Below are 72089 nucleotides of genomic sequence, written 5' to 3' on the forward strand. Positions count from 1 at the left end.
AAATAAAATAAATATTATAAATTTTAATGTAAAAAATAATAGAGAGTGAAACGTATGGCATCAATTATCAGTTCAACTACCCATTACTAAACTAAACCCCACTAGTTTGCTAAGGTTCATCTAATTTAAGAAAATAAAGCAACATAAAGGGTTAGTTGCATAATACAAGTTAAATGCACAAAATAAAATAAAAAGGGGTAAATAAAAAATCGAATGGGCCAGCCCCTTTGGGAACTGCTGGACCTATTTGTTGTTGGGCTTCGGCCCAGCAACATTAATATATTGCTGCGGGTTGAGGATGAATCGAGAGGAGAATTTCGTTGGGCTTTGGCCCAATACCGAATGCGGGAGAAGAACAAGTCCCTCGGACTCGTATGCGATGGTCATGTATAGAGAAAAAGAAAAGGATTAGTATCTACTCAATGAATGAAATTAAACATGTAAAAAAGAAATAAATTCGAGACAAATCCAAGATTATGCATACTGTGTATATTTAAGAGGAAAATGAAATATTTAAGAGGAAAATGAAATAGAGATGGAAAGAAAAGGGAAGGCCTTAAACCAATTCAAACACCAAAAATCAGACAGATCGTTTAGAACCAACTCAGCCTGGCATATTCGATTACATGGAAGGGAGTTTTTAATGATGCTTGTAAGAAAAGCGTAAAGAAAAGGGTCAACCATTCAACAAAAAGATAAAGAAGGGACAAGCCCACATGCAGTTTTAGAAATGTGCAAACCAAAACCAAACATACCAAAGCAAAACCAAACATACCAAAGCAAACACAAAGCACAGTTTCATGAGTAACCAGTGGGAATGCCCAGATACCTTAACATCTTTCAAACAGGTAGTCAAATGAACATGCATATCCGACATTCCCATTCTAATGTATTAACTAGATGCAGCAACTTCACCATTCATATAGGTTTAGATGAATATATCCTGAGGATGTATGCTCACATGCTTCATATAATGCCCATAAGTAAGCTTAAACAGATTCAACTCAAACAGGGAGTGACCTCATATCATACAATTAGCATGTTTTATCAATAGGGAACCTCAAAATACACTTTCATAAAATGTTGTTCGCCCTTATTAACATGTTCTAAAATCTAAAAAGATGGAAACTAACAGCAAATTAAACTGGAAACTACCCTTTTTCTTTTAAAGAAAACATGCTACTGACATGAGGTGCAAATTCAACTTGTTTTGAAGGAAAGAAAAAATAAGCACAGAGCCTGTCCTTAATTCAAAAGATTTAAAATCAATTCTATACTCAAAAGAGAATAAACCAAATAAGTAGTTGTTGCACTCATAAAGCAGTTTTAGAAGGCAAAAAGGCCTGTTTTCATCACTACCTATTTTCAATCCAATATACGAATTCAGGCAGCGTAGTACTTTGAATACACTGAGCTACTTTGGGCTCTTCCAAATAAATATTCAACCTCACGGCCACATTTCTTATCAACTATCTCGGGTAAACACACACATGGGCAGCTTCATTTCTTAATCAACAGGCAAATACAAGACAAAGAAACATACATTCGTCTAATCCTAATATTTGATGTTCAATCCAAATGCATATTAACATCTGCCTTTGTCCAAAAAAAGCTGACATTTGATCTTACTAAAACATGCTTTACACAATTTAACAGAGTACCTTACACATATGTGAACGACCTACAAACACATAAAGAGTATAAACCAGCTTGAAACGCATAAGGCAAGGTTTATTAAATCACCATCAATGCTAGTTGGAGTTGTTTTCATGGCACATTTTGAGATAGTTCAAATTAGGCAAGTTTTCATTAGTTAACAATCAAGATTGGTCAAGGTGACTCAACAATCATCTATGATTCAAAACCAGGCAGACTCGTACTGACACTGTCCCATATCAACCAACAAACATTCATGATTTAGGCCTTTTACTACTGATGTGAGATTCATATTAACAGCTAATCACATTTAATCTGAACAACAATAGTAATGTAAGCTCAAAAAACCAGACCAGAGGTTCATAAGGCATCAATCCCATTCAGATAAGGGAAACAATAATGACAAATGAGGTTAACATCATATCATAAAGCTTATGCTCAGTGCTGACCATATCCAAGCTTAAAGCAGATGACTATACCAATATGGGGCTAGCGAAATTGTAAAGTGCTAGTTCAATACTAATCATGTTCAACTCACGACAGTCGATTATGACAATATGAACCAGTATGAACCTCAAACCAATCTTTTGACATCGATCATATTCCGCCTTAACAAACAGTCATGGCAAGGTAAGCTAGAGGGAATTTCAGCTAACCAAACCAGCAACTATCATCTAGCGTTAATCGAATTCGATTTAAACATGCAGTAAGGATGTGGTAAACTAACCTAAGTCTCGAACTATCTATTCGACATTAATTCTAGAAACTTAGACAAACAACCATGACTTTATAGACCAAATAAATCTTAAACTAATCAGCCAACATCAATCATATCAATTTAAACAAAACAGCTACGACATTGTCGACTAAAAGGGACTTCAATTAACCAACATCAAATTTAATAACACCAATTATTCAGCGTCTTGGTATGGTTAATCCGGATTTAAAACATGTATAAACACTGCTTAATTACCAGCAAAACTCTTCAATTGCACTAATATAGCAGACTGCATACATTAATGAAATCATTACTAAATCAATTCACACGAAAATTCATAAACGAACTAAGCTACCAAGATGAAAATAAACTAAGATGAGGAACAAATTACCTTCTTCGGGTGCAGCGAAGTGAGGCGAGGGTTTCGATATCTACCTCGAACACTTTGGAATTCGAACTTGCGTATGCTCGGATTAAAAGCGACCCAGAGGCAAGTAAAAAAAATAGAAAATTGATTTAATGTTCTTGGTTCGACGTTTAGAATTTTTCTTATGACTACTGAAAACTTGATATATATATATATATATTTGGAGAATTTTGGGGTTTCAAGATCTTTAATTTTCAGGGGGTTTCTACGGCTAAAAGAAAACGGATTCTTGGAGGAATTTTATGAAACGAACAAAGATCCTCTGTTCTTGAGGGATTTCACCCATCAAAAATCCTCCTTATTTTTTAGGGATTTCGGGTTCAAGCCCCGTCTTTTGCAAGGGGATTTTTTTTTGGGGTTTCAAAACTTCGTATTTTGAAGGGAAAAGGGTGGGGGTTTCCGCCTCCTCCCTGATGACTCGAGAAAAAGACCATTTATAAGGTGGGTTTAGGGTTCTTGATGAAGAAAGAGAGAGAGGAGCGGGGGGACAGGAGAACGTGGGGAACAGAGGGAAGTGGGAGCGGGGTGCAGGCGGCGGTGGTGGGGACGAGAGATGATGAAGGAGAGGAGCGGATGGGGAAAAGGGGAGAAGAGAGAGGAAGGAGAGAAAGAGATGGGGGTGGCGGCTTGAAGGAGAAAAAATGAAGGAAACCCTAATGGGTTTCCTTTGTTAAGTGAAAGGGGCGGGTCGGGTCGGTGATTTAATGGACTGGGTTGGCTGAAATATGGGCTGGTTTGGCTAAAATATGGGCTGGGCAAAATTAAAAGAGTGGGCTGGTCCGAAAATGTTGGTTAATTATTTGGGCTGGGGTGAATTAAGTTAGGCTAGTAAATTAAAATGACACCAGGTAAATTAAAATGTGAACTGGTTTTGTGAATTGGTCCGAAAATAGTATGAGTTGATTGGGCTACTACATTTAAATAAAAGACCTATTTAAATAAACTTGTGTTAAAATATTACTTAATATAAAATATGCAATTATTGGTGCTCAGATAAAAATGGCGTTGTAATAGCCGTGCAATAATATTTCGAAAATCCATAGTAAATAAACACTATTATTTAATTATGCAAAGATAAATGCGATGCATGTGCGTAAGCTGGCAAAAATGTCGAAATGATAAAATTGTGAATTATAATTATAATAATAATAATAATAATAATAATAATAATAATAATAATAATAGTAACTGTAATAGAATAATAAAATGTGAGTATTAATAAGAGGCTAATAATTATAGTAAAATATAAATATATATTTTTTAATTTTCCCAAAATATTAGAAGCGTAAATAGGTATTTCGGAGGAGAGGCGGGACAAAATTGGGTGTCAACAATAACAAGCCACTTGGCAATTTTAAGACAAAGCTAATGAGAATTAGGACAAAGCAAATTTAAAGCATAATTTTTAAAATTGACAAAATAAATTTATTAAATTTGAATCGAAAGATAAGCACTGACAACATCAAATTCAAAATCAACAAATTTCCATTTCGTGATTTTACTTATTGAACTTGCAATTATTTTAAGTTTTAAAATTTGAGTTAAAGTTATCCAAATCCGATTAATAAGTGATAAGATTCCATATATATTTGAACTCTTATCTTCTATATATAATTATATACTATGCCTAAATTTAAAAATTATTACTCAACATGGTAATCGAATAATAGATATATATTAATATTTACAACAATTGGTATTTTTTCAGTTAAAAGAAATCTATATCTATATTTATATTATATATTCTATATATATAAAATAGGAGAGGTGCAAGTAATATGATTAAGCCAAATTGCAAGCTAATAATTAGCCACTTGGCAATTTTAAGACTATATTAATTATATATTATTTGTTGTAATAACTAATAATTTAAATTGAACTTAAAAGATTTTAAAACTCGAATTGGATGATAAACCTTTTGAAATTTAAATTAAAGGATAAAGCAGAATCCATATGTACATTAGATTTGAATATGATATTTTTTAGGTGTAGTAGTTATCCATAATAGCTTCACTAATATATATATATATATATATATATATATATATATATATATATATATATATATATATATATATATATATATATATATATATATATATATATTTTAAATTAAGCTTATCATTGAAAGATGAACTTTTTGAATTTGTAAAGGTATCATTTTTAGATTTGAAAGATAACACGATCAATTCAAATTTAAAATTATTGAATAAATATTAGAGAATTAATTTTACTACAAAAGTTGCTGATAAGTGTACAGTTTATGTCATTCAAGAAGAGGCATAGGAGTTGCAAAGTAGTTAAATTTCACTTTGCATTACTTGAAATCCCATTAAAAAAATTACTCACTCCATTATTTTGAATTAATAAATAAAACTTAATAATAATACTAAAAAACTAGCTAATTGATAACTTAATGCAAAGAAAGAATTTTCACGAGCAAATATAAGTTGAAAAACAAAAAGGAAATATTTTTATGAAGTAAGAAATATATTATTTGATAATATAGTATTGAATAATAATAAACTTCGGAGCAATAGACTAGAACTTAAAACAAACAAACAAAAAGTTCATTTAGATAATTTTAGTAATAGCAATTAAAAAATAAAGAAGTCCTTAGTGGCATTATATTTTATAGTAGTCATATTTAGGAGTAAAAGATAAGGATTAAGGATCTTGGAGTCTATCTTTTAAGTATACGTTGTGTTTTTTTAAAAAGGAAAAGGGAAAAAAAAAACAGATCCTGTACCTATTAGCTTATTATTTGGTATGGTTTTTGAATTTGAATTTAGATGAATTTGAGTTGGAGTGAAGTTCCAACTTCTAACCTCTTATATATACTTCATCAACAACACAATCTTTTCAGAGTTGTTTCTTTTCTCTCTTTTTGTTGTTGATTATTAGTTTTTAGTAATTATGCTTATCAAGTTTTAGAGGGAAGAGCTATTATTATCATTGGCTTTGTGCACTATCTTAAGAACACTTATCAAATGAATCCTTATTTCTTTTTATGTCTCACTTTCTTAACTATTACTATTGGTGAAATTGTTTCTTTTGAGAAATGAAATGCAGGTCTTCTATTGGTTCGTGAAATGCTCAAGTTCAACTATATATACGGAAGTTAATGGCAAAGGAAATGTACCTTGAAGAGGTGATGAATCAAGAAACTTCAAACTGAAAAATATCTCCCTTCTATTACCTTTTATTTGAAATGGCTTTGAAATTTTATGAAAATGTCAAAATATTTTCCACCTCATGTATTGTTTCTGTCCTAATACTTACAAAGAGTAGAAAAAATCTAAACTTTTTGTTCGTATACCTTTTATTTTTATTTTTATCATTGAGCTTTGATTTTTATGGTGTTTTCAAGTAAAAAGGTAATCTTTTCGAGTTGTGGTTTGTTTTCTTGGACTAACAATGAAATATTTTTTAGCAAATACATTTTGCAGTGTTACAAGTAAGTTGAATGGATAATTTTCTTTATAGCTTGAAAATTTTAGTATTAAATTATAATTAAGTGTGCTGCAACAAATGAGGGTAGATAAACAAAATAATTTTTTTGTAGTGATAATAGATAATTGTTTCAAACCAACTCAAAAGGAACATAACTATGTGTTACCACAAGAATGAATAAAAATGCACTTCTTCTTATAATGCATTAAGAAGGCATTTAAGAAATTGAAAATTTTGTCGTAGGTAATTGTTTTAGATCTAATAGATTTATTTATTTTGACATGACTATCCAATTTAATTTAGTGAAATCCTTTATTCACATTCTTTTATTTTATTACCAAGAAACTTACGAGGTTAGGTGTTCTTTTCTTAATTCACCATTATATTTTAAAGCTTGCTTTATACAATGTATTTACTATATATCATTTTTCTTTTTAATCAAACTTCTTTATTTTTGAATTCTTACTTTTCTTTTTTCTTTTCAAGTTTCCAAAAATCTGTTGGATAAAAATAGTTGAGAAAATGTTCTTGATCTATTAGCTACTTGAGGCCAATCCGTACAGTTCGTGCATTGACCTTTTATCATCTTTAACGCTCTTCACAAGTTTAGCACTGAATTCGTCATTTTAAGCAGGAAAAAACAACAAAGAAGAGTTTCAAGAACAAGTAAATCTTAGATTTTTGACAAAAAAAAATGCAAGGATATCATCATAAAGAAGGAACATATACTTCCTCTCAAAGATATGCAGGTAACGAATGAGAGAACAAGTGTTGTATAGTGAATTTTATAGGAGTTGAAGAGAAATCACATGTGTAGTATATAAGGAAAGAATATTACAATATTTAATGATGAATATGTATAGTATCCGTTATACTTTTTCTCACCGCAAGTTCGTTCATTTGAGTTTCATAATTATAGTCCATCTTTGATGGAGAGAAACACAAGAGTCTTTGAGTACAAGGAGGTTCCTGGGGATACTATTGCCAAAAGAATGCATGTTTGTGTAGTATGAGCCCCTACAGCAAGTAGGTCATTTTTAGATAAATACATCTTCAATTTTTGTAGTTACTGTGAGAAGGCAGTGCCTTAGCAATTTTGATCAATCTAGCTTTGTTTTGTAATTATTATTTTGGTGATTAATGAAATGCCTAATTATCAAAAAAAAAAAAAAAAAAAAAGGGGGGACGGGCATTATTTGAACTTCAAAAAAAGAAATTAAAGTAATGATAGAGGAATTTTGTTTTTTGGTGAATATGTATGATAACGGACTTCAACATAATTTCTGTGTACAAACACATAAATAATATTACTAAAGTTAATCAATATATCTTATCTAAGTAATTTGTGTTTTGTTTCTTTGCTGCAGTTAGAAGAATGTAGGTTCAATTTTTTCTAATTAATTAGCTTAAAAATATTTATTTTCTATTCAATGGAATATAATTTTTTTCCTGCTTTTCTATGTCAAGAAATATGTGATAAACATATTGGTTAATTCTAAGGAGATCTAATAAAGCTTATATATAGGGGAAAGTGATATTTAACTAGCGATAAATAATTAAAAATCACATGACAATTTTTGGACAATATTGATGAACACGATAATAAAACGAGTGTAGTTTATTTTTGAATTAAATGTGTTTTTACCCAAAATTTAATTTGAAATATAAACTTTCTAAATAGAACATATTGTATTTTTTGTTAAATTGAAAGATAAAAAATTATTTCTACTATAAAGTGGAATTAAGTTAGGAATAATAATTTGGAAAGCCTTATATATTTGTATATATCCTTTTCAAAGAATATGAATATGAATATGAATTGGAACGGGTAATTAATCAAAATGCAATTATCTCCAGAATAAAAAGGTTGATATGCTTAATACCTTTAGTTTGATCGGTATCTGTCCTAATTCAACCCTAATTAAAAATAATATTTCTGAAAAAAAGTAGCTAAAAAACTAGATTTCACACTTATCTTTTGAGCTTAAAAGCCGGATCACTTTAAAAAAAAAAATGTGCCCATCCATGGTGGATGAGCTTAGGAGGAATATTACTTGACCAAGCCAAAAAAAAAAAAAGGAGAACTAGAAATTGACTTATCAAGATGAAATAAATGATCTCCATAAAATTTTATTTTAAATATTGAAGTGCTTAGAGGCATATTTAGAATAAATTTGAGTACTAATTTATCACAATTAATTTCATTTGACATCGATCGCGCATCGCACGGGTACGAATACTAGTTTAAAAAAAAAGGTCGGCTTTCCCCAAATATATATGGAATTGGATTTCTTTTCTTGTTGAAAAAAAAAAGGGATTTAACTTGTGCTAGTTTTTTCATTTTCTTTAGACACTTCAATTTCGGGAACATCTAATTAGTTTTTCAATTAATTTGAAAGGATGGGCAAAAATTAAAGACCACTATTTTGAGGGACAAAAATTAAAGACCAGTGCTTTTGAAGTGTACTCCGCACAAAAAATTGAAGAGTCTTTTAGTATTGGATTGGGTCATATGGGCTTGGCTTGGGGTGATTTTAGGGGGTCATTTGCACCTTTGTCCTATTTTGTGTTGGTTTTTAACTTTTTTAGCCTCATAATAAATAATTTTTTTTGCGAGGCATAAGTTTATATTATTGTATCATAATATACCGCAAGTTAGGCCCCATGTTTCTTAAAGAACTTATGCCCCGAGGCTTAAGGTTTGATTTTGAAAGGGACAAAAATTAAAGACCATCCCATTTGTAAGGACAAACCGTGCAATTAAAAGCAATTTTGGTGGGGAAAGTTCACAAATAGTCGTTTTTAAGACCCCCTCCCCATTTAAAAATTACCTAAATTTTTTTTTAAAAAAAAAAGGCTTAGCAAATTCTGGCTTGCAAGACTGAAGTTCAAAATCAAGGATTTAAAGATTCAAACTTCAGAATGTATGGATATGAAGTTAGCTTTTGGCAGAGCCCAACTTTAAACTCGTAAGCCTGAACTTGAACTTAGATTTTTTAATTTTTACACCTTCGTATATGAGTGAAGCTTTGGCAGAGCCTGACTTTAGATCCGAAGCTAAGAAGCAGCATGTTCATTCTAAAGTATTTCAAAGGCAACTAACTTTAAATAGTTTTTAAATTGAATGTACAAATACAGAGCTATAAGAGATTCTATATGCAAATTCCTACTATTTCAATTGATTCCTAGGATAAAATAAAAGAAAGAGACACTCTCTTCTACACCCTTAAATTTAGTTTAAAAATTAAATCCCTCTCAAGTTTCATGAATATAACTGCATCCGAAGCTAGATTTTACTATGTCATTTAAGCTATATGTTTTCAAATTGCATTTTAGAACATCAGAGGACAGTTTTTAGCAAATAGTTCCTCGTGGCAGCAGGACAACACTTGAAACGAACAACATAATTATTCACCTATTCGACAAAATGAATCGTTATTGATTTATATATTTAATTTCTAAGTGCGATTTAAGTTAACATTTTCCAGACAAATTACATATGAGTTAAACTTAGAACATATATAAATCACATTTCATATGACTTTACTATTTCATGTACTATAATTTTAATGGATCTCCTATGTTTAATGTTAGAGACAAAAGAATAGTACCCTCTGATATAGGGAGTTGTCAACGTCCTTCAAATGGGATGCATGTTAATGCACGTGACTTGTGGAGCCAAAGCCTTATCCATTTTCATGGTAATAAATACTGACAAAACCCTTCAGACAGCTTTCAACATTCTTTACTCTATTATCAACACAATTATCATCCTCAACATTTGGTTTGAAATACCAGACAAATTAATCTCCATATATAAAAGTCTATATTGCATGAGTATAACTAAGTATAATGTTGAATTTTTCAATATAAAATCCACATCACTAATATTATACAACATAAATAAATAAAATTTAAGCATGAAAGATCTCCAGTAAATAACAAAAACCGGTGTATGTCATTCCTTAAAATTATCTGCCATTACAGTCATAGTTCAAGATGAAGATCCTCAGTTTCCAGTTTTCACCAGCAATGAAGAGCTCCAGCCACTCAATATTCATACCAATCAAATCAAACACGTCTCCACCGACGTACCATGGATGCTTATACACTTGAATTTTTCTCACAGTATAGCGTAAGAGACTTGAATTTAGGCAATGAACCTTCATGGAAAGTCCAGCTTTCACAATCCCAAACAGAATTAGTCTTCTTGACCGTCCAAATCTGCACGAAAGAACCAGTTTAGATATGAAATGCAGAAAGGAGGCATGTGGCATTCAATCAGCAAGTTCCAGCTCAATGAGGTAAAGTTCAAAATTGGAATCTCCGATAGCAACAAAAATCGCATAATTAAGTAACGCTGTTTTTTTCTACTCATGCATCGACACATTGCATTCTGCGGTCCCATCTATAAGGATATCTTTATCCGTACAATTAATACTGAAAGTAAGTAGCAGCACTAACAGCCAAAAATGATTAAAGCTTCAATTAAGACGACTGACTCAATTTAAGCCAGACCATAGATGGATAAATCTAATTAAACACCCCTATAAATCTCATCTCATTTAGGTTTTTTAAGGCATACAATCCACCTTATCCTCAAACACTACTACAACAGTTCTACCTAGCATTCCTTCCCCCTTTCTTTCAACTACAGTCTTTCCCAAAATCTACAAAAGAAGATGGCAAATGCTCGTATTGCTAGGTTCGTTACAGAGGTAGCACCACCACAATTTGTAAATGTCATGAGAAACCGAGCCTCAAAGATGCTGGAAACTATCAAAGAGGAGGAGAGAGAAGCTGGCATAAGCGAAGCACTCTCTCTGAAGAATTCTTTGCCTTCATCGTCTTCATCTCTGAAGAGTTCTTTGCCTTCATCATCTTCATCAGCTTATTCTGCTTCATCTTCAAATGCAAAAAGTTCTAAATATTTTCTCAAAGAAGTTCAGAGGTCTTTTTCTGTATTTGGCAACTAAAGTATCTACTTAGGCTTGCTGACAGTACTTTCAAGTTTTCCATTTCTTGACCAGTCTACTGATTCCTTATTATTTTCCTTCAGCAAATTTTCTCTCTTAGTAAAAAAGTCCGTGTAGCTTTGCTGGGACTAGATAAGTATTGACTGTATGTAACCTCTATGAGAAGAATAAAATTCCTCCATCGAACTATCAGTAAACTTCTGTTTCTGCTATTTGTAAATATTACAAAAGTTATTTCAGTTTTGATATGAATTGTTATGTACAGTTCTTTTTTCTGTTTCTTTTATACATAAACAATAGGAGTATATTTTATTCCACAAACAAGAACTACGGAAGAGCTATACAAGCATACAATAACACACTATCAAGCAGTGAATTCAAATACATCTAATTACAGCAGAATTCGAGAATGTAGTAACATTCATACTAAATCAAACAATTGAGCAACTTTACCTTGAAAAAACATATTGCTCCCCTTTCCTAAAATATAAGAAATACTAACTGATCTTGTGCCCAACGCTTGTTCCTTTTGTTCTAGGATGGTGCTTTCCTCCAGACCACAAGCAACATTAATTCTTAATGTGCAAGTCTACTCTCCGACCTCAGCATCCTCACCCCCACCCAACACAAACCCCCACCCACCAAAAAAAAAAAAAAAGAAACAAGAAACCTCCATGTCTACCCCTTTTGAGGCTTATTCTCCCTTCCATAAAAAGTTCCCTCATTCCTCCCACCTCCGTTTCCTTGCAACTGGGAATTCACCCTCCTCCGATATTTAACTTAAATAATATAGTATTAAAGTAAATTAACAAAAAACGATACAAGTTTTAAATAATTTAGTACGTAGATTAAGCGAATGTAGGCAAAACATTTTAAGAATTATTTAATCTTCAAAGTTCTGACGGACAAAAAGCTGACTGCTGATGGCGTTTGTGAAAATTACCATGCATAAACGTACCCTGCCGTAACATTTTACCAAGCGGCTAAATTTTTCTAAAGACAGTGGAGTGTCGCTTCTTTTAGCGACGTTACAAAGCTTAACGTAATCCTGAGTTACATTTATTACCTGACTCATGTCTTGTTTCATTTATTGTTAGATCACACAAGGTTTAAATTTTACCCATCCTCGCTATTGATCTGTACTTCCACTCGTTCTTACCTTTCTTCCTCACCTGTCGACTGAAAGAAGAAAACACAGTTTACAGAATCACAAAGCTTTCTCCTCCAAAACTAGCAGCAGAAGCTATAATCAGATTATTTTCCTTGTTTACCAAAAAACTTATATATTTTCAACAAAATTGGTATTCGTATAATTGTTTATCATTATTTGGAGAAGAATGAAAAGCCAGAAGCCCTGGATTTTGTCAAAAATAACACGAAAAAGGCTAATTAAACTCTTAAACGTTTCCACACCCCTCTTCAACATCTCTGTCGGTACTGCTACTGCGCTGTGAAATGTTTCAGCAATGACATTTCGAAACCCTAGAAAAATGTAATGTACATCTCTAAAAGCAGAACACCTACAAATAGTAAATAAAACTTCGAAATTAGGTTTGTAAAGAGAAGAAATGAAGAAATAAAGAAGAATAGAAGGATTTACGGAGGCTAAAATTCTACAAGCCAACATGAAGATGGGATAGGTGAGGAAGAAATTAAACATGACAATGTAAGGAGAGTGATGGGGCAAAGTAATGGTGAAAGTGGGACCAGCCTGACCAAATGTCAACAATAGGAATCTATTTGCTATTTTCTGCATGGCATCGTTTACTAAATGGGCCATAGTAAAAGCCAGAGAAGCTCAAGTTGAACTGTATAATTAAGGTTAAAATGCCATCAACTAAAGGTTCTTCATACAAACAAGTTAAGACATGGGTGTTGACATTGTGTTAACATGGTGATCAGTAATATCTGATGAAAAATAGTTTTTACAAATATTCAGCCTGAATAAGAGTCTTCAGCAGATAACACACATAGAGGGATAAAGAGATGCTTAATCAAGTTACCAACTTCAATTCTAGAAAGAAATAAATGCATCTCTAGTGTAGCCCTTTATTGCATGCACACAACCAATCAAAATAATTTTGCATAACCGAACTACTAATTGCAGGAAAGGAATGTGGCATTCAATAAGCAGTTTCCAACCCAACAAGGAAAAGCTCAAAATTGGAACCTTTCGGTAACAACAACTACCGCTTTTTTAAGTTACGTTGTTTTTTCTACTCATGCATATACACGTTGCATTCTGTGGCTCCACAGATGAGGATATCTCATAAAGAGTATGACTGCGATGAGGAACATCTTTATCTGTTCAATCAATACTAAAAGTAAGTGGCGGCACTAACAGCTAAAAATGATTAAAACCTAGATTAAGACGACTGACTCAATTTAAGCCAGACCACAGAAGGATAATCTAATTAAACACCCCTATAAATCTCATCCCACTTGTGTTTTTAAAGGCATACAATCCACCTTCTCAAACACTACTTCTACAGTTTCTACCTAGCATCTTGCTCCTTTCCCTCAACCACAGTCTCTACTAAAACCTACTAAAGAAGATGGCAAATGCTCGTATTGCTTGGTTTGTTACAGAGGTAGCACCACCACGGTTTGTAAATGTCATGAGAAACCTGATAAATGATGTAAATATGTAGTCATAGAATATTTTGTAAATCTTCTAATTTAGGTTAGTATATTTTGTATCCTAATAGGACATTGTAACTATGGTATATTTACCAATTCCATCAATGAGAATAATCACGGAATTAATCTCTTTCATGGTATCAGATATTAGGGTTTTCTTTCCTCCTCTTCCGCTACCCTAATTTTTTTTCCGTCGTCCCCTTCCTCCTTTTTTTTCTCCTTTTCCGTCCACCTTCTTGCTCTTCTTCAATGGCAGGCACCAAGTTTCATCCTGCTATGGCTGTCTCCAACATCAAGAATCACATTCCTATCGTTCTTGAGATGGAAACGGATCATTATTAGGCTTGGGCCGAATTATTCAAGCTTCATGCCCGGTCTCACCGTGTCCTTTCCCATATTCTCCCGACCGGAAAAGAGAAAGCTCCTTCCACCAACGAAGAAAAGGAGTTGTGGTCCACCTTGGATGCCATGGTACTTCAATGGGTGTATGCAACCATCTCCACGGACTTATTGCATACGATCATCGAAGAAGATCTATCGGCGAAGGAGGCTTGAGATCGCCTCCGTAATCTTTTTCAAGACAACAAAAACTCCCGTGTCGTTGCATTGGAACATGATTTCTCTCATGTCAAGTTGCGGGATTTTCCAAATGCTGCGGCGTATTGTCAACGACTCAAGACCTTGGCCGATCAACTCAAGAGCGTGGGGGCTCCGGTGACCGACAACCGCCTCGTTCTTCAAATGGTGGCTGGCCTCACCGGAGCGTACAAGAATGTGGGAACCTACATCCGGCAAAGTAAGCCTCTTCCATCATTCTCCGAAGCTCGGTCAAGTCTGTGCCTTGAGGAAAAGGCGTTGGCTGAAATGCATGATGACTCGCCCTCGGCTATGGTGGCTAATTCCCAATGTGAGTTTGATGACTCCACTCCTATGGAAAATTCTGGTCGTGCTCACCATCATAGGGGCAAAAATAACCACAAAAATCGTGGCTCTAGCGGCGGGAAGAATAACGGCGGTGGCCGTGGTTCTGGCGGCGGCAGTGCACACCGTCGCCATGGTGGTCGTGACCGGCAGCAGGCCCCCATGCAGCAGCAGTGGCAGCAGTCCTCTTCACCACTACAGCAGTGGCAGCAGTCCCCTTCACCGTGGCCATGGGGGTGGATGCCGCAATGGGCTCCCCCTTGCCCGTATCCCACCCAGCAGTGGGCTCGGCCACAGCAGCAGTGGCAGCCGCAGCCACCTTCTTCTGGTGGCAGGTCGATGGCCTAACCTGGAATATTAGGCTCGCGACCACAGCAGCAGGCGTATGCAGCAGCAGGCCCAACGACGCCGTGGACTCCGACTGATATTGAATCGACCATGCACACGATGAAGTTGAGCCAACCCGATCCAAATTGGTATATGGATACCGGCGCCACATCCCATATGACATCCACAAAAGGTACTCTCTCGTCTTATTTTAATTTGAGCGATCATAATACTGGCATTGTTGTTGGTGATGGTAAGTCAATTCCAATTCGAGGTTGTGGTCGTGCTAAATTGCCTCCCCCGAACCCTCCATTGTTATTAAATAATGTCCTTCTTGCTCCAAAACTCATAAAGAATTTAATATCGGTTCATAAATTTACTACTGATAACTCTGTGAGTGTTGAATTTGATCCTTATGGGTTTTCTGTGAAGGATTTCCGGACGGGGATGGCCATCATGAGATGTAATAGTAGGGGTGCTCTTTATCCATTGTCCACCCTCAAACACCACTTCCATTCACCATCAACTTTTGCTGCCTTGTCTTCTACATGTTGGCATGATCGTTTGGGCCACCCGGGAGCTTCTATTTTGGATTTTCTTAGGCGCAATAAGAGCATTGAATGTAATAGTTCTAGTTCATCTAGTATTTGTCATTCTTGCGTTCTTGGTAAACATGTTAGGTTGCCTTTTGCTAGTTCTATTTCCGAAACTTTATTTCCATTTGACATTATTCATAGTGATTTGTGGACGTTTCCTATTTTGAGCTCTATGGGGCATCGTTATTATGTTTTATTCTTGGATGATTTTACTAATTTTTTGTGGACTTTCCCTTTGGCTAGAAAATCTGAGGTTTACTCAAAATTCATAGAGTTTAAGTCCCATATCCTTACTCAATTTGAACGTCCTATAAAAAATGTCCAATGCGATAATGGGAAAGAATATGATAATGGTCAATTCGAAAAATTTTGTGCGTCCAATGGGATGTCTTTCCATCTTTCATGTCCTCATACATCCTCTCAAAATGGGAAAGCCGAAAGAAAAATTTGTTCCATCAATAATGTCATCCGCACTCTTCTTGCTCATGCCTCCATTCCTCCATCGTTTTGGCATCATGCATTACAAATGGAAACTTATCTCCCTAATATTCTACCAAGCAAGTTGTTGGGTTACAAATCCCCTTTAGAGGTCCTTTATCAACGGAAACCATCTTATTCTCATCTCCGGGTCTTTGGGTGTTTATGTTATCCCCTCTTTCCGTCTACTAATATTCACAAGTTGCAACCTCGGTCAACTCTATGTGTCTTTTTGGGATATCCACCAAGCCATCGTGGCTACAAATGCTTTGATTTATCCTCAAATAAAATCATTATTTGTCGTCACGTGTTGTTTGATGAGACTCAATTTCCGTTCTCTAAAATCCACACTTCCACTCCCACCTCGTATAACTTCCTTGATGATGGTTTTTCACCTTATGTGATCCGTCATCTCGCCACTAGCCCCTCTTCACCGCAGCCGTGTCCCCCTCCCCCGCTGCCCAGTGGTTTTCCGCCTGCTCTAGGTCAGCTGCCCACGCCACCTTCGGCTGGGCAGCAGCGTCTCCCGTCCTCCACGCTAGACCAGCCCGCACATATGCCCAGCCAGCTTGCCAACAGCCCACCGAACTCCACCACTACTCCTCCTATCCAGCAGCCCCCTACCCAAACGCGCATGGTCACTCGTAGTCAGCGCGGGATCTTTAAGCCCAAACACCCATTTAATCTACATACGGCAGTTACCAGGTGTTATATCCCGTGTTTTCACACGTTGGAAAAATTTAGAAATAATCTTGACTTGTAAGAAATAAGGTCATAGTTGATTTTTATTTGACATCGGATTTGTGCATGAAAGACTATTGTTGTGAAAGTGTGGGATAAGGCTAAGGGTAAAATTGGAATTTTGGAAATTAGTTTCGGGAATTACAAATGTGATCTATAAGTCATTGGGCCAAAATATTGGAATGGAAATTAAGGCCCAATGCTTAAGGGGGTGGCCGGCCATGGTGAGGCCCAACCCATGGCCACTAATTAATTCTCCATGTGTTAATAATAATATGAGTCATACTCTTTAGAAGGTTCATGAAATTAAAAGAAGAGAAAACAAAAGAAACAACAGCAAAGAAACAAGAGGGAGTTTCGGCCCTAGCTTGGAAAATTACCCCCTCCAAATCTTGCCTCCAAAATTATTTTCTTGTTGGAATCCTACTAATTCAAGGTCCCTTATCAACTTGGTGTAGTTGTCTTGGAGGAAGGAGCCCTTGGTTCATCAAATTGATTATATACTCAAGTGAAGAAGATTAGGGAAAAGGGTAAGAATTCATCCCTATTTATTGTGTTATGAAGTCTTGTTTGTGTTGTAGTATGTGGGAATGAGTTGATTGTATGGAAAAATGGAAGTTTGCAAAATGGGTATGGAATATAGAATGTGGTCGTGTGTGTGTGTGTTAATGTGTAAGTGAAATGAGTTGAAATTTATGTTGTATTCTAGTTGTGTGTATGATGGAATTCATATGGAGAATGAAAGTTGAATAAATTTGGTTGAAGTTGAAATATAGGGGTTTGGCCGTGTGGTATGGTGTTGGTAGGATGCTAATGAATTAATTTTGTTTAATGTGTTAGTTGTGTTATTGTGATGCTTGCAATGTAAATGAAGATAAAATGATATAAGCTTGTATTGAAATGGAATGTAGAAGCTTATGTCGTTTTACTACGATCTTACGACATTGCGAAAATGAAGTTGTTAGGTTGCAAGTCATGATGATTATTGATGAATTTGGAAGATGAAAACATGTCATGAATATGTATGCCAAAGATTAGAAGCTTTGGATGAAATATGACTTTGGCGGAAAGTTTGTATATTATGTATATCGTGTGTATAATTTAAGGAAGCGATATGAAATGCTTCTAATCTATATTGTGATGATCTTGATTGATAATGAATGTGAAATCATTGATATTAGTTTAAAGATTTAGGTTGGGGTGAAGGTTATGTCACTTTGTTAGAATGATGGCTAGTTGAAGGATATTGTGTCTCTAATGTTTGTTGTTGATGTTGATGTTGTTGTTTGGGTTGTTGTTGATGGTTTTGAGCCGAGTTGAATTCTCTGGGGTGCTATATGTATAGGGGAAGTGTTGCCGAAATTTCGGTAGGCAAGTATGCATTAAGTTGAATTTGTGGCATCCATAACTCATAATTGGTAAATGTGACCATTTACAGATTTTCGACGAAACGAGAAGTGAGCTTGGATAGGCTTAAAAAGCTCAAAAGGTATGTAAAGCTATCCTGAGTCTTCTTTTGGCATGTCCTAGAAGTACTAGGATCGGATTAACGCCTCGGAGGATATTCTGCTCATCGGAATCCGCGTCTGAAATTGTTATATTTTCGTTCAATAGAATTGAACCCTTTTTGTATGCTTTCTTGAAAATTATGCAAACTTTCCCCAAACTTTATGAAAAGTTATAGAATGTCCGTAGAACCTTCGTAGGTGACCCCATAAGTTGAAAACGCGTAATTGGAGCCCACCGCCTTGTTTGTTCCGAGGTAGGCCCACTATTCCCGGTTTTACCCTTATTGTACTTAAGGCCTGTTTTCGAACGGTTTTGAAAGGAATGTTCTGACTGCTCTTTTAACTACTAAACAAAAACTATTTTAAATATTTCCTTAAGTCTTATGAATCGTTTTGTCACTTGGAACGACTTCAGAAAGGTTATGCTTCTGTAATTCATTATGACATCTGAAACCCACTTATTACAATCCCGTCTGACTTCATTAAATTGGTTTGTCATTGATATGCCTCATCGAGTCCTTGAAAATATTTATGATATTTTAACTGCATTTAGTTTCTCACTACTCCATTCGTGGATGCCCCAATGTTTCCCACACTGAGCCCGGGCCAGGATATGTTGTCAAGCGTGATCCTTTGCATTGTTCGCCGTGCTTCGATGTGAGGGGGCAGGTATACGCGTACATGGGTTTGTGGAGTATGCTGTGCCATGTACGCTTGTTCTGATATGATTTATTATGGCCATCTGATATGACATATTATGTTACGGGGTTATGCCCCTATTCTGATTCTTCTGTGTTGTGGCACCAGCGTCGGGAGGGTGGCCACGTTCTGTCTGCCGAGTCCCTTGGCAGGGGCCAGATTTGATATGACATATGTTTCTGTACACTCTCTGCATGTTTTGGAAATATGTATTTGATACTTTGGATTTTCTACTCACTTTTCTGTACGTTCTGTACCAGTTATGATTTTGTTTCTGTAATCCAGGCTTTACATATTCAGTACATATTTCGTACTGACCCCCTTTCTTCGGGGGCTGCGTTTTCATGCCGCGCAGGTACCGACGACAGGTTTGCTGATCCGTCCGCTTAGGATCTTATTCTGCTATTTTGGAGCGCTCTTTTATTCAGAGCCATCTTTTGGTATAGTCTGTCACCTCTATATATGTATATTCTCGTTCATGGGTACGGCGGGGCCCTGTCCAGTCATATGGTTCTGTCGGTCTATTTAGAGGTCTGTGGACATGTTTGTGGGTTGGGGTCTTTCTGTACAGTTGTGTGCTTATGTTGTGTTTGGGCGATCCCCTTTCGCCGCGGCGGCCGATCCGCATATATTTAAATGTTGCTCTGTTGGCCCTGTGTGGCCTTTGTTGGTATTTTCTGCGTGCAGGGTATATTGGGTAGTCCGTAAAACAAAGGAAACTCTGCCGAAATTTTTTTCTGGAAATTGACTAAATTTGAAATAAAGCCTTGTCGGCTTCTGCTATATGCTAGAATGCGTTTGATACAATTTGAGATAGCATTGATAGATGCGTTCGGGTGCCCAGATCGGGCACTAGTCACGGCCTACGGGGTTGGGTCGTGACAAAAGTGGTATCAGAGCGGTTTGTCCTCGGAATGTCTACAGACCGTGTCTAGTAGAGTCTTGTTTATCGGTGTGTTGTGCACCACACCTATAAATAGGAGGCTACAGGGCATTTAGGATACTACCCTTCTTTCTGTCTTAGATCGTGCGATAAAGCTGTGTTATCAGGATGATTCCTCCCTAACGAATTGTTACATTTGCAGTTATGCCTCCAAAAATGGCGACAGCGGCCCAAAAGGCCAAGGCAGCAGCTGTGGGAGAGACTAGTCGTGCCCAGAGGGGTACCAGGGCCCATGCACATATTGCTCCTGATATTTTGCCCCCGGCAGAGGGCTCTTCCACACCGCCACACGTAGAGGAGATTGGAGCAGCAGCAGCTGCAGGTCGAGGGGCGTCTCCACCGCCAGCTCCCGAGATTCCAGTACCTGAGCCTCCAACTCCACGGCCAGGGACTGAGGATCAGACTATGAGAGAGGCAGTCCAGCTATTGACCAGACTTGTGGCGGGACAGGTTCAGGGGCACGGATTGGGAGGTGACCGAGCATATAGGCGTGACAGTTCGAGAGCTCGTGAGTTCTTGACTTGTGGCCCTCCCGAGTTCTTCGGGACAAAGCCCGAGGAGGATCCTGAGGAGTTTATCAGGAAGATGCAGCGCACTTTACGGCTGATTAATGCTTCCGAGACAGAGTCAGTTGCGTTGGCCTCGTACCGGTTGTATGATGTGGCGGCTAATTGGTACGAGTCATGGGAGTTATCTAGAGGGGACGGCGCTCCCCCAGCAGCTTGGGATGATTTTTCTCAGGCTTTTCTTAGCCATTTTCTGCCTCCGGAGTTACGGCGGGCCAAGGCTGACAGATTCTTATTACTGAGACAAAGGGGCCGCAGCGTCCGAGAGTACAGTATGGAGTTCGACTCATTGGCCCGATACGCACCTGCTGTGGTATCTACTATGGCTGACAGGATGCACAGGTATATTATGGGGCTGGACCGGTATTTTGTCGACAGTTGCTTGGTATTGGCCGCTCAGCCCGATATGGATATTGCCCGGATTCAGGCGCACGCCCAGGGCATGGAGGACCGGCACAGGGGTCATCAACCCGATAGGAGTCAGGATCGGAGGCAGCCCAAGAGGGCCAGATCATCCGGGTATTCTGGAGATTTTCGGGGCAGACAGCCTCAGCAGCCGCAGCAGCCTAGCAGATATCCATCCCAGCCGGCACAGAGCGCACCTCCACAGCCTACAGGTTGCAGATTTGATGGCCCAAGTTATTCAGGAGCAGGCCAAAGCTCCAGGGCTTCAGGTTCGCGGTCAGATAGGGGTTCTGGTCAGACGAGGCCACCTAGGCCTCAGTGTTCTTATTGTGGCAGATACCATCCGGGAAAGTGCTACAGGGCCACCGGTGCATGTTTTTCTTGTGGCCGTCAGGGCCATTCTGTGAGAGATTGCCCGTATAAGGGTAGTTCGGGCGGTGCAGCGCAGCCTACCGGATCAGCCGCCGGGTCATCATCTTCATCAGTGGCTATGCGCCCTACTGGGTCGGGTACGTCAGCACCGGCGGGTCGCGGCAGAGGTCGTGGTGGAGCTTCTGGTACTAGCGGTCCTTCGAACCGCATTTATGCTTTGGCCAGCCGCCAGGACCAGGAGGCATCGCCTAATGTCGTTACAGGTACATTATTGGTTTTCTCTCGGTCTGTGTATGCATTGATTGATCCAGGTTCGACTTTGTCATATATTTCGCCTCTGGTTGCCAGTAAAATTGGTATAACGTCTGAACCTATAGAGCCGTTTGAGGTAGCCACACCGATTGGGGACTTTATTGTAGCGAAACAGGTATATAAAGACTGTTCTGTAACTGTATATGGCCCAGACACTAAGGCCGATCTGGTGGAATTAGATATGATTGAATTTGATGTTATTATGGGAATGGACTGGCTAGCTTCCTGTTATGCTAATGTTGACTGCCAAAATAAGGCAGTTCGTTTCCAGTTTCCTGGGGAGCCAGTTATAGAATGGGCAGGTAATACTGCATCGCCGAAAGGTAAGTTTATTTCATACCTTAAGGCGAAGAAAATGATCAGAAAGGGTTATATTTATCATCTGGTTCGGGTACAAGACTTGACAGCAGAAACGCCGACTCTTCAGTCAGTTCCCGTGGTTAATGAATTTCCAAATGTATTCCCAGATGAGCTTCCAGGCCTTCCTCCAGAGCGGGAGATAGATTTTACTATTGATTTGCTTCCAGATACTCAGCCGATATCTATTCCCCCGTACAGAATGGCACCGGCAGAATTGAAAGAACTTAAAGAGCAGTTGAAGGATCTGTTAGAAAAAGGCTTCATTAGACCCAGTACTTCGCCTTGGGGAGCCCCGGTATTATTTGTGCGTAAGAAAGACGGGTCGCTGCGTATGTGTATTGATTATCGACAGCTGAATAAGGTAACCATAAAGAATAAATACCCCCTCCCCAGAATTGATGATTTGTTTGATCAGTTGCAGGGCGCCAAATATTTTTCGAAGGTAGATCTTCGGTCAGGCTATCATCAGGTACGGGTACGAGAGGCCGATATTCCTAAGACAACATTCCGGACCAGATATGGGCATTATGAATTCAGAGTTATGTCATTTGGGTTAACTAATGCTCCTGCGGTATTCATGGATCTAATGAACCGGGTATTCAGGCCATTCTTGAATATGTTCGTAATTGTATTTATCGATGATATTCTGGTGTATTCTCGGTCCGAGGCAGAGCACGCAGATCACCTGAGAGCGGTATTAGGGGTACTTCGACATCAGAAATTATATGCAAAATTTTCTAAATGTGAATTCTGGCTGGCTTCAGTGGCATTCCTGGGGCATATTATTGCAGTTGATGGTGTCCGGGTGGATACACAGAAGATTGAGGCCGTGAAGAATTGGCCCAGACCCACGACGCCCACGGAGGTACGTAGTTTTCTGGGGTTAGCAGGCTATTACAGGAGATTTGTGGAAACGTTTGCTTCGATTTCAGCGCCTTTGACAAGGCTAACCCAGAAGGGAGCCAAGTTCCAGTGGATTGATGCTTGTGAACGAAGCTTCCAGATGCTGAAAGAGAAGCTGACTACAGCTCCAGTTCTGACTCTTCCCGAGGGACCAGACGGGTATGTTATTTATTGTGATGCTTCTGGTGTGGGGTTAGGCTGTGTATTGATGCAGCACGGCCGAGTTATAGCTTATGCGTCCCGACAGCTCAAAAAGCATGAAAAGAATTATCCTACCCACGATCTGGAGCTTGCAGCAGTGATTCATGCCCTGAAGATATGGAGACATTATTTATATGTCGTCCATGTTGATATCTATACAGATCATAAGAGTCTCCAGTATATTTTTAAGCAGAAAGAGCTAAATTTGCGGCAGCGGAGGTGGCTGGAGCTCCTGAAAGATTATGATGTGGATATCTTGTATCATCCGGGCAAGGCTAATGTTGTTGCAGATGCGCTCAGCCGGAAATCTATGGGCAGCTTGGCAGAGTTACAGCCAGACAAGAGAGAGATAGCCCGTGATATTCAGCAGTTGGCTAGTCTTGGGGTTCGTCTGGCCGATTCTGGAGATACACGGATTTCTGTCCGAGGGGTTTTTGAATCATCTATTAAGGAAGATATCAAGCGGTACCAATATGAAGATCCTGTTTTAGCTCGATACAGAGACACTGCCCATGAAAAGGAGAAGACTCCGTTCGAGTTTACACCTGACGGAACCTTACTATACAGAGGCAGGTTGTGTGTACCTGATATTGCAGGGCTACGGCAGCAGGTTATGGGCGAGGCACATTATGCTCGCTATTCTGTTCATCCTGGTTCTACAAAGATGTACCATGATCTTAGATGCCTATACTGGTGGGATGGTATGAAACGGGATATCGCAGAGTTCGTCGCCCAGTGTCCAAATTGTCAGCAGGTCAAAATTGAACATCAAAAACCGGGTGGACTGTTGCAGGAAATGGAAATTCCGACGTGGAAGTGGGAGATCATTAATATGGACTTCATTACAGTTTTGCCTCGCACTCCACGGAAGTATGATTCCATCTGGGTTATTGTTGATAGGCTGACAAAATCAGCCCATTTTCTCCCCGTCAGAACTACTTATTCCGCTGAGGATTATGCCAGGCTTTATATTAAAGAAATTGTGCGACTTCATGGAGTTCCTATATCTATTATCACTGACAGAGGTGCCTAGTTCACGACGAACTTCTGGAGGTCTTTTCAGGAGGGATTAGGGACTCAGCTGAGCCTGAGCACAGCTTTCCATCCTTAGAGTGACGGACAGGCTGAACGCACTATCCAGACGCTTGAAGATATGTTGCGGGCCTGTGTTATTGATTTCAGAGGTCGCTGGGAGGATCACTTGCCATTGATTGAATTTGCTTATAACAACAGTTACCATTCCAGCATCCAGATGGCTCCGTACGAGGCTTTGTATGGCAGGAAATGCAGGTCACCTATTGGCTGGTTTGATATTGGCGAGATAGAATTAATCGGCCCAGATATGATCCAGCAGGCAGTTGATAAGGTGAAACTTATCCGGGAGCGACTATTGGCAACCCAGAGTCGACAGAAATCATACGCTGATAAACGGCGTCGTCCTTTGGAATTCCAGGTTGGTGATTGGGTATTTCTAAAGGTATCGCCTATGAAAGGCGTAATGTGGTTCGGCAGAAAGGGTAAGCTTAGTCCGCGTTATATTGGGCCTTATCTGATTGTGCGGAAAATTGGAAATATCGCCTATGAGTTAGATCTGCCATCTGATTTGGAAGCGGTACATCCGGTATTCCATGTGTCTATGCTCCGCAAGTGTATTGGTGATCCCTCCAGAATATTTTCTGCGGATGACATTCAAGTGACGGAGCAGTTATCTTACGAGGAGCAGCCCGTAGCCATCTTAGACCGCCAGGTAAGGAAGCTCCGGAACAAAGATGTAGCCTCTATTAAGGTGCTGTGGTGGAACAACAACAGGGAAGAAATGACCTGGGAGGCCGAAGAGGAAATGAAGAAGAAATATCCTCATTTGTTCCCTATGCTCACAGGTAATCTTGAATCCTTGCTTAATTCTATTTCAATAATGAATGTGTGTCATATGTGCTGTCTATGAACATAAACTCCCCCAAAGTATTTTCAGACCCTATAAGACTAATTTAACATTCGAGGACGAATGTTCTAAAGGGGGAGAGGATGTTATATCCCGTGTTTTCACACGTTGGAAAAATTTAGAAATAATCTTGACTTGTAAGAAATAAGGTCATAGTTGATTTTTATTTGACATCGGATTTGTGCATGAAAGACTATTGTTGTGAAAGTGTGGGATAAGGCTAAGGGTAAATTTAGAATTTTGGAAATTAGTTTCGGGAATTACAAATGTGATCTATAAGTCATTGGGCCAAAATATTGGAATAGAAATTAAGGCCCAATGCTTAAGGGGGTGGCCGGCCATGGTGAGGCCCAACCCATGGCCACTAATTAATTCTCCATGTGTTAATAATAATATGAGTCATACTCTTTAGAAGGTTCATGAAATTAAAAGAAGAGAAAACAAAAGAAACAAGAGCAAAGAAACAAGAGGGAGTTTCGGCCCTAGCTTGGAAAATTACCCCCTCCAAATCTTGCCTCCAAAATTATTTTCTTGTTGGAATCCTACTAATTCAAGGTCCCTTCTCAACTTGGTGTAGTTGTCTTGGAGGAAGGAGCCCTTGGTTCATCAAATTGATTATATACTCAAGTGAAGAAGATTAGGGAAAAGGGTAAGAATTCATCCCTATTTATTGTGTTATGAAGTCTTGTTTGTGTTGTAGTATGTGGGAATGAGTTGATTGTATGGAAAAATGGAAGTTTGCAAAATGGGTATGGAATATAGAATGTGGCCGTGTGTGTGTGTGTTAATGTGTAAGTGAAATGAGTTGAAATTTATGTTGTATTCTAGTTGTGTGTATGATGGAATTCATATGGAGAATGAAAGTTGAATAAATTTGGTTGAAGTTGAAATATAGGGGTTTGGCCGTGTGGTATGGTGTTGGTAGGATGCTAATGAATTAATTTTGTTTAATGTGTTAGTTGTGTTATTGTGATGCTTGCAATGTAAATGAAGATAAAATGATATAAGCTTGTATTGAAATGGAATGTAGAAGCTTATGTCGTTTTACTACGATCTTACGACATTGCGAAAATGAAGTTGTTAGGTTGCAAGTCATGATGATTATTGATGAATTTGGAAGATGAAAACATGTCATGAATATGTATGCCAAAGATTAGAAGCTTTGGATGAAATATGACTTTGGCGGAAAGTTTGTATATTATGTATATCGTGTGTATAATTTAAGGAAGCGATATGAAATGCTTCTAATCTATATTGTGATGATCTTGATTGATAATGAATGTGAAATCATTGATATTAGTTTAAAGATTTAGGTTGGGGTGAAGGTTATGTCACTTTGTTAGAATGATGGCTAGTTGAAGGATATTGTGTCTCTAATGTTTGTTGTTGATGTTGATGTTGTTGTTTGGGTTGTTGTTGATGGTTTTGAGCCGAGTTGAATTCTCTGGGGTGCTATATGTATAGGGGAAGTGTTGCCGAAATTTCGGTAGGCAAGTATGCATTAAGTTGAATTTGTGGCATCCATAACTCATAATTGGTAAATGTGACCATTTACAGATTTTCGACGAAACGGGAAGTGAGCTTGGATAGGCTTAAAAAGCTCAAAAGGTATGTAAAGCTATCCTGAGTCTTCTTTTGGCATGTCCTAGAAGTATTAGGATCGGATTAACGCCTCGGAGGATATTCTGCTCATCGGAATCCGCGTCTGAAATTGTTACATTTTCGTTCAATAGAATTGAACCCTTTTTGTATGCTTTCTTGAAAATTATGCAAACTTTCCCCAAACTTTATGAAAAGTTATAGAATGTCCGTAGAACCTTCGTAGGTGACCCCATAAGCTGAAAACGCGTAATTGGAGCCCACCGCCTTGTTTGTTCCGAGGTGGGCCCACTATTCCCGGTTTTACCCTTATTGTACTTAAGGCCTGTTTTCGAACGGTTTTGAAAGGAATGTTCTGACTGCTCTTTTAACTACTAAACAAAAACTATTTTAAATATTTCCTTAAGTCTTATGAATCGTTTTGTCACTTGGAACGACTTCAGAAAGGTTATGCTTTTGTAATTCATTATGACATCTGAAACCCACTTATTACAATCCCGTCTGACTTCATTAAATTGGTTTGTCATTGATATGCCTCATCGAGTCCTTGAAAATATTTATGATATTTTAACTGCATTTAGTTTCTCACTACTCCATTCGTGGATGCCCCAATGTTTCCCACACTGAGCCCGGGCCAGGATATGTTGTCAAGCGTGATCCTTTGCATTGTTCGCCGTGCTTCGATGTGAGGGGGCAGGTATACGCGTACATGGGTTTGTGGAGTATGCTGTGCCATGTACGCTTGTTCTGATATGATTTATTATGGCCATCTGATATGACTTATTATGTTACGGGGTTATGCCCCTATTCTGATTCTTCTGTGTTGTGGCACCAGCGTCGGGAGGGTGGCCACGTTCTGTCTGCCGAGTCCCTTGGCAGGGGCCAGATTTGATATGACATATGTTTCTGTACACACTCTACATGTTTTGGAAATATGTATTTGATACTTTGGATTTTCTACTCACTTTTCTGTACATTCTGTCCCAGTTATGATTTTGTTTCTGTAATCCAGGCTTTACATATTCAGTACATATTTCGTACTGACCCCCTTTCTTCGGGGGCTGCGTTTTCATGCCGCGCAGGTACCGACGACAGGTTTGCTGATTCGTCCGCTTAGGATCTTATTCTGCTATTTTGGAGCGCTCTTTTATTCAGAGCTATCTTTTGGTATAGTCTGTCACCTCTATATATGTATATTCTCGTTCATGGGTACGGCGGGGCCCTGTCCCGTCATATGATTCTGTCGGTCTATTTAGAGGTCTGTGGACATGTTTGTGGGTTGGGGTCTTTCTGTACAGTTGTGTGCTTATGTTGTGTTTGGGCGATCCCCTTTCGCCGCGGCGGCCGGTCCGCATATATTTAAATGTTGCTCTGTTGGCCCTGTGTGGCCTTTGTTGGTATTTTCTGCGTGCAGGGTATATTGGGTAGTCCGTAAAACAAAGGAAACTCTGCCGAAATTTTTTTCTGGAAATTGACTAAATTTGAAATAAAGCCTTGTCGGCTTCTGCTATATGCTAGAATGCGTTTGATACAATTTGAGATAGCATTGATAGATGCGTTAGGGTGCCCAGATCGGGCACTAGTCACGGCCTACGGGGTTGGGTCGTGACACCAGGTCCCCCATACCTCGTAATCCGTTGGATGCGCGACGTGACCCGAATTGGAAATTGGCCATGAATGATGAATATGATGCTCTTATTAAAAATAAGACGTGGGAGTTGGTACCCCGTCCACCTAATGTGAATGTTATTCGGTCTATGTGGATTTTTACTCATAAAGAAAAGTCTAATGGTGATTTTGAGAGGCATAAAGCCCGTCTTGTAGGTGATGGCAAAACACAGCAGGTTGGCATTGATTGTGGTGAGACTTTCAGTCTGGTCGTAAAGCCAGCTACGATTCGCACTGTTTTAAGTCTAGCTCTCTCTAAGCATTGGCCCATTCATCAGTTGGATGTCAAAAATGCATTTCTTCATGGCGAGCTCAAGGAGACAGTATATATGCATCAGCCAATGGGTTTTCGAGACCCATCTCATCCCGATTATGTGTGCTTGTTGCGCAAGTCCTTATACAGGCTTAAACAAGCACCGAGAGCTTGGTATAAAAGATTTGCTGACTTTGTTTATTCCATTGGTTTTGTTAATAGCAGGTCCGACAACTCATTGTTCATCTACAACAAAGGTTCCGACTTGGCTTACCTTTTACTATATGTGGATGATATTATTCTTACTGCTTCTTCAGATACTCTCCGCTGTTCGATTATGGACCTTCTTGGCTCAGAATTTGCAATGAAGGACCTAGGTCCTTTGAATTATTTTCTTGGCATTGCGGTGACCTATCACAAGGGTGGTATGTTTCTTTCACAACGAAGTTATGCTACGGAGATTATTGAGTGTGCAGGCATGTCCTCGTGTAAGCCTTCTTCCACTCCGGTTGACACTAAACCGAAGGTTAGTGCCGCTTCTGGCGATCTTTGTGCAGATCCCACTCATTTCCGGAGTCTTGCAGGTGCTCTTCAGTATCTTACCTTCACCAGACCGGATATTTCTTATGCCGTGCAGCAGATTTGTCTTCATATGCATGCTCCACGAGATACGCATATGCTTGCTCTTAAACGGATTATTCGGTATATTCAGGGTACTCTTGATCATGGTTTGCATCTCTATCCATCTTCGGTTACTGATTTGGTTTCGTATACTGATGCTGACTGGGGGGATGTCCCGACACACGACGTTCAACGTCGGGTTATTGCGTGTTTTTGGGAGACAATTTGATATCTTGGTCATCCAAACGCCAACCTACTCTTTCCTGCTCCAGTGCGGAAGCAGAATATGGGGGGGTTGCTAATGTTGTCTCTGAATCATGCTGGCTACGTAACCTACTCTTGGAGCTACATTGTCCGATCCCTAAGGCTACTTTGGTGTATTGCGATAATGTCAGTGCTATTTACTTGTCAGGGAATCCAGTCCAGCATCAGCGCACCAAGCACATTGAGATGGATATCCATTTTGTTCGTGAGAAGGTGGCGCGCGGCCAAGTACGTGTCCTTCATGTTCCGTCCCGATATCAGCTCGCCGATATTTTCACTAAAGGACTGCCACAGGTCTTATTTGAGGATTTTCGAGACAGTCTCAGCGTTTGTCAACCTCCCGTTTCGACTGCGGGGGTATGATAAATGATGTAAATATGTAGTCATAGAATATTTTGTAAATCTTCTAATTTAGGTTAGTATATTTTGTATCCTAATAGGACATTGTAACTATGGTATATTTACCAATTCCATCAATGAGAATAATCACGGAATTAATCTCATTCAAAACCGAGCCTCAAAGATGTTAGAAACCATCAAAGAGGAGGAAAGAGAAGCTAGCACAAGCGAGTCACTTTCTCTGAAGAGTTTTTCGCCTTCATCCGCTTATTCTGCTTCATCTTCAAATGCAAAAAATTCTAAATATTTTCTCAAAGAATTTCAGAGGTCTTTTTCTGTATTTGGCAGCTAAAGTATCTACTTAGGCTTGTTAAGGGTGCTATCAGTTTTTCAATTTCCTGACCAGTCTACTGATTTCTTTGCTGTTTTCCTTCTGCATTTTTTTTCTTTCTTTTTCTTAGTTACAAAGTCCGCAGAGCTTTGCCTTTGCTGAGACTAGATATATATATTGACTGTATGTAACTTCTGTGAGAACAGGATAATTCCTCCATCAAACTGTCAGTAAACTTCCGTTGCTACTTTTTGCAAATATTACCAAGTTCAGTCCTGCCATGAAATTGTTATGCACAGTTTATTTCTGTTTCTTCTATACATAAGTAATACATTTTACTTCAACAAAATAATCACTATGGAAGGCCTAATACAAGCATTTGATAACATGCTATAGCTCAGTGAAATCAACTATGTACATCTAATTACAGCAGAATGCAAGAATGTAGTAACATTCATACTAAAACAAACAATTAAGTATCTTTACCTTGAAAAAACCTATTGCTCCCCTCAAACAATTCATAGTGGTGCTTTCCCCCAAACCACAAGAAACATAATTCTTAACATGTGAGTCATTTCACCCTCCGACATCAAAATTCCAACTTGCCTCCCCCCCCCCCCCCCTCCCCCCACCCCACACACACACCCATCACTTTCCTCCTCCTCGTTTCCTCTGTGAGTCAAATTAACAAAAACAATACAATTTTTTAAATAATTTCGTAAATAGACTAAGCGCATGTGGGAGTAACACTTTAAGAATTAGTTTATTTCAAAGTTCTGGTGGACGAAAAGCTGATGTTAACGGTGTTTGGGGAAATTACCACACATAAGCATACTCTGCAGTAACGTTTTACCATCTGGCTAAATTTCTCTAAAGACATTGAGTGGAGCTTGTTTTAGCGACATTATAAAGTTTTACGTAATCCCGAGTCACTTTTTTTTTTTTTTTGAAACTGGTAACTGTCACGACCCAACCCCGTAGGCCATGACTAGTGCCCGAGCTGGACACTTTTATACGTACCTGTTAGCTATAATCAACCCGAAACTAAACATAATATGGAAACTTGTAAAAGCAAAACGTCGTCTCAGAACTGTCACATATATATACATCAAGGTAACCTGTCTCCTGAGGAGTCACAATCAAACAAGCATGACATAATACGCAAGCCGGCAAGGCTGCCACTGCATACGGGAACATCCCAAAATATATATATGCAAGTCGACAAGGCTGCTACTACATGCAACATCCCAAAATATATATATATATATATATATATATATATATATATGCAAGCCGACCAGACTACCACTACGTATGGGAACGTCCCAAATATAAGTCATACTAACACAGCCGAACAACATTTGTACACAACCCACACATATGTCTACAGACCTCTAAGAGTATCAACAGTGATATATGACGGGACAGGGCCCCGCCGTACCCCTGGATAAACATGTATATACATCAAAAGGATCTGTACCAAAAGTCTAGGCTCCGGAACAATGGAGCACTCCAAGACAACTGAGTAGAAGTCCTAAGCTGGAGGATCACCAAAGCGAGTATTTGTACCTGCGGGCATGAAACGCAGCCCCCCGAAGAAAGGGGGTCAGTACGAGATATGTACTGAGTATATAAAGCATGAAATGCATTAAGGAAGATCATAACTGAAGTAGAGATTCCAGGAGACAAGTATGATAATCAAGAAATCACTGTACCTGGGCCTTACGGAACAAAATCATGCATATCATTATCATATACCATACCCGGCCCATCATGGGACTCGATGAATAAAGTCGTGTACACGTATACCATACCCGGCCCATCATGGGACTCGGTGCCATAATCATATCATCATATACATATACCGTACTCGGCCCTCTAGTGAGGGACTCGATAAACAATGCAATGAAACTGTGCACGAATACATACCCGGCCCGGGACTCAGTGAATAACACGATAACTGTATGCACGAGTAGAATATCATGAGCAACCACATGCAACTAAATCATCATCTGAGACTCAATAGAATAAGTGGAATAACTAACACTCGAGTATCAAAGGCGATAGTCATGTTGAGTACCCTTTAAATGTCACTATGGACTATATCAAATAGAGCCTCAGGAATCATAGACATGTATCAAGATAATATGAAATAGCTTATGGAAGTCAAGGACATTAGTCGCCGTAGAGTCTCTAAGAATAAGAGCTTATACATACCGACTACTATCCAACGTATAGAAGACTTGAGAGGCAATAGCTCAATTACCTTAAGAGTTCTAACATTAAGAAGTGAATAAGAATCATGAATCACACTCGAAACTTATGAATAGAATTACCCCAAAGCTCATATCATACGTCACTTATATCTAAAACATGCCAAAAGAAAGAAGGGATAGCTTTACATACCTCTGGCGCTTAATCCATGACTCGATATGTACACGTCGCCCAAAATATCTCAACCTATATTAAGATGTCAAGACTATAGTTAAGCTACGAAATGGCATAAAACGTACTTTAACGTTAGTAACTTATTTCCAGACAATTGGGCAGCACTTCACCTATATCGCTCAATTTCCTCGCATTTACGCCAACTATACAACAACCAACATAGCAACAACCAAGGCACATCTAAGTTATCGCATTAAGAACTAGTCGAAACAAGATCCGAGGATACTCCAAAACAGCCCACATACATTTCGCATACGATATTTTATACATTCCTCTCTTATCGAATTAGTGATTCACATTAGCAACGACACAACAACGGCTTCAGCCCTTATACGCAAGAAAATTATCTTGACATTACAACAAGTCCTAAGCAGCCCGTCAATTACAATCAACACAACACAAGTCTTAACGACACTTAGTCCTCCAACTTCACAAAATCAACAACACAATACATAATCTTAACCCCTTAATCCCTCAATTCAACAAGAACAGCCCACTAAACAAATATAACTCCATTCTTAATCATCAAACCCCTTTACTTTCATCATTTATTCCATGACAACAACAACAACACCAATTTAAAATTAACTTATCATTGCTAGTCTAAAACAACCCCACATACGGCCCAAGCAAGGTTTCAACATCAACACACACAATTTTTCGCATTCAATTCCACATCCACTAATTCACACCAAGATCAATCATTTCTAAAACATGAAAAAGGGTATTAAACCTTACCTTAGAGACAAGCTCTTATTATCAAGATATAAACTCCTTCAAGAACATCCATGGCCGTTGCAACCTCCATTTTTTTTTTTCCAATTGAGCTTGAAAATTTAACAATTTAATTATGTCAAGGGGCTGGCCGTGAGCTTCATGAGCTCCCATAGCCATGGCCGAATCTCCTCTCCCTCTCTCTAGCTTATTTCACTTGTTTCTTTTTAATCCAAAATGAATTGGATGTAAATGAAAGGTGGCTTATGAGTCATCTCAAAACCTTATATAGGCAGCCCCTTTATGGGACACGTGTTCCACTCCATTAACCTCCGATCAAATTCCGCCATGTGTTGTGGGGCCCGCCTAGTGGTCTAATTGGCTTAATTAATCATTAATCCTCACTTAATAATATAATCATAGTTAATTAGTCCTTAATCTCCAATAATATTTCTATACTAATTGAAATTTATAAACAAATTGTGCACTAATTAAAATCGAGAATTAAAGGCACTTATTTTATATCTCAAAATAATCCCGTCCTTAACTTATGTCGATTAGCTTACGAATAATTCGACGTTTAAAAATTCGGGATATAACAGTAACCGTCCCACGTCTTGTTTCATTTAATGTCAGATCACAAAACGTCTAAATTTTAGATATCCTCGTAAGTAATCTGTACTAGTCGATCCCCCTTCCACCACCATTAGCATAATTTCCTCTCGTTCTTGCCTTTCTTTCTCACCTATCTACTGAAAGAAGAAAAAACATAGTTTACAGAGTCTCAAAGCTTTCTCCTCTAAAACTTGCAGCTTGTTAACAACAAATTTTGAGAATTTTCTCCAATATTCGTATAATTGTTTAACATTTTTGGAAAAGAATGAAAAGCCAGAAGTCCCGGATTTTGTTTAAGAATAACATGAAAAGGCTAATTTAAACTCTTAAGCAATTCAACACCCCTCTTCAACATCTCTGTCATTACTGCTGCTTCGCCGTGAAATCTTTCAGCAAGGATATTTTGGAAACCCTTCCCCAGACCCCACTTTGTGGGATTATACTGATTATGTTGTTGTTGACATTTTGGAAACCCTAGAAAAATGTAATGTACATCTCTAAAAGCAGAACACCTACAAATAGTTTTATAGAACTTTGAAAATAGTCTGTAAAGGAGAAGAAATGAAGAAGTAAAAGAAGAACAGATACAGAGTCTAAAATTCTAGAAACCAACAGGAAGTCGGGAGAGGTGAGGAAGAAATTAAACAAGACAATGAAAGGAGAGAGATGGTACAAAATAATGGTGAAAGTGGGACCCGCCTGACCAAATCTTAACAATAGGAGTCTGTTTGCTAATTTCTGCAGAGTCTCGTTTACTAAGTGGGCCGTAGTAAAAGCCAGAGCAGCTCGAGTTGAACCGTATAATTAAGGTTAAAATGCAATTAACTAAAGGTTCTTCATACAAAGAAGTTAAGACGTGGGTGTTGGCATTGTGTTACAGTGGTGATCAGTAATATCTGATGAAATATAGTTTTTATAAATATTCAGCAACAAATAAACAAGTCTCGAGCAGATTACCCGCACATAGGGATAAAGAGATGCTTAATCAAGACACCAACTACAATTCTAGAAAGATATAAATGCATCTCTAATGCAGCCCTTTGTTACACGCATAGAACCAATCACAATAATTGTGCATATGCTGTGAATCACTAAATTGCAGGAAGGGCACGTGGCATTCAATCAGCAGGTTCCAGCTTAATAAGGAAAAGTTCAAAATTGGAACCTTTTGATAACAACAAATACGGCATATTTAAGTTATGCAGTTTTTTCTACTCATGCATAGACACATTGCATTTTGCGGTTCCATATATGAGGATATCTCATTAAGAGTATGACTGCAACGGGAAAATCTTCATCTTTTCAATTAATACTAACAGTAGGGGCGACACTAGCAGCTAAAAATGATTAAAACCTCGAGTAGGACGACTGATTCAATTTAAGCCAAGGCCATAGATGGATAATCTAATTAAACACCCCTATAAATCTCATCCCCTTTCTGTTTTTTAAGGCACACAATCCACCTTATCCTTCAAACACTACTTCTACAGTTCTACCAAGCATCTTGCACCTTTTCCTCAACTGGAGTCTCTTCCAAAACCTACTAAAGAAGATGGCAAATGCTCGTATTGCTAGGTTTGTTACAGAGGTAGCACCACCACAATTTGTCAATGTCATGAGAAACCGAGCCTCAAAGATGCTGGAAACCATCAAAGAGGAGGAGAGAGAAGCTGGAATAAGTGAGTCACTTTCTCTGAAGAGTTCTTTGCCTTCATCGTCCTCAGCTTATTCTGCTTCATCACCAAACGCAAAAATTCTAAATATTTTCTCAAAGAAGTTCAGAGGTCTTTTTCTGTATTCGGCAGCTAAAGTATCTACTTAGGCTTGCTAAGAGTGCTTTCAATTTTTTAATTTCCTGACTAGTCTACTGATTTCTTGATGTTTTCCTTTCTGCAAATTTTCTTTCTTAGTTATAAAGTCCGCAAATCTTGGACAGAGTCCAAGCTTTGCTGAGACTAGATACATGTTGATTGTAGACTGTACTAACCTGTGTGAGAAAAGCAAAATTTCTCCAATCGAACTATCAGTAAACTTTTGTTGCTAGTTCTTTAAATATTCCCAAAGTTGGCAAGTTGGCCCGGACACCATGGTTATAAAAAATATATATTCCCAAAGTTAATTCAGTATAGTTACGAAATTGCAAACTTTACCTTATCAAAAAAATAAGTTAAGAAATTGCTATGCACGGTATCTTTTTTTTTTTTTTTAATGACGGTGGTGTCCAGTTTGTGCGCACCTCGACTATACCACCGAGTTTCTACTACCTCTCACCAATACATGTGTTGGGTAACTCTGTCCACCAAGGCTTAGATAGATGAGACAAAAATCACCTAGTGTTTTTTTTTGCCTCCGTTGGAAATTGCACCTCTCTTTCCACTTCATGGCTTTTTTGGCGGTATTTTAGTTTCTTCCATAGATAAACAAAGTATTTTATTCCACAAACAAGCACTAAGGAAGTACTATACAAACTTAAAATAAATGCTATAGCTCAGTTAACTCAGCTACACCTATTTAGACCAGAACACAAGAATGTCGAAAAATTCATATTTAATACAAACAATTGAACAGCTTTACATCAAAAGAACCTATTGCTCCTCTTTCCTACCATATATGATAAACTGGTTGCCATGCAGCTCTTCTTTAAACTGGTTGCCATGCAGCTCTTCTTTAAACCGGTTGCCATGCAGCTCTTCTTTCTTTTGTTCTAATTAAGTGCTTTCCTCCCAAACAACAAGAGACTTAATTCTAATGTGCGAATCAGTTGACCCTCCTACTTCAATATACCCGACTCTCGCGTCTTCTCCCTCCTCCTAGTTTTTCTTTGAGACTCTTCCTCTCCCATAGAACCAAAATGGATCTAATGGAATCTGGTAGCTTCATAAATTATCAGCTTACGCCTTAACTAAATGGCAATACTAAATCCAGAGCAGCTCAAGTTGAACTGCATAATTAAGTTTGAAATCAATTAGAGGTTCTTCATACAGACAAGTTCAGCTGTGTGTGAAGACATTGTGTTACGACAGTGATCAGTAATATCTGATGAAATATAGTTTTTATAAATATTCGGCAGGTTATAACCAAGTCCCTAGCAGATAACTTGCTTGCAGGGATTAGTAGATGCTTAACAAGTCACCAATTACAATTCTTCAAGGATATTTATGCATCTATGTGCAACCTTCCGTTGCATGCACACAATCAATCACCATAATCGTGCAACCAGCCAATCACGTATACACATGAGAAACAATGTTGGACGGTGTAGCTAACTCAAGCGGTTCTCCTCCCTGACATATGGCGTGTCTGTTTAGTGCACAATTATGGAACACTTTAAGATTTTTTCTCTAAGAAAACCACGTACAGGATAGAGTGGGTTTTTCAGTCCTGTGAAACTTGACTCCACAGCCTCCTTCATAACATCCCCTAGATCGATTTTCAAGTATATAAAAAACTAGTCCGCGTATTTTTTTAGCTTTCCGACACCTAGATCTCTACTTTCTACTCTGCTCCTTGTGAATAAATCGCATTATTCTTTTTTTTTTAAACTGGTAAATTGAAAATCGTATTATTCTTATCACCAAAAGAAGAAAGAACTACCTCAACAAAAATGGCACCTAATAGAATTACACTTTTTGGGGAAGTACCACTGATCCCTGATCATCAACCTTAGGGAACTCATGGGCAAAATTGTTTTCATAAGAGAACAGTAAGATAATCAGAAGGTCAGAAAATTGACTGGGGGCTTATAGTTAATAGATCTCAAAATAATCGGAGAAATCGGAGGTACTACAGTTTTTTTTTTTTATTTCTCTTTTTTCCTCTCTTTCAGTTTATAGAATGCTAACAGTTCCACTAGAATCACATGACCTTCTTCACATTCTAATTAATTGTTATAAAAACAGTGCAACTTTTGAAACAAAAGGCAGAAATTACACGAATAGCAATAAGCCTGAAAGATATCCTCCTTATCTTAAAATTTACATTGTCTGGACGAAGATAGCTGAAATAGGAAAAGGATAAAAGAAATACAAGAAAACATAAATTACCACTGTCAAAAAAAATTGGAACACTTTCTTCTGTTAACTCTTTTGCACGGCATCAACTAAAGAACCAAGACCAATGCTGACAATCCATATGCAAGCAGTGAGACACATAATGCCATAAATTGAAAATAACAAAAAAAAAATGTAGCTAAATTGAAAATAACACAATAACATAAAAATGTAGCTACTCACCCATGGAATAATCATAAACTGGTTAGCAACTGAGCACTACATTGTCTAGGAAAATGGAAGTTATTGCAGTGGGCAGCTTTTCACTTCTCCTTTCTCACATTCGATGACTTCAATCTAATCTTGCTTTTCTTAAACTTTTCTGATTCAACATTCTCTCTTAGTTTCTCCAAAGCTAGAGAACAAAGAAAAAAGGTTCAATTAAGAAAGAATATCTGAAGAGTAATTGCAGAAATAGTGCTGATACTTTATTTTTCACCAAAAGGGCTTACAGGAGATCTCAAGGGTTTACGTATCAGATCAGGTAAATAAACTGGTGCTGATTTCTTCAGAAAATTTAATATATAGTGCATCCACTGCCATGTATTTCCAATATGTTGGAAATGGTAAAAGAGAGTACCTGAGGTGTACACAGAGCGGAGTGACTCTATCACTTCAGAAGAAACAGAATAGGTTGGGCAAGAGTTACAGTCAGCTTTTTGTAACATCTTCTTGAAACGCTTAATCTGCAAAAAAAATAATAATAAAAAAAAAAAAAAGTAGCATTAGAGAATTCTATATTTAAAGAAGAATTTGATGCAAAAAGCAAAAGAAAGTTTAGTGCTTCAAAGTCCCAAGTCAAACTCCTCCACCAAAAAGTATATCGTGGAAATGGTTGAGAAACCTGGTGGTATATGCAGTGAATAGTCTAAGATTAGATCATATATTTTTACAAGTATGTTCATACATCATACATATTATCCTTTTTACAAGTATGTTCATACATCATACATATTATCCTAAATACTGAGCACTCCAAGTGCTGTGACGGCTAGGATCACAATATGAATAACGAGCAAATTGAGAGTGAAGGAAGTGTTAGCTTTTATGGCAGCTTATGAGATTCAAGATCAGACTTCTTTTCGAATTTTGTGACCATTTGATGGTGGTGAACCAGCTCAACTAGTCATTACTCTACTGTTAGAGCACAACTTAGTTAGTGATTGCTGTTCCCAAAGAAGTACTCCCTCCGTCCCATTTTATGTGAAGGTGTTACTGTTTGGAGAGTCAAAAAGTTTTTTCTTGGAGTATAAATTGCTCAAACTTTTTTAAAATATTTTGAATCATTATCTATGTTGACCTTTAGTACTTTTCGTGTAGTTTTCAAACATGTAAATTTTATTTTTAAAAAAATAAAGAATATATACCCGACTTCATAATCAAAATTAAGTGTTTTGACCCTCGTACTCCAAACTCCTTCACATAAACCGGGACAAAGGTTATACTTACTATCCTAATGGCGTGCTAGTTAGATTTACTACATCAGGTAATGTACAAAATTTTAGCTTCCTTTGGGACCAGAACTTAAAATCCTATTACGAAGATAGATCATTTAAAGTTGGAAAGATAAGCATCTTTAAAACCTCTGCTCCTCATCATTTAAAAAGACATACCTCATCTTTATGCATTAACGTAAAGCAACATCCACTTTGGCCTGCTCTTGCAGTTCGACCTGCTCGATGAATAAATGTTTTTATATATGCAGGCATATCATAGTTTATGACATTTTTCACTCCTTCAACATCCATTCCACGAGTCATAGCATCAGAGGAAATAAGCACTTGCACTTGTCCCGACCGGAAAGCCCTCAACGTCTTGCTGCAGGACAAAAGTTCGCAAGAAAATCACACAGGTGTATTTGCACCACAACACGTTTTCCAAATAAACGCAACATCACCTTCCGACAACATCAAGTATAAGTATGATGACCGATTATTTCCTTTTTTCTTTACTTTTCTTTTTCTAACTTTTCCGTTCAATCCAATTTGCAAGTTCAAAGCTCTAGTAAATTAACTAAGATGGCAACCAAGACAGAACAATACCAAACATGCCCTTTCTTCTCCAAAAACCTATAAATATATTTTTAGATAAAGCTGAAAACCTATAAACATTAACAGCCCTCCACAGTCACTTGGATAAGGGGTATACAAGATTTCCAGTGAGATGCAAACATTCTCATATGGCCAGAAAATATTGTCTTGCATTTACTGATAATGACAGTTGTCGATGATACATAATTTTGGAACACCAGAAACTATCCTTTTTCTCAAAAACCCAGCTATTTGTGTACTAATATAGTACTCCCTCCGATCCATAATAAGTGTCCTTTTGGCATTTGGCACACCCCTTAAGAAAATACTAACTACTAGGGGAAAACATAGGTATTTTGACTACCTTTCCCTTAATTAAATAACTATTTAATATAGCTTCTTAATTACATAAAACCTACTTATCTATAGGGGTAAATTTGGAACAAAACAATTAATGCCTTCTTGATTATGTAAAAGCACACTTATTTGGATCAAAATAAAAAGGCCAAAAGGACACTTATTATGGATCGGAGGAAGTAACTAAACAAAACAGAGTTTATAACAGTACAGTAGTACACAACAGTTTTTACAGCAACCTAGGTGGCTCCATGCATTACATTCAGTTAGCTTCAGTAAAGTGTGTGCCCATGCAAAGCATCTATACTACAGCTGACTGCAAACTTGTCTAGCAAATCAAATAATGTAAGAGCTTAGAGCTAAAATAAAGTTGTTAAGTGAATGTATCTATAATACCTTCTTACAGATTGACGTTGAAGACGAGAATATTCCTTGAACTCAATTTGCATATTGTCGAAAAACTTAAGCAAGGTGCATAATCTATGAGTGGACTCCACAGATGATGTGAAAACAATTGATTTCTCCCCTTGCAGACTTTGAAGAAGAGAAACTAGATAAAGTGGCTTAAGCTTCGATTGACATAGCTACACAAAAAGAAGGTATAATCGCCGATATCAATCATCTAACTGTGAGGAACAGTGTCTTCCAAAGCAAAAAGTGTGAAATAGCACCAATCCAAATGATATGCAATAGTAAACACATTTTCAGGCACATCAGGAAAGAGCTGATAATGTACAAATAGAGCTTATTTCATTCAAGTATGCCCCACCAATTTAAATGATTTGAGTTCTTCGGGAAGCTTGTAACGTCTTTCTCCAGTCGTCAAAAGAAGAGGATGATGTAAATCAAGCTGAGCGAGCTTACTTGGGTCCTGTGTTAGTGTGGCTGATAAAACCATCTTCGCAAGCCTTGGATAGGCTTTTCCCTTGAACCCTCTTTCTGTGCCCCTGCATTAGTTTTAAAGCAACGGTTAAGAAAACCCCACACGTGAAATGGACAAAAAGAAAACAAGACAGTGAAATGCCTATGTGCACTTAAACCTATTCGATCCCAAGAAGCAAACTCAATGAACCATCAATTGATCAAAGGTAAACCTTCCAGCGAAGTTGCATCCACTAATGCAAATAATATGTTGCCTTAGTTTTTGATAAACAGTAGATGCATTTCTTTTTGGGAAACGGTGGTGTCTAGACCAGCTTGCGTACACTTCGACGATTCCATCATGTACCTGCTACCTCCCACCAGCACAGGTACCGGGCAACTATGTCCACCAAAACTAGGGTAGATGGGAAGAATCACCTAGTATTTTGCTTTTGAGTCCGCTGGAATTTGAACCTAATACCTCATGGTTCTCCACCCACTTCATTAACCACTAGGTGACACCCTTAGGTGCAAAGGTAGATACATTTTCATGATCAAAAGAACAAGCAACTTAACAGTGAAAAAGATTTGACAGTCAAAGATATAGTGTCCTTGTCATAAAGAAACAAACAAGACTTGAATAATCAGATAATTACTCCTTGATGAGAAAAATGACATATCACAACTGAGAGAAAGATGCGCATCTAAAATGGATTCCACATATAAACAATTCACAAGGGGGAGGATAGGCATAAAACATACACTCTTCTGATTGTCTTCAATGAACCATAAGTGCAAGGAAGAAGATCATCAACAGAAGGGAAGTTCCCATCAATAGAAGAGCTGGTCAACTGAATGACGGTAGGAAGCCAGGCCTGATAAGCTTCCCTTAATAACCTATCTGTTTCGTCAACAACCTACATGATACCATGTGAGTCAACCATTAGGATCTTTTCCTTATTTGTCCTTCAACTTTCTTTAAAAAAAAAATGTAAGTCAAATGGTTTCAAGAAAGCATAACAAAAAACGAGCAATATCAAAGTCCGTACCCCCCCCCCCCCCACTCACCAGACCTACTAGCTACTACAATAAATTGAAATAAATTTTAATTGTCTGAGTCACTAGCATGTTAGTTTTTCCTTTTCAAATAGGAAAGAGGCATCGAAGCGAATAAAATGACAAATATATTGATTTTATTAATACAGTAAATATAATTTTATTGATAATGGGAAACCTCAAATATACAAAAGGTATATGAAAAATTAGAGAATTTACCGAAAGATATCATTCTCTGCAAAAGACACCCAATCTTCTATGAGAATAGAAACCTCAAGGATGCACCAAATAGACATTAAATCAAGTGGTTATTCCTCGTATGTACAAAATCCCGCTCTTTTGATTCAAAAGCTCTCCTAGTTCTTTCAGTACAATTATTAATGATTGATCAATTCATTGACATAAATGAAGCAACAACAACAACAACATCTTCATTGACATAAATGAAGATGGTGGAAAAATATCAACTTCAGGTGGTTATGGTGAGTGGTGACAATAGAAAGCTGCTAATGTAAAGACAAATAGCCAGCACATGTGCCACTAAAACATGCATTTTTGTAGCCTGTTTGCATTTAACTTAACTTCACCCTACTTCTAGCAAATTTCTTTCAAATTATCAAGAGGTACTTCCCTGTGCCTAGTTTTGCTAGTGGCCTAATAGACTAATGAAATACCATACCCCATGGAAAAGCAAAAAGTTAGCTGGACCACTTGGCTTCTTAAGATGAGCAAGATATTCTCAGACAGAAATGCTTTATGTCACGATATTAATCGTGACAAAGAGGAAGACTAGGGACTAGTGTAAATATACATTCTAACAAATTCTAAGCAGCTAAATATGCAGCTTACAAGATAACATAGATGTTCAAGGGTAAAACCATCAGTGTTACTGATGTGGTCCATCAGTCTTCCAGGAGTTGCCACTAATATATCTACTGCGCTTTGTAACTCGTATGAGGATTCTTCAGGATCATAACATATGCCATAATCAACATTGGGTTTCTTGATGAGCTCAGAAATTTCATCAGAAATTGATGACTGACCAACTGCCAAGCCTACAGACAAACCTACTGCAGGTGCAATAGCAGAGAAGACCTCTTTGACCTGAAAACAGAAACAAATGGCAACAATATAACCTTCCTCCGAGAAGCTAATTATCTATCTCTGCATGTGAAAGTGCTCCTATAGAGTCCTTTTTTCAAGAAAATAATCTTTGCATGTGCAAATGTAGACACATCACGGGTTCTCGACTGGTGCGAAGAACCCACTAAGAAGTTGGAGGTATTCTTAGAAAAAGCCAGGCACTAAGACAAGACTCTCAGCCAAAGCATGAACTTATAGTTTTTTTTTTTTTTTGTGATAGGTAGCATGCAGTCATACTTTTTTTTTTGGTCATAGTTTTAAGCCGAAAAACCTAGGATGATGATTGACTCTATCAAAAAAGAAAAAAAACATGGAACGAGGCAAAGTTAGAAAGATAGTTGGCCCAAATATTTACAGGTAATTGAGAATTTGTGAAATTATGCACTGCACATTTTCCAAAACTAAAACTAAAAGTCAAGGTGAATAACCTGCAAAGCGAGGTCTCTAGTAGGCAAGACCACTAGTGCACGAAGACATTTTACGGCACGTGTAGACAGCATCTGAACAATTGGTAATGCATAAGCAAGAGTTTTCCCGCTCCCTGTAGGTGAATTTATACAAAGGTCTCTTTCAAAAGAGCCAGGTCCAATTGTCTCTTGCCAGACAGCAAGTTGCACAGGAAAGAGTGAAGTGATGCTCATATTCTTCAAAGCCGCCACTAACCTAGCGAAGAAACATGTATGGGTAAGAAGAACAAGTTGGAGTGGAAGTGTTATGAAATCCAGCATGAAGTATCAAGTAGGCAAAAAGGTATAAGCTAGTAGTTCTTCAGCTATAAGACAGTATTATACCCCGTTTATCCTATTCCAGATGATGCCATTAATAAAAACATTTTTAACACAATTTTCTCAACCCATTAGTATTCATCCTTCCCATATTATGTGACACCATTTTGATGCACAGAGTTTAAGTTGTTAATTTAAGTCGTATAGGATACAAGAAGTACTATAGGTAGAAAAATTAGTTTGATAAATAGAACATATATCATCAGAATTTAGTATTTGATCAGTTAAACAATTTGAATACTTGAACCTGGTGAAAGGCTATATAAAATAATATTATTGATAAAATGGAACCAAAAGATTTTGCCACGCATCCAAAAATAAATAGAGTGTCAGTATAGATTTTAAGTAAGAAGGATGATAACCAATAAACAGCGAGGGCCAATAGCACATGGTTCGAAACCCATTCCATAGTGGGCCTCGCCTGACCTTCTATCTTTCTCCACTTAAATACCAGGCTTCTGAGGCAGGGTGTGAAACCATGAAGGAGTTTTTTTTTTTTGGTTAAGATAAGGTAATTTCATTAATGAAAAAGTACCAAGAAGGTACCAAAATTACAAGAAACTCAAACATCTCTAAATACTGGGACACGTTATCAATCAAACTACTTCTACACCAAAAGTATAAGCTTTGTAAACATCTATTCTTAACAGAAGTAATGTGAACTTTTTCATCATAAAAGAAATCTCCTATTTCTTCCTAACCATACGTTCCACATAATGCATAAAGGCATGGTCCTCCAAATCATCTTAAATATTCGACTTACAACCTAGAACCAACACTCAAATAACTGTTTGAAGGAGTTAACTTTTAAAATTCTAAAATATTAAAAGATAGAACCTTTATGCAGTTTCTAAAGGGCTACATATACTCTATGCTTACAAAAATTAAGTAATCAACATCTGGACTCAAAATACTCCGAACTTTAATATTCGTGTTGGGGTTGAAGGGAGCAAAGCTGAAAGAGTACCTGGGGTCAATAAAAGGCAAAAGATCAAGAGAACATTGATCAAAGGTAGTAATGTCAATTGGATTTCTCATCCATGGCAATACAGGGATGTTTTTCTTCTCTTTCTTCAACTCTTTTTCTTCCTCCATTAGAAAGCTTCCCTTTTTCTCTGCTGAAATCCTGACAAAAACAGACACCCGGATAAAGCTATCCTTTTTTTTTTTCAGCTGAAATTTTGGGGGGGAAACAAAGAAACACCCAAATTAAGCTTTTTTTGGAATTTAGTATACAAAAATCCCAATAATAACCACAGACAAGCAATAAGAAACTCCCAAATTAAGCTCCTTTTTGGAATCTATTTACAAAATCCCAATATATTGTAGTAAGAACCTAAATACAACAATAGCAGCTACTTCTTAATCCCAAGCAAGTAGAGATTGCTGTATGAATAAAAAGAAAGTTTTGTTTGCACTTAATGGATATGTATAGAGCGTAATTTTCACAAAAAATTATTTGGAATCTATGGCCAAACACTTACTTACAATAAAGTCCAACTATTTCCCCCAATAAATTATTTGCATATTAACAGCAATGAGTTTACATTCAAAGAAATACATAAAAATCTACACCTTTAAAGGATTTTGTGTTAGCTTTCAAATTCAACTTGAAGTTGTATTTCCAAATCACTTTTCATTTTTGAAGTTGTATTTCAACACATTCAATTCCAAACAGTTCTTTGCAAAAAGTACAACCAAGCACAACTCTATCTTCAACTCAACTCCATAAATTCCAAATAAAGTCAAAAAAAGGGAAATTTTCAAAAATATACAGCCCAACATAAAGTATTACGACACATAGCCCAATATAAAATATTATACAACATTATACCCGGAGGGAAAGCACTATACATAATGTATCAACCTTATATAAAAGTGTGTAATAATGTATAAAAGGTGTGTATACACAAATATGGACTAAACAGGGTAACAAAAGTATGGGCTACGTGGCGTAAATATTTTCAAAAATAGACATAGAGCGTAATTTCCCCTTAATGTATCAACCTTATATACAAGGTGTTTATTCACAAATATGGGCTAAACAGGGTAACAAACTCAAAGTATGGGCTACATGGCGTAAATATTTTCAAAAATAGACATAGAGGGTAATTTTCCCTAAATGTATCAACCTTATACACAAGGTGTTTATTCACAAATATGGGCTAAACCGGGTAACAAACTCAAAATATGGGCTAAAGGGTGTAAATATTTTTCTCTCAGTAAACATAGAGCGTAATTTTCCCCATAATTATATTTGGAATCTATGGCCAAAAGCTTACTTACAATAAAGTCCAAATAGTTCCCAAGTCAATGAGTTCATATTCAAAGAAATACATAAAAAATATACCTTTAAAGGAAATTGTGTGTTGAGCAAAAGTTGTTGGAAGTGAAGAAGAAAATAGAAAGTTAACGGCGAGTTCAACTCCGATTTGGGTTAAACTGGTGTTTAGTTAGTAGGAATTTGGGTTTCAAAGGGAGGGCACTCTGCTTCCTCTACTACCACCACCATCGCCGTCGTCTCATCAGCCTGCATACCTCAATCCGAACAAACAAACAAAAATTTCCAAAATCTCTCACACACCCACAAAAACGGCGGTATAAATGACATTAAAAATTCGTCATTGCATGTGTAAAACAAAATTTAGATAACTTGCTTAGGGTAACATGATAGCACACATGTTTTAACATAATACTTAATAAACTATGAGCCCGTTTGGATGGCCGCTTTCAGCTTTTTTTGACTGTTTGGCTGGCCAGCTTAAAGTTATTTTGTGCTTAAAAAATAATTGGATTCATTTAACTTAGCTTATTTAAAGCAGTTTATGAGCTGCAAACAACTTATAGGCATAAGCCCATTCAAACAGGTTCTATATTATGTAAGGTATTTTTGGTTTGGACCGGCTAGAAAAAGCCAGTAAAGTCTTTGTTTTCGCTAGGGTCCCAAAATTTTAGGCCCCAAAAATATTTCATAGTGGATTTTATAATGTTATTTTTTATGAAGTGCATAAATACCTTAAATTATTATTTTTCTTACAATTTTACGCGCTTCGGAAAAAAACTTCAGACCTACTTGATTGAAGTCGAAAATTTGGGTCTGACTTCAGATATCTTGGTTTGAAGTGCGGTCTTCTGAATGTCAAATATCAGATAATTTTGCCTTAAGTTTGTCATAACTTGTCAAGGCCAACTTCAAACATTTTCTACTAAAGTTGTAACTTGATAAGACCAAATTTAGGATATTATTTCACTGGAGTTATGGCCTTAACAAAACTAAACTTCAGACATTTTTACTAAATTTTTGAGAACTTAACACCTAAGACTGGAATGGAATGAGAGGAAACTTCATCTAATCTATACATGGAGGATTGCAAGTTCAAAAATAATGATATGAGAATGTAGATTTTTTTTCCCCGTAATTTCCAAAAGCAGATGTAGGGTTCTGATGGATGATACAATCAGCTTCCTTGTCATTCTAGTGAAGTTTCTTCTCGAGATAATGTATTACCGAACTTAACACCCTGGTCATACATGATTGATGGAAGTACATGTAAATTTGGCTAAACTTAATTATGTATGGTTGAAGTGAAGTTAAATTTTTTTGCCCAGGAATAAAAATTCGTTCTTCAAATTTCAACAATTTAACATTAAAATCTACTCCAAATAAGCTCAAGTTTGAAACAAAAATTTCATATATCATAAATAACAAACCTCAATCATCAATTTGTCAAAATAACAATAAATCAAACAAGCTTATTTTGCAATAATGGTGATTTGACATTGTTTTCAAGACTCATTTAATTTAAATTCACTTTTTTATATTTGAAATCTAAGAGCCACTTCTTTAGAGCGTTATGTTTTTTAATTGCTATAAATTCTGGAAAAAAAAATACTACAGTACAACAACTAAGAAGAAGAAGAAGAAGAAGAAGAAGAAGAAGAAGAAAAAATAAAAAAAAAGCGGAGAAGAAACATTTTTGTCGAAAATTATTTAATACTGGGTATCATGTATATATTGTTTAAAAGTAGGTATATTAGATGAGCGCAACCACATGTAGTGCCCGTGAAATTTTTACATTATTTTTGCTTAGAAAATATTGAAATTTATAGAAAAACAAAAAAATATAACCGAACCTTTATAAAAAGAAAGAAAGACTGTCTACTTTTAATCGTAGTAATATTTTAGGACCTGTGATTAAATTACTCAAATTTTTATATTAGTAAACAATATTTTTTACAACAAGATCTAAGAATACATTGCAAACACATGACAAACAACTTATTAACTTGAATAAGATCTTACTAATTTAAATATGGAAAAATTTCATAAATGCGCTATTAATGTCTATTTTTACAAAATATAGCATGATTTTTTCCCCAAAATATAGTAGCACTTTGGTTTCAAAATGTAGCAAAATACATACATCCGCGCGCGTACAATATCTCATCCTAACTGAAATCCATGAATACAATAACTTTTTCCAACTGAAACAGGTAACATATGCAATATTATTTGCTAATTGGTGTGAATCACACTTGTAATAGGATATAAGGTTTGAAAATACAAATTTGTGTTGTATCCAAATTTGTATTGTATCAATACAGTGAAAAAAACTCAGATAGAAATATATATCAATGGATGAGCTTTTTAGAGCTAGAAATGAATTTTTTTTAATAGAGAAAAAGTTGTTTTCTCTCTCGACTAAGAGAAGGAAGGAATGGAATATGAAGACGACCGTTTATAAAAAGGAAGAGAGAGAGAGAGAGAAAGAAACCCATTTTAGAATAGGTTTGGGATTTCGAGTTTAGTGTGAGAATATGTTGGTAATTTGACTTTTCGTGTTCACTATATTTAGGTTTATTTGGGTGCCTTTAATGAAATATATGCTCCTCTTGACTATTTTATCCATGGGCTATGGTTTAATGCTTTGCATTTGGGCCAATGAAAGATTTTGACATAATTGTATATCCTAGCATTATTTTGGCTAGTAAAATAAAATAAAATAAAATTAGAAAGCAATCAATTTATTACCAAAATAAAATTGTTTATACAAAGTGATGAGCTTTTTTACAGAGAAAGAGATTGTTTCCTCCCTCTGCAGGAGAAGGAATGAAAGAGAAGACGCAATTTATGATTAGGGAGAGGAAAAGAAACCCTACTTTTTTGGATAGGTTTAGGATTTCCAGATTTGTTTATGGGTATTTTTGGTATTTTGATTTTTCTGCTTATCATATTTGAGGTTTATTTGGGTTATCTTTTAGGAAGTGCATGCAGCTTTTGATTGTTTTGCCCTTGGGCTATGCTCTACAGATTTGCTTTGGGCAAATGAAAACTTTTTGACATCTTTACTACAATGACACTATTTTGGCAAGTTAAAAAATAAAAGTAACTTATATGTTCTGATTTGTACTAATTTTATTGAAAATATGAGCATCTTATAAATTAGTGGGTGATTTTTTTTATTTTTTATTTTCTTTAGCTAAAAAAAATTTATAACGGTTTCAGCCTTCATTTCTAAATTACAGTTACTTATGTCATTAAGTTTCATAATAGAGATTGCGCTATTTGAAATCACAAATAAATGACAGGTGCGACAGTATAGATAAGGTTATATTTATATCATTGCCTTCCAATATAACAATTATGGTACTCTAGATCACAAGTAAAATACAAGAATAGTAGTATAAATGATTTTAAAAAATTGTTATTACACGTGTAAAACGAACTTTAGATGACTTGCTTAAAGTGACATGATACACACATGTTCTGACATAATAGTTAAAGAAACTATATTATGTAAGGTCTTTTTGGCCGAGATAACTTAAGGGAAGGCTAGCAAAACCTTTGTTTTAGGCTCCCAAAATTGTAGGGCCCAAAAATATTTCATAGTGAATTGAAGTTTTGTTTTTGCTTAGTTATTGAAGTTTATTAGAAAAAAAATATAAACATAAAGAAATATTGCCTACTTTTAACGGTAGCAACAGTTTAGGACTTATAATTAAGTAAAATTTACTTGGCATAGCTTACATTGCCTACTTTTCAGCTGTTTGATTTTGTGTGTTGGAGTCATAGTTTTTCTGTGGGTTTTGAAGGTTTTTCTGTGCATTTTGTTCATTCCATTTGTTTAAGAAGGTAACTTTTGCTTTAGCCTTTTATTATTGTCAAAATATTTAGTGGATGGTATTGTTGTTATTCTGTGAAAAATTAGGATTTTTTAAAACGATTGACATTATTAAATACTAGATATGTCAGATATTATTGGGGTCCATTTTCACCATGGTGGTAACTTTACAATGGGCCCTAACCCCATATATGTTGATGAGAAGGATGTTGTAATTGCTGATATTGATAAAGACCATTTCTCTTTATTCGATCTACTGTTTTATACAAAAAAAATTGGATATAATTTAGTGGGTGGTTTCCTTTACTTTGACTTAATAAGTAAAACTTTCGTCCAAGTGATGACTGATGGAGAATTGTTAAATATTGTGAGTGGTTTGAAAGTTGGTGATGTGTTACATTTTTATATTTCACATGTGTGTGAAAACCTGAGGTGGTGGAAGATGGGGGCCCTACTGGACTTATTTGTGGATTAGAGGTAAATGATGCATCTAGGGCAACAATTGATAGTGATATAAATATTGGGGCTGGAGAAAACATAGAAAACCCTAAAGAAAGAGAAGAGGTTGAAGAGAGAGGGTCTGTAAATGTTTCTACTGTTGAAGAGAGAGGGTCTGTAAATGTTCCTAATGTTGAAGAGAGAGGGTCAACTGTTGAAGTTGAAGAGGAATTGAATGATGAACAAACTGATGATGGAGACTCATTTTTGGCTAGTAGTGAGTCAGATTTGGATAAAATACCAGATGAAGATGATAGTGAAGCTGATGAAGAGTTAAGAATTTCCGAGCTTTTGAAATAATAGCTGTGGTTTCTTTAAGGAATGAAAGGAGAAGTAAACTGAAGAAGCAAATACCAAGGAGAAAGGAACCTGCTGTCACTGCTGATATTCCCCTATGTGAGGAAAAAATAGATAGAGGCTTTGAAGATATTGGAAAGAACAAGGCCTCCAAATACAATGGATGCTTAGCAGGGGATGAGCAGTATATTGATAGTTCTGCTGAAGAGTATAGTGAAGATTCAGATGATGAGCTGGATGTGGATGCTGAACCTGGTGTTGACTTGCCAAGTAGAAGGAAGAGCAACAAATTAAGGTATGATCCGGATTGTGTGATTAGTATTTTTGAGCTAGGCATGGTATTTGAGAATGCTGAAGTATTTAGAAAGGCAGTAGCTAATTATGTTGTTGAATACCATGTTCAATTGAAACTTAAACCAAATGAGCAGAAGAAAGTGAGGTGTAGGTGTAAGTCCAAGATTTGTAATTGGAGGTTGTATGCTAGTGTTGATAAAAAATCAGGGGATTTTATGGTGAAAACTTACCATCCAATTCACAAGTGCACTCCACTTAACAAGAATAAGATGTGCAATGCTAAGTTCATATCCAACAGATTTAGGGATAGGATCACTTCTCAACCTACTATTAGAATTTGGAAAATTCAGGACTTGGTTAGAGACTAGTTAGGATTGTATGTTGGTAGAACTATATGTCATAGGGCAAAACAAATAGTGCTTAATAAGTTTATGGGGGATTGGAGGGAGGAGTTTGCAAGACTTTGTGATTATGCAGAACAAACATTTTGAGTAATCCTGGTAACACTTGCATAGTGAAAACAGACAGAGAAAGTCAGCCTGGAGTGAACTTGTTTAAGTATTTTTATGTTTGTTTTGATGCAATGAAAAGGGGCTGGTTGGAGGGATGCAGGAAAATTATTGGGTTTGCTGGTTGCTTCCTAAAAGGTGCATGTAAGGGTGAACTTCTGGTGGCTGTAGGAAAAAATGAGAATCGGCAGATGTTTCCCATTGCTCGGGTTGTCATTGACAATGAGTCAAAAGAGTCATGGACATGGTTTATTCAGAACTTAATCAATGATTTGGGGTTGGGAATTGGAGATGGAATTACAGTAATGTCAGACATGCAAAAGGTAATTTTATTAACTTTTTTGCATTGTTAACCTTGTTTTTTTTGGCATATATACTAACTGTACTTGTTGTGTGGTATTATAGGGATTGTTGAGCACACTTCTAGATCTTTTGCTGGGCATAGGAATTGTGCTAGACACATATGGGCTAATTGGCAGAAAGATTGGAAATGTGAAGAAAGAAGAAAACAATTCTGGAGGGTCTCTAAAGCATCATTTGAGGTAAAGTTGAGAGAAGAACTTGCAAATTTAGATAAACTTGGAAAAGACATCTGTGAAGATTTATTGCAATTCAACAAAGAGCACTGGTGTAGAGCCTATTTTAAGGAACACTCTAAGTGTGATGTAGTTGAAAACAATATGTGTGAGACCTTTAATTCCTGGATATTAGAAGCTGGGCATAAGTCTATAATTACCATGCTAGAAGAGATTAGGCATAAAGTAATGACTAGGCATGTTGAAATGAGAAGATTTGTTGAGACATGGATTACTGATATTTCATCTGTGGCAAGGGTGATGTTCAAAGAAAACAAGAAGTTGTCTAACAAATGTGAAGTGTTGTGGAATGGGCTAGAAGGGTTTGAGATCAAGGAATATGAATACAGGTTCATTGTACACTTGTGGAACAAAACATGCACTTGTAGGCTGTGGCAGTTAAGAGGAATCCCCTGCCAACATGCAATATGTGCATTCTACCATCTAGGGGATGAACCATATAATCATGTGGAACATTGGTATAGAAAAGAGACATTTATGAAGGCATATTCATACTTTCTTGACCCACTGCCCAACATGAAAATGTGGCCTAAGACTAATAACATGAAGATTGAACCTCCAACACCAAAAGCAATGCCTGGCAGACCAAAGAAAAAAAGAAGAAAGGATAAAGATGAACCAAAAAAGAAGTATGACAAGCTGTCCAAGAAAGGTGTGCAGATGACATGTTCAACATGTCACCAACTAGGCCATAACAAAAAGTCTTGTCCAGTAACAAAGGTATGCGTTTATTTGTTGATTTATTTTAGTTTTAACACCTTATTATTAAGAACTGCTCCTAACATTTGATTTTACTTCTAGGGTGGAAGTGGTAGAGGAAGTGGTCAATCAAGCTCTGCACAGAAAAGGCCTATAGGAAGTGGTGAATAAAGCTCTGCACAGAAAAGGCCTACAGGAAGTGGTGAATCAGTTGGGTTGAAAAGGGGTAGAGGAAGTGGTCAATCAAGTTCTGCACAGAAAAGGCCTAAAAATGCAGGCCTTGGATGCTACATAAACCCAACAACTGGAAGAACTGTCATTAATGTAAGGATTCAATGTTTACAATCTAGCATTTACCACTTTGTTAAGTTAATCTAATTTATTTTTGTGTCAATTGCAGCCTGGTAGTTCAAGTGAGAGAGTTGTGAGGCACGAGACTATGAGGGACACCAGTGCAGTCAACATTGATATTGGATTTAAACCTCCTGGTCTGAAGTTCAAAGGTAAAAGTGCTGTCACAACCACACAGCTACAGCAGCAGTCTAGAAACAGGAGAAATATAACCACCAACAAGCCTTCTACCCAACCAGAAGCAAAAAAGAAGCCAATTTGGAAATCCTGAATGTTTGTTCAAACAATTTAGTTATGAATGTATTGTGAAACAATTTGGCAGTTTTAGCCAAGTATTTTTATGTGTTTTATGTCCTTTGCATGAAACTGTTATTTTGCATGTAACTGTTATTTTGATGGCTAGCCGAGTACTTCTATTAAATGTAACTATTTTTTTGATTAGTTAAATGGTAGTTGGATGGGGGTTGAATGAATTAATTGAATGGTTAAATGAAGATTAATTGAATGGTTGAATGAATTAATTGGAGTAATTGAATGATTGAATGGTTCAATGAATGCTGGAGTAATTGAATGGTTGAATGAGTTAGTTGGAGTAATGGAATGGTTGAATCAGTTGGAGTAATTGAATGATGTATTATCCCTATATAAATTACCTCCCTAGTCTTCCATTTTACTATCCAACAAGCACACAAACGAATTCACTCATAGTCTCTCAAACAAAATGCCACATATCCAACATTACACTATTGGTTGGTTTGAGAAAACATTGACCAAATCCTATATACAAAACGATGATTTCGTAAGTCCTTTTTTTTAGCTTTTGTTTACCATTGTTTTGTTATTGCTTTTAATACTACTTGTTTGTGTAGATTCTTCCAACTATGGATGTTCTTCCACAAGTTGACAAAGAACCCGTTGTTTTATACGACACAACCACTTTCAAAATGAAATACAAGATCAGTCGAAAGACGCGCCTCAACAATGGATGGAAAGAGTTTGTTGATGCAAAAGGTCTAAGGTAAGGGGATGAGTTGCGTTTTCAAGTTTGTTATCTAGAGGATCGCCTCTACTTCATTGTTACTAAAGTGGAGGAGCCGAAGATCATAGATGTTGATTAGGTCATCTCTTTCTATTTATGAAAAATGAAGTTTATTTTGTTTTGTTTTCGTTTACTTAATGACGTATGGTTTTGATTTATGTTAGTATCCAAATATATATTCATTCGATTCATAAAAGTGTGGCCATATACAATTACACAAAATCACAAAATTTGGCCAACTTTGTGAGTCCCTAAAACAGTCCCTTAAACTGTCCATAATTAATAAAATTACTAATATAATTACTAAAACTAAAACTATAATTACTAAAACTAATTATAATTACTGCAATTTATCCTACTATAATTACTAAAACTAAACATCAACGAGTACAATTCTAAAACTGGAACCAAATTGTAAACAACAACACTACACCAAACACCAACTTCTTCCGAGTTCGTCTTGCATGAGCCTTTTCTTCCTCAAAAGCTTTAACCCTCTTCAACAACCCATAAATGACTTTATTTGCTTGCTCGGGATGCCTTGGTTCGTACCAATTGAAGTAATTACATCCACCTCTAGCCTTCAAAGAATAAAAAGAAAAAGCTTTATGAATCAATTACGAGGAAGAATTAAGTAATGAAATAACCCATAACAAGTATACGCTTACCTCATCAATTGGGCACGAAAAAAACTCCTTCCGGGATTATTTGGACTCCATGAAATTTTCAATTCGCAAATACGCCCACATCAGCAAAATTCGATTCTTGAAGTGTTAGCCATTGTTGAAGCAAGATTAAAAGCAAACAAGAGAGATAGATTATAAAAAAAATTGGAGCAACAATTACTTTGACTGAAAATTAAAAAAAATTGGAGCAGCAATGGTTTTAGAGTATTTAGGGTTTAATATTATGAATTGGGAAGAAGATGGTATATTTAAAAGTGGGTGGGGCAAATATATACGTTGCTGGGTCCATTTGACCGTTATTTTTGTCCAGCTCGGACTGTTTAATGAGCCTCACGCGTGAAAATTTCGTCCTCTGCACGCGTTGTGCCAAGCTGGACCGACGAGTCAAAGTGGCACAATAAAGGCTGTCTTGAAGGGTTCATATGGTACGCGGCTCGGTTGAGGGGTCCAAGTGGAAAATATGGACAAATTTGAGGGTCTATCTATGACTTTGGCCAATTATATTTAGTAGCTAAAATATAACATGTTTACTTCCTACAACTATCATTTTTTTACCACTCACGTGATAACTTCCCACACCCCTAAATTCAAGCAAAAAAAAAGGTCCCTCTCTCCTATCCCCCCCTAAATACACGCCATTATGCCCAATATCCCTTAATTTCCTCCAATTTTAAATCATTTTTACAATAGTTCAACTTCTTTATTTATAATTAACTACTCATTAATTTCACTCATAATTCAAATCTCATTTCCAAAAAAGGTAAGATTCTATATTGATTTTTACATTTCACCATGTATTTAACTTATATTTATATTTTCGTTTTTTTTTTCCGTTTGAATCAGCAATGCAACTCTAAATAATTAGTTATCATTGTTGTTCTTGGTTGTTTTTTGTTAGATTCAAGTGAAATGGCTAAAAAAGCTTCTAATCCGATGAGGACTAGAGGTATAGAACCCGAATTTTCAATTCCTAATGTTTTGGATTGATATTTTAATAGTTGTTTTTCATATATATTTTGGCTATATTTTTAATTGTATTTTGATTATTATGCTCAATATTACTTATTCTGGTTTTTGTTGACTATATTTCAGATATATTTTGACTATATTTAGAAAAATTTCAGAAAAAAAGGAAAAAAGTTGCAGCCAAAACGTTGTTACCTCAATTATGACTATATTTTTGCTATATTTTAATTGTATTTTTGATTATTATGTTCAATATTACTTATTCTGGCTTATGTTGACTATATTTTAGATATATTTTTCATATATTTTTCAAAATTTCAAAAAAATAAAAAAAATAAAAAAGTTGCAGTGAAAACGTTGTTACCTCAATTATGAACTCAACTTGAATTCGATATTTCAACAGATGAAAATATTTGCGTACTTTTTGAATTCAAATTTTTAAGTTAAAAATATAAATGTACTTTTTGAATTCATTTTTTTTTGAATTTGTTAGCTGTTTGAATGAGATATGAGATCAGATATAGAATGGGAGGATATTTACGTGAATCAGGGAACATTAAAAACTGATTTTAATTTAAATTGGAATAGATTTTGTTTCCATAAATATAACACTTTCAGTTTTCTCAGCGTGTGTATTTTCGTTATATTTATCCTATATTTAAGTCGACGCATCTACTAGCTAAATATAGGTCCTCTTGTTACGAATTGTAAATGTTGTACATGTAGTTATAAGTTGTTAGAAGGAGTTAAAAGATTGTTGTTTGTGAAAATTTTACAAAAATTAAAGACGTGCAAATATTCCCATTCTAGTGTATCAGCCCAAATCCAATAATCTTACAATTAGGCCCATTGGATCACTAGAAAGTAGAAACAAAACTCTATATAAATCTCCGTCTTCCCCTTCTACATTCATCATTCTAGGGTTTCCATCCTCAGTCCCCTTCCCAAATCTAAAAAACTTCTCCTCTCCCCACACAAATCAATGACTCCCCATCTCCCCAATAGTTTTTTCTTTTCATGCAATACAGTAAACTGCACCCGTATAAAGGTTATGCTAAAAAATATTGAAATAGCTTAGCCTTGAGCGTTTGTGCAAAGAGAAAATACTGATTTTTAATCAGTGGCGGCCAGACAACCGTTGAGATGAATCCACAGATAAGTTCCCTTTTATGGTACTTGTCTACTAAATTCATCTCACATTTCTCTCTTCTTTTTTAACTATGTTTAATTTATTATGTATTGTGATGGTTCACTTTTTAATTGGGGCGAGTTTTTATGCTATACTTGCATGACCCATTTGTATAAAATCATCACAAAAACAAGCCCTTTTTGTTGATTTTTTTTTTAATCCGAAGAGGGTGTTTTCATATCCTATTGCCTTGTTGAGCAGAGTCTCTGCAATTATATCTTGGGATTGGCCATGAGAAATATATTCCAATAGTTTCTATCATAAAATTTGTAATTATTTATTGGCCTGTGATGAAATCTATTTAAAAAGAACACCATCTTTCGGGACTGAATGGCCCATAGGCCTTGCTGTTAATTCTGCAATTCTGAGGCCATTTTATAATTGCTTAAATAGCTTTAATTCTGCAGGTGCTTTATGGTTTTTAATATTAGGATTATAGGATTTTTGACTTGCAGTTTAGGATCTTATAAAAAATTATAATCTTTGGAGTTTAAAGGGGTGTTGTGCTTATGGACGGTCAAGTGCTGTTTAGATAATTTATCAACAGTACTTAACAATAAACCTAAGCTATATTTATTTAGCCACCGTGTCTTTCAAGTCTTTTCTTGAATTTAACAAGTGAAGACTATCCTATTGTGGCTTATATACTCAGAATTTAATTTAATCAGTATTTGGGTTTTGTATTGTTTGGTTATTATTATTTTTAATGTGATGATTTTCATTGAATTGGGGCAAGTTTTATGTGATACTTGTATGACCCAAAGTGGAAAAATCATCACAAAGCAAGCACCTTTTGTTGAGTGGGCAGATGATTATCTTTTGATAATTCTGCTGCTTATTCCGAAAGGGGCGATCTCATATCCTATCGCCTTGGGTAGCAGAATCTCTGCAATTACCATTTGGGACAGACCATGAGATGCACATTCTATATTTTTTTCATTAAATGTGGTTTAGAAAAGGAATGAACTACATCTCTAGACTTAGACGAACAATAGAGAAAGAGAACTTGCATATAAATAAAATTTTAAAAAATAATAATTTATTGATAGACATTTAAACAAGCAATCAACATCGGATACTAGATAGACAGAGTCGGTGGCATGGGCATCCAAATCCTCCATCCATGAAATACTTTTGCTGTCTACCACTCTAGTGAACCAATAAGTGATGGCCCGTATAGTTTGAATTTAAAAATTGTAGTCTGTAATCAGAACTTAAATAATATATCAAGAAGTAAAATGAATTTAGAATCCGTATTTCTTCTATTACTTTACTACTATACTACTATATAGAAGCATGGGTTAGTTGCCTAAAAAAAGTGGGGATTATATTAAAAACACTAATCAATATTAAAAAAAAAGGTGAATTTCACCACTAAACTCATGAAAAAAAGGTGAATCTTATATTAAAAAAATTAAGGCAATATATCAAAGAAAAAGTGAATCCGTTATTATTGACTTAATGACATTGTTTTTTTTTCAGTATGTGATTCATTTTTTTTAAATGCTTGATTTTTTAAATATGGAGTTAGCTTTTTTTTATTTTTTAACATGAGTTTGGAGGTGGTGGAGTTTACTTTTTTTTTTAATATTGTTTGGTGTTTTTAGTATGTGACTTATTATATATATATATATATATATATATATATATAATATATATATTTAAACGTGATTGATGACGAAGCATAAGTAGTTTTATAGCTTCTTGATTTACTAAATAGGTGTTGTCCGTGCTGCGTACGGCTCCAACATAATGATTCATTAAATATATTGATGCTACGTAACCAAATAATTCATTAAAATCTTGGCAGAGTCATTGAATTGTTTTGGTCTTCAAAGATGACTAATCAATATATTTCCAGAGTATAGCTTTAACGAAGTGGAAATTTCCTTCTAAGGAAATTACTGCTACATAGTAGCATGGGTTCGTGTTGGTCACCATAAAAAAAGGTGGGGATTATATTTAAAATATTAAGTAATATTAAAAAAATAAGTTTTATCATTTCCAAATTCATGAAAAAAAAGTTAATTTCATATTAAAAAATTTAAGGCAATATAAAAAAAAGGTGATTGTCATTATTGGTTTAATGACATTAATTTTTTTTAAAAAATGTTAATTCACCTTTTTTTTGATAATGCTTGATTTTTTTATTATGAGGTTTATTTTTTTTTGTTCAACATGAGTTTAGAGATGGTGACATTTATTTTTCCCCTCATTTTTTTAATATTGCTTGGTGTTTTTAGTATGAGGCTCATCTTATATTTTTTTTTAAAAAGGTGACTGATGATGAATCATGAGTAGTTGTATAGGATTTACTAGATAGGTGTTGCCCGTATTGCATGCGGGCCCAACATAATGATTCATTAAATATATGGATTCTACGTAACCAAATAATTCATTAAAATCATGGCAAGTCATTGAATTGTTTTGGTCTTCAAAGATGACTAAGCAATATCATTCCAGAGTATAGCTTTAACGAAGTGGAAATTTCCTTCCAAGGAAATGTATACTAATTATAGAGACAAAGCACCCAACGCCTTACATTATGTTATAGTGACAGAGTCAGGATTCATATTAATGGGTGTCAAAAAAATATAGATATGTCACAATTCCGGTTTGAACACTCAACCTTAGGGAGAATTTGCAACTCCTTAATCATTGTGACAAACCTTGAGCTTGTGTCAAGGGATATCAATACTAGCATACATATCTATAAAATTAAAATTTCACTTATCTGTTCAATGTAATTTTTCAGCGGAGAGGTGTTGCTTGACACCTCTTGGGCAAAGGTAGCTCCGCTCTTGTTATGTTATGGTCAGTTTATTTACAAGTATAACGTGGACTGATCCACGTTATACAAGTTATATTGTATATTTGGACTGATTTTTTTGCCCTAAAATATTCCCTTCGTTCCCTTTCCTAAAATCTTCCGCTGCTTCATTTCCTTCGTTCTCTTCCATTCTCCTCCATTGCTTACAGAACCTCCATCTTTTTTTTCCTTTTCCTTCTCCTCTATTTTTTTTAAACCCTGCAATACAAGTCTCAAAAAAATTTGAATTAAAAGCTAACATGTGGCTCTAAAAACCCATAACAAAATATATTGTATAACAATCCATAACAAAATAGAGGAGAAGGAAAAGGAGAAGAAGATGGAGGTTCTGTAAGCAATGGAAGAGAACGAAGGGAATGAAGCGGTGGAAGATTTTAAAGAAGTGAACGAAGGGAAATATTTTAGGGCAAAAGGATCAGTCCAAATATACAATATAACTTGTATAACGTGGACTGATCCATGTTATACTTGTAAATATTTTTTTTTTCGTTCATTTGTTTGACAATTTAAAAAAAAAATGAGGTATATCGTGGATCAGCTCACGATATACCCCTTTCGGTATAATAAATTTTACATACACCCCTTTCGGTATAATAACTATATTGTAATATACTTAGGCTCCGGACTCATAGATGTCATGTCATTACAGAAAAATGCAGAATCAATGAACCAAAAACACAAATGTAGCTATTTGGTTATTCAGCACAAGCCACTGGATAGGAGTTTTGTCGTTAAATCCAACGACACAAAGATGTTATCATACAAAAGGACACGAAAGAGATTTAAACAGAATTTATCAAATTAAGCGCCCGTTTGATTAATTGAATGATGATATACTTATAAGCTCTCTGTACAACACCTGGGACTAATGCGAGCTCGCATTGAATTATTCATCATACCGGATAAATTTAACTCTGCTGTTAGATCTATATCATCTCCCTCCAAAAGTTTCTTTTTTCATTTATCAACTATCTATAAGTGGCAAGTAACAGAAGAGCTTCTCTTACCTTCTCAATATTGCTCTTTTCTTCTACTTTAGGACTACAACAACCATGTAAAGAAAGATAGGAATCAATCCATGGATTATCTAAGCTTGCTTTTAGTAAGGAATATAAGCTTGAAGTTGTACCATATCAATGTCATGTTAAAAAACAAAGATGATGTTGATTACTGAAGGGCATAGAGTCTTGTAGAACTATAGGCCAATTGTTAGAAACCTAAAATATTTAGGACAGACTATTCTAAATGGGGTCTTCGGAGCAACCCTTGATGATACAGAAAAGCAAGAAATGAAGTCTAACTAAGACCACAAGGTTCAAATAACAACATTTTATATCAAGAATACTCACCACTAATCAACCTAAGAAGGAAATCAATAAAAAAGCTTATTACATGAACTGCAGATTGTATGACATTTCAATTTTCTTTTAGAGAAAAGTACCATATTATCTATGAGTATCCCCAGAGTTTCCAGAAAGATGCATTATTTATAGAATATACAACAACAGAACGTACCTAGTTTAATTCCACAAGTGGGGTCTGGCGAGGGTAGGATGTACGCAGATCTTATCTCTACCTTTGCGGGTAGAGAGGTTGTTTATTGATAGAATATAATGCACCAAATCAAGTGTACGGTGAAATACATATGCTACGTTAGTAGTTTCGTTCGACTCTACAATTCAGATGCATCATGCACTAAAAAACGAAAACAATAGGGAAAAAAAGATCCTTGAACAACAATATAATACACTAAAATTGACAATTCTTTGATCAAACATCCCAAAAAACTAAAATAACAAAACGATTAAGATCAGCTAAGAGAAGTTAAGAGAAGAAGAATGTTTTAGAAGAACGCATAATTGTTTTACCTTGCCCAAAGTTGAAACTTCAACATAGTCAAGTACTTTCCTCCCGCAAAGTTATGTATTGCTTAATTCCAGCTTCTCCAGAGATAAGAGCTATGGAGGAAATGAAAGAAAACACACAAAAATAATTATGAGCTAAACTGAATCACAAATCATGAGGAGATTTTAAATACTGATCCACAACAAAAACTCAGAATTATATCTGAAAATACTCTCTAAAATATCTTGATAACCCCTTTTGTTTCTTCATATGTCAGATAGGATTACAACAATAATCAGTTTCACCTAAAAGTTTAGTCTTTCCTTCAAAAGCCATGATATTCAGCCACAAAAATGAAAAACCTGAAGAGAAATTGAAAAGCAAAAAAAAAAAATAAAAAAAAAATAGAAGATGATAGGGAAAAAGAAACAGAAGATTCAGGCAAAAATTTAAGAGGAGTATACCTGAACTTGTAAGTTTTAACACCAATTGAAATTTCCTTCAACAACCATGAAATTCAGTTTACGCAAAAACCCAAAGGTTCATATCTGAACAGATAGCTGATTGAGTAGCTTAACATTCTCTCTCTCTCTCTCTCTCTCTCATTTTTTTTTTTTAGTATCAAACTCCTATAGCAAGTAATGCAAAATTGGATAATAGATGTAAGTGAAAAAATTGTATAATAGATGAGCATCAAGAAGGATACGGTGAATCGCTAGTTTTCCTGAACAAAATAGGCCTTTTCTAGTTCTTTTACTAAAATTAAAACTGATCCCAGATACAGTCGTTTCCTACTACCATACAACTCCTAAAAGAAGAAAAAGAACAAAGTCAGAGAATAAGAGGAAAAAAGAGTACACGTAGGCAAATTTCAAAGGGATTATACCTCAAAAAATTTCGATTAGCATTGTAAAATTTCCACGTTTCATACCGACCTCAGAAACAAAATAAATTTTTTAAGGAGGTTATATTTCTAAATTACAAGATAATCGGCCTTCGACTTAACAATAAATTAAAATGGTGGAACCAAAAATACCGAAATCCTTTATATAAAAGATAAAAATTAAAGGGGTTATACCTATATTCCCATTTCGCCGTCTAAAACTCCAAGAATGCTCACAGTTTGCATTTTGAGGATTTTCTCCCAGAAATCCCTTTGAGGACTAATTTCAAACTCAGAAACCATGAAATCCTAAATTTAAAAAGATTTAACGGGGAGAAAAAGGAAATCATGTTTCAGAAGATGTTGCTAAAAGGATGAAGAACAGCTAACCTGAAGAGTATCAGATCAGTGCGAGACTCTAAAGTTATGACTTTGATTTGGTTGTATCAGATCCCAGTGATCCTAATACAACATAGTTAGGTGCAAGAACTTCTCTTAGAGCTATTACATTTACCAACATTATAATGTAATACAACACAGCTTGGTTTATAAGCCCAGAACAGAAACTTGAAGATGCAAGCAAACAGGTCATAACAAGAATCGCTGCCCTGACAGAAATCAGTAGTTGTTGTTGCTTGTTGGTTTTTATGTTTTTTCTTAAGTTGTACGATTGTTGTTTCCTTATGTAATCTTCCAAAAATATATAACATGTCTTGTGCCGTTTAATAATTAGTATGTAATTTAACATTTACTACTCATTTAATGTGTGACGTTTATTTAACTTATATTTTATTTTTTATTTCTGTTCGCATATATAACACATATTTAATTATTGCATGTGTTAAAATATTTATTTGAGTTAATCACTGAAATTAACTATATGCTTTAAAAATTAAAAAAATCAATATTTTTTTTTATTAAAAACACAGCCGAATATAATTTAAATAGAGGCAACGTCTTACCAAGTATTTGTAAAACGCGGGAAAAAAAATTAATGAAGGTATAACGTGGAGTGATCCACGTTATACAATATATTTTGTATAACGTGGATCAGTCCACGTTTTACAAAATATATTTGTAAAACGTGGACTGATCTGTTATACTGAGAAAGTTCATTCAGTCGATTATCGAACAGCCATTGAGTACCAATGGATGCAGTGTGATGTTTTGGTGTTAAAATAAATTGAAAAAAGATGGTAAACGTTGTGGAAAAATGGTTGTAATATGAGACGAGGGATTTCAAGATATGTATGAGCTGGACTGAGTACCAATGGATGCAGTGTGATATACTTTACAAATATATATTGTATAACGTGGATCAGTCCACGTTATACATTTTTTTTTTTTTTCGGTGCAATCTCTGACAGATGAAAAAAATATATTTTGGGGTATAACGTGGATCAGTCCACGTTATACCCGTTTTGGTATATAAATTTTTGGCCATCCCCTTTTGGTTTATACCGTGTATTTTTATACCCTTTAGGCTCCGGACTCCATCGAATAATATGACTAAATGAGCAACCTCCAACCTGCATTAGCGAAAAGCAACTGAGGGCATACAATACAAAACTCTTTAGACAAACTCAAGCTTAACCTTGTAATAATATTGCCAAAGGATTCTTCACCATAACTACAAAAAGAAAATGCTTTACTGATGTTATAAGATATGCCTCCTTCTTCTAAGCATAAATGGCAATTTGTTGACATGTTAATTTCTGGTTTCACCCCTTTCATACAATGGTACAACTCTGCTTCGGAAGTTTATAACAAACAACTATATGATGGAGAGGTGGCATGAATATAGCTATCACTTTACTATATACAATAATTGTCCAGAAAATTACACATTTCCTCTATTAAAGATATGAATTATTAGAATATGTTTTAGCAGTTCTCTCTGTTAGTTCCTCTACCAATGAGCTGTCAAAAAGATGAGCAAGCATTCTCGAAGATGAAAATACCATCATACGCAATCTAACAAACATATCACGAATGAGTTCATTGCACCTATCAGATTGAACAACTCTTACTAACACATCCATTAAATTCCTTATCAAGAACAAAATAAGGAAGGGGCAAATACTCACCAGAACCCAAAAATAAGCAAAGACAGTAGATTAAACAGAATCGAAGTAGCCTGCTACACAGTTCTACGTATGGAGTACAAAACATTACCTGTTGGCGGCAACTTATTGAGTATATCTTTTCACCATCATCCATGACTCCACCGCCCTTGCTTTCGGCATCGGCATATTGTTATTACCATATCTCTAAAAAAAATACAAGTTGACAGATAGAAACCAATTTTTTTTTATTTCTTTTCGGGTCATTTAAAAATTAAATGTTGTTTTCTCTTTCTTTCATTCAGGCCACTTAAATGTTGCTTCATATGGTGTTAAATTGATTGTCCTGTTTCCACTTTTGACAAGTCAAGTATAGTTTTCGCTAATGAACAATAAATACTAATGGTGCGTTTGGTATGAAGAAAAATGTTTTTATTGATTTTTTTAAGTGATTATTTTATTTTTGATGTAAGGTAAATAAGTAAAATTATATTTCCCCAAGAGCGTATTACTTGTAACTTAGGAAAATACTATAGGGTGGGGTGGGGCCAGTGAGGAGTGCTCGAGGAGAAGACAATGAGCTTGGAAAGTCACTTATTAGTAGAAGCATGGGTTTCGTCGTTAGTCACTCTTAAAAAAAAAAAAGAATGGGTCCCAATCTTCTTTAATAGTAGAAAAATTGTTAAACAAAAAAATTAAGGTGAGGTCCATTCTTCTATAATAGTAGAGATAAAAAAAATTAAGGCGGCGTCCGCGTGGAGAGTAAGGAGATAATTGTAAAAAAAAAAAAAGTTAAGATGGGGTCCGCGTGAAGAAGTAGGAGACAATTGCTAGGAAAAAAATTAAGGTGGGGTTCACGTGAAGAAGTAGGAGACAATTGCAACAGAAAAAAATATATTTAAATAATAATAATAAGTTCAGAAAATGTAAAGAGGAGAAGTTCGAGAAAAAAGAAATAACAATTTAAATTTAACACAAAATTGCTAAAGAAATCATAAAATCAAAAGATTTAAAACTTATACCATACGTCTAACACTAATAATGAGAAATAACATTAAGAAGACAAAATATAAACAGTCTTGTATAATAGTAAATTAAAAAAAAATTAAGGTGGGCTCACTCTTCTATAATAGTATGAATTTTTTTCAAAAAAAATTAAGTTGGGGCTCACTTTTCTATAATAGTATAAATTAAAAAAAAAAAAAAATTAAGGTGGAGCTCACTCTTCCATAATAATAGAGATTAAAAAAAATTAAGGTGGGATCCACGTGACGAATTAGGAGATAGTTGCAAAAAAAAAAAAAAAATTAAGGTGGGATCCACGTGAAGAAGAAAAAAATAGGACATTTAAATAATGATAATAAGTTCAGAAAATGGTACAGGTACACTTAGAGAAAATTTAAAGAATAGAAATTCAGGAAAAAAGAAATAAAGATTTAAATTGAACACAAAAACCGCTAAAGAAGTCATAAAACCAAAAAGTTTAAAACTTATATCTTTAGGTATAAGTTTAGACACATACGCCTCACACAAATAATGAGGAATAACATCGAGAAGACGAAATAGAAACGTATACACATATTTTCTTAAAATGATAAAGTTGGTATATACTTAAAAATTTAAGACTACAACAGATGCTGACACATGAAAGCGCTTTTCAGTGTTGCTGATTAGAAAGAGATGATGACATGAAACTCGGTAGGAGAAAGTGTATTTCAAATTTTTCAATTAGAGAACCAAACAAGGAAAGTCATATATGGGAGAAGCCGACTAAGTAAAGTAATTTGTTGATATTTTCAACTAATTGAATTATAATACTTTCTGTAATAAAAATTCCATCATTATTTTATATTATTAAAAGGTACTCTCTCTGTCCTAATTTATGTGACATAATTTGACTAGGCACGAAGTTTTTTTTTAAAAAGGAAAGATCTTTGAAACTTGTGATCTAAAACAAGTCATAGATATTTGTGTAAATTTAAATCAAGTTAAATGATTTCTAAACATAAAAATATATCATTCTTTTTTAGACAGTCTAAAAAAATAGTAAAAAAGGGTGGTACTATTTTTTTTTTATCTCCAACTCATGTAAAAAAAAAACCTGGACCCCATATTAAAAAATAAGCAATATAAAAAAAAATGTGGACCCCATATTAAAAAATAAACAATATAAAAAAAAAATGTGGACCCCATATTAAAAAATCAAGCAATATCTATGTAATTCTCAAAGTATCTCCCATTAAGTCAATAATGGTGCATTCATTCAGTTGGATCTCTATACCACGCGCTGCATTTGCAACATTTTTGAATGACTGTCCAAAAAAAAGTGGCCCCTTTTGTTGGTAAATCAACGTATTCACTTTCTCTTATTGCGTTGTTTTTCTAACGGTTTTATTGGATATTCCATCTTTTATTTTTAGAAATTTATGGATAGCATGTGTTACATCTTCTGATGTCGGCTTAATACAAAACTCCTTCCTTCCCCAAACAAAAATTAATAAAGGTAGTTTCGTTGTCCACCTCTAACTCATGTAAAAAAAAACAAAAAAAAAACAAAACAAAAAAAGGTGGGGATCCACATGTGTGCTGTAGATCCTACCAAAACTTTCTCCACATTTTTTAGGCTTATTGTCACTTATGCCCATATTTAGTGTTGCTGTTTAATTGTTGTCCCTCAAAAATAAATAAATTGAAATATAAATTTATATTTCTGCATTATAATATCTCACAAGTTATGTTCCGCACCATTGAAAACTTATGGCCACTAGGCGTAAAATTTAGGAAATATAACAGCCTATGTCTATTTGGAAAAAATATTTACCTGAAATGACTCATATTATTAATATTATCCAAAATAACCATTTTATACATTATTATACCCTTTTATATTAGATTGACACATTATTTACAGTAAGTGTATAATGTTGTATATCGTGTGTATAAACACTATTGTAAAAAAAATTGGCTATACAGATGTAAATTAAAAATATAACTACGTGAATATAATATTTTATGCTGGAATGCATATTATTGAAATTATTCCTAAAATTAATTGCTAAAGGCAAAAATTAAATACCAGCCCATTTGAAGGACAATTCGTGCAATTTCTTCCATTTTTTAGTTTTTAATTTGTAATAGACATAAGACAAACTCCCTTTTTTAAAACTAATAAACTATATAAAAGCATGAGTTGCAGAAGTGGATCGTCGACCAAGGGCAACCAAGGGAAATTTGGTCAAAGCACTTGCCATTGAATAATTCCATTAGTTAAAAGTAGAATCTTACTGTAGCTTAGTATTAAATATATTCGTATTTTTCCTATTTTGCCCCTGCTCATAAAAATTGCATCAGAACAGATGATGTCATTTCAAATGGCAGATATTAATTATGTTTTTGGCCACGTGTCACTTTTACACTCTTTTTACTTTTCACTGTTTTATCATGGTCACATAATTCCACTTAATAAACAAATAACATTTGTGTATATGTATTAATGTTCATCTATATATATGCATCGACAGTGCAAATTTAGGTATGTTTGTTAGCAATATAAAATATATATATATATACTATCACTATTCAATACATAAATCTTTATAATTGTACACAATTACATACATATAGATACACTATATAATCTGCTCATGGGCATACGCTGTCTAGTCTATTATAGAAGAGTGGGTTGGGCATGGGATTGCCGTCCACCCACTCTTTTATAATAGTTAATTAGAAAAAAATGAAGGTGATTCACGTGAAGATGTTGGAGACGATAGTAAAAATTAAAGTGGGTTCACGTGAAGAAGCAGGAGTTAATTGAAAAAAAGAAGAAGTTGGGGTTCATGTGAATAAGTAGAAATAGGAAATCTAAATAATAATAATAATAATAATAATAATAATAATAATAATAATAATAATAATAATAAGTTCAGAAAATGGTAAAGGTACGTTTAGAAAAAATGTAAAGAAGAAAAATTCTGGAAAATGAATAACGATTTAAATTGAACACAAGAATCACTAAAGAAGTCATAAAATTAAAAGATTTAAAATTTATACCTCTGGGTAAGAATAAAACTGCACTAATTTTAGATATATATGTCTCACATAAATAATGAGAAATAACATCATGAAGGCAAAATATAAACGGTCAAGAAAGATATACACATATTTACTTAAAATGATGAAGTTGGTCTATGCTTAAAAATTTAAGACTACAATAGATGCTAACGCATGAAAGTGTTTTTTAGTGTTATTGAATAGAAAGAGATGATGACATGAAATTCGGTAAGAGAAGATGTATTTCAAATCTTTTAATTGGAGAATCAAAATCAAGAAAGTCATATATGGAAGAAGCGAACTAAATAAAATAATTTATTGATTTTTTTAATTAATTGAATCATAATACTTTCTATAATAAAAATTTCATAATTATATTACTAAAAGGTACTCTCTCTGTTTTAATTTATGTGATATAGTTTAATTAGGCATGAAGTTTAAAAAAGAAAGGAAAGATTTTTTAAACTTGTAATCTAAAATAAGTCATAGATATTTGTGTGAATTTAAATCATTTTATTAAAGATAAAAGAGAAAGTTTCAAGTTAAATGATTTCTAAACATAAAATATATTTTTTAGACAGATTAAAAAAAAATTTGATACTATTTTTTGTGTTAAGCACGTGCTTTCATTATCTAGTAAACCTAATAACCAAAAGGAGAAACAAGACGAAGATAAAGACCAAAGATTGCGATAGTGAAAAATGTATGGAGGAGATCCAAAAACCTCTTACTTCCATCGTCTCTATGTATAAGCTGCTTACCCCATCAGCTTAAGCTTGGGATATCAGTTGATTTCATGAAGTATGATAGCATGTATGCTAAAGAGCAAAGGGTTAGTCAAATCTCCTTAAGAAATTTGAATAAATGATGACAGTTTCTGGTGTGATAATGAATCATTTTATCTCAGATTCGAATCTTTTATGGCTGTGCAGATTTTAACCATTGATTTCTTGGTATATGGAATTGTTAGGTTCAGGTGAATTTAAAACACAAAGGCAATAATACGAGGAATTGTTTAAGTGGTTTAAGAAGTCGATGTAAATTGGTTGTATCCATTAGATTCTCTAGACTCAACTGAACACAAATTGATAGCCATAGCAGCACAATGGTGTCAGTCTTTCCGTCTTTGTGAGGGTTGTGCAGACTGAAATAAGAGGCTAATAAGATGATGACGCGCGTTCCTCGTTAAAATAAGAGGTATATTTGAACTTAAAATATAACGAGGGGTATATTTGGCCTTTTGTCGTAGCCAAAAGTTTGAAGTATAATGCGAGACTAAGCCTAACTTGCAGATTGGAAAGTGAAGTGTCCAAGCTTAAAAGGTCTTTAATTTGAGTGAAAGTTATAGCAGTTAGGGTCTTAATGGTTTGGTTAAAAACCAAACCGACAAACCGATAATTGTCTGGGTTTTGTTCGGTTTTAAATTTTAGAAAACTGAAAATAACTGGTTTGATTTTGTTTTATTAAAAATAAACCCAAGAAAATAATCAAATCAAATCGACAAATTGTATAAATATACTAATTTTTATAAATAATTTTAAATACTATGTTTACTTTTTCATTAAGATTTTTTTTTAATCTCTAATGAGGCTAATGTACTATACAACTTAAGGGCATTTCTTATGCATGAATCCAAACTCATTTATTCAAAGAATCAACTTTGAGTCTATTTATAAAATTTGTTCACTTGGTTAGAGTTTATAGATTCCACAATAAAAGGGTAATAACGAATTATAAGTTAGAAAAGTCTTTCCTAATCTAGGGAAAAAAAAATTAAAGAGCAAAATACAATAAATTTTTTTAGAAATTGAATCAAACCAAATCGAAAACAACCAAACCGATGGATATATATTTTGTTAATTTGGTTTTAGATAATTAAAAGACCGAGAAAATTATTTTGTTTTAGTTTTAACCTAAAACCGACAACATCCCTTAGCAGCATACAATCATATTGTATAAATTTAAAGTGAAATGATATTATGAATTAAAAGTAATCTTTCAATTTCAATTTATGTAAACTTATTTATATTTAGGCTGTTCAATAAAGATGACCCCTTTGTAAATCTTGAGACTTCTGGTTTAAACCTTTAACAATAAGTTTGTTTTGTGATCACACAACTATTACATCACTAGTACAGTTACTCGCGCTTCGCGCGATCATAAAATTCATGGCAAATTTATAAAGAGAACTAACAAAACGATAAGGAATTTAGATTCAATTCCACTTTTTTATTATAAAATGATGTTTATAAACCATGCACATTTGGATTAATCATCTGTTAGTTTATAAATTAAAATTTAGTTTGAGTATATACTTCTACATAATATTAATTATATACTACCAAAGACCCAATATAAGACTTTAAGAGTAAAAATAGAAAGGATATTTGTGCATGAGGTGAACATATATTTGTTACTAAAAATAGCAATTTAAGACTCACACAATAAATAAAACTTTTATATATACAACCACTTATGAAGCTTTTTTCCTTCTCTAAATTAACTAATCTATAAATCACCATATAAATTTGGATATCCACCGTGTGTTATTGTACTTCTTCATTGAAGCATCATCAATAATTTGTTCAACGAAATTATTCTTTTACTTCTCCATTACTAAAAGCAAAAAGAAAATGTTACTACTTTTTGTGTTATAATCTTGTCATTATAATTCTGGTATAATTTGTTCATCAACCAAGCGTTCGTGATAGTATACAAATGTTTCTTGTAGTTGTGGTAAATGGGCTATTTGCTTGGGTCAAATACGACCCATTTTATCCATTTTATATGGCCACAAGAGTAGGAGCTTTATTTACTGTAGTGTGTTACTTGGAGTATTAACTGTAGCAGCTAAAGGTAGAATGTTTTTATGACTTTTGTTTGCAGTTTTTTC

General features: G+C 35.5%; 1 protein-coding gene, 1 long non-coding RNA gene and 2 other non-coding genes across 12 annotated transcripts; 3 read left to right on the plus strand and 1 right to left on the minus strand.

The window, feature by feature from the left end:
- Positions 1-10052: 10052 nt before the first annotated feature.
- Positions 10053-46960, minus strand: LOC132635430 (DEAD-box ATP-dependent RNA helicase 1-like). Of its 9 annotated transcripts, none has more exons than XR_009580513.1 (11): positions 46627-46960; positions 45244-45402; positions 43920-44154; positions 43198-43452; positions 42055-42209; positions 41201-41378; positions 40828-41015; positions 39658-39862; positions 38625-38730; positions 38228-38399; positions 10053-10478 (listed from the first exon to the last, which is right to left on the minus strand). XR_009580513.1 is itself a non-coding variant. In XM_060351818.1 (10 exons), exons 2-10 carry the CDS (start codon positions 45369-45371, stop codon positions 38308-38310), a joined length of 1542 nt encoding a protein of 513 aa, XP_060207801.1. In that variant the 5' UTR covers positions 45372-45402; positions 46627-46960; the 3' UTR covers positions 37939-38307. The 9 variants fall into 9 exon arrangements, 5 of the variants coding, with proteins under 5 accessions (XP_060207801.1, XP_060207803.1, XP_060207802.1 ...); XR_009580512.1 differs by lacking the exon at positions 10053-10478 and adding an exon at positions 36423-36936; XR_009580514.1 differs by lacking the exon at positions 10053-10478 and adding an exon at positions 37007-37279.
- A 6243-nt stretch (positions 46961-53203) lies between these two features.
- On the plus strand, positions 53204-53757 carry LOC132638242 (uncharacterized). Its single transcript, XR_009581638.1, has 3 exons — positions 53204-53312; positions 53394-53615; positions 53692-53757. It is a non-coding gene; the product is annotated as an uncharacterized LOC132638242 (long non-coding RNA).
- Positions 53758-57365: 3608 nt separating this feature from the next.
- On the plus strand, positions 57366-57535 carry LOC132639040 (small nucleolar RNA snoR143). Its single transcript, XR_009582086.1, has one exon. It is a non-coding gene; the product is annotated as a small nucleolar RNA snoR143 (small nucleolar RNA).
- Positions 57536-57803: 268 nt separating this feature from the next.
- On the plus strand, positions 57804-57895 carry LOC132638879 (small nucleolar RNA SNORD96 family). The gene has a single exon (XR_009581940.1). It is a non-coding gene; the product is annotated as a small nucleolar RNA SNORD96 family (small nucleolar RNA).
- Positions 57896-72089: the final 14194 nt, after the last annotated feature.

This window comes from Lycium barbarum, chromosome 4 (assembly GCF_019175385.1).
Source record: "Lycium barbarum isolate Lr01 chromosome 4, ASM1917538v2, whole genome shotgun sequence".
Taxonomy (NCBI): domain Eukaryota; kingdom Viridiplantae; phylum Streptophyta; class Magnoliopsida; order Solanales; family Solanaceae; genus Lycium; species Lycium barbarum.

Bases quoted from the DNA above. Each gene is read 5' to 3' on its own strand.
- LOC132635430 (XM_060351818.1), bottom strand. From the start codon at position 45,371: ATGGAGGAAGAAAAAGAGTTGAAGAAAGAGAAGAAAAACATCCCTGTA. The intron at 44,155-45,243 runs GTACTCTTTCAG...TTTCTTCGCTAG, and splicing joins TTGCCTTTTATTGACCCCAG to GTTAGTGGCGGCTTTGAAGA. The intron at 43,453-43,919 runs GTTATTCACCTT...TTCTGTTTTCAG, and splicing joins CTAGAGACCTCGCTTTGCAG to GTCAAAGAGGTCTTCTCTGC.